Source organism: Dermacentor andersoni, chromosome 7 (genome assembly GCF_023375885.2).
Source record: "Dermacentor andersoni chromosome 7, qqDerAnde1_hic_scaffold, whole genome shotgun sequence".
NCBI classification, from domain to species: Eukaryota; Metazoa; Arthropoda; class Arachnida; order Ixodida; family Ixodidae; genus Dermacentor; species Dermacentor andersoni.
Genome location: NC_092820.1, coordinates 37,672,507 through 37,743,910, shown reverse-complemented (window position 1 = coordinate 37,743,910; position 71,404 = coordinate 37,672,507). Strand labels below are relative to the sequence as shown.

The window sequence follows — 71,404 nt, the reverse complement described above, 5'->3', positions numbered from 1 at the left end:
CATAGGCCGAGTGTTTCTACAGTATTACCAGTCACTCTTTGCGTTTCAAGAAGTGAATATCGACGAGTTCAGAAAGGCCTTTCTATCTCGCATGCCGCGATTGAGTGAAGATATGAAAGAACGATTGGAATGGAAAATAACAGAACGTGAAGTTGAAAAAGCCATTAATGATTTGAACCAAGGCAAATCACCTGGACCGGACGGTCTGGGCGCGTGTTTATATAAGGCTTTTAAGAACTGTCGCCGTTGCTAACAGAGCTGTTTATAGATGCGCATGATAATAAACCTTTGCCGCCTTCTTTTGGAAAAGCTCATACCATACTCATCCCTAAGAGTGACCAAGTGGAGAAACTTAGGCTAGTAATATCTTACAAGCCAATATCTTTAACCAATGTTCAATATAAGATTCTTATGAAAACTTTGGCTGCCAGACTTCAAAGCGTCATAAATGACATAGTCGCAGATCACCAAACGTGTGGTATCAAAGGAAGGTCCATTTTTTCGAGTATTCACACGATGCGGTGCGTGCTGGAGTGCTGTGACGTCACCTCGGGCGGAGTCGCGGTGCTCCAGCATGACCTCGAGAAAGCGTTTGATTGTGTCTCTCATGATATTTTGTTTGCTATTTTGGATTACGTTAATGTTGGTTCCATCATCACTGAGGAAGTGGCTTTGGCGTACCAGAACTGCACAACACGCTTAATTGTGAATAAATCAATCGGGGCCCCCATTAACGTCATGCGTTCTGTGCGTCAGGGCTGCCCTCTCAGTCCTCTTTTGTTTGACATTTACATAGAAACTATGTGTTTGGCAATAACTGAGAAGGAGCAAATACGCGGGTATAGCTTGGCAGCCACACAAATGAAGCTCTTGGCATATGCAGATGACATCGCGGTGTGTTGTACAAGCAAAGAAAGTGTGACGGAAACAATAAGGGTAGTGAAAAATTTTCGTAATGTGACGGGCAGTAGAGTGAACTGGGGAAAGTCCCTCAGTTTGTGGCACGGCGAGTGGTCTTCGACCCCGGACAATTTTGCAAATGTGAGCTGGATGAAAACCCCGACCAAGTACCTAGGTGTCCCCATGGACAGTTACAAAAATACCGACGAATACTGGACGAACCAAGCAAAAGAAACAAGAGAAAAAGCACACACCTGGAAAGGCATCAACCTGTCGATTTTCGCAAAAGCAACTGCGTGTAATATGTTTTTATTACGAAGTTGTGGTTAGTCATGCAAACGCTGTACTGTTCAAGGGTAAACGTGCAAAGGTTGCACAGAGTGTTCGCGGTATTTATCTGGGGCTCTACCTGCGAAAGGTGTAGCCAAACCAATCTGTTCCGGCATGTGAAAAAAGGGGGGCTGGGCTTGGCGCATCTTCTTGTACGCCAGCTTGTCAACAGATTCTTGTTTTGTCGGGATGTGCGTGATCCGTTTCTGCGCACTGTATGCCAGCTCAGGTTGAGAGGCGCTTTGCCGGCACTTATTGTTAGTACAGATAGTATGCCCGTAACGCTTCGTGGCTATCTTAAAGAAGTTGCAGATAGTGTGCGCTTTATTTCTGTGCGTTTTTCTTTTGAGTATTCATGTGACGTTAAAAGGCAAACATTGTATAAAGATGTTTGCGACATTGTATTTCCAGTGCCATTGTACAGAGCGCTATACAGTGGAAGATCAGGACTGGATGTTCTTAAGCGAGTGAAAAATATGGAGGTGCCTAGTGGGGTAAAGACATTCTTATTTAAGTTACACACAGGAACACTCTCAGTGAAGACATTCATGGAAGAACGTGGCTTTCTTGTACCCTGGGGCTCACACTGCCTGATTTGCAAGCAACCAGAAATAATAGGCCATGTCTTTTTGCATTGCTGGACTGGAGTGTTCTTCTGGGATGTCCTACAAAGAACAATAAAGAAGGAGTTACCGTTAAATCCGCATGGGATCAGGTACTTAGCGGTAACGAATGACGACGGGGTTCCCTCGACCTAATAATGCTCAAGGGCCTTCATAGTTTATGGCATGCAAGGATGTCTGGGTACTACTGCGACCCGGACGGTAGGCCTGCGCGTACGTATTTCCGAGAAAGCATGTCTCGTTTCATTGACATAAAGAAAGTACAAGAATGTGTACCCGAATGGCTGTGGAGGATAGAAACTCTGACAGCACTGAAAGAATTTTAATGAGACAACGCCAGTCCTTATAGGACTGATGGCATGTATGTTCTTTCAAAATGTTTTGTAGTTGTTAGTTGTGTATTGTGATTTTGTTGTGTATAATGTGCTCTGTACAATGTCGAAGACCGGCAACAAATAAAAAAAAGAGACTCTATAGCTCAGTGGTAGAGCACTGGTCTTGTAAACCAGGGGTCGCGAGTTCAATCCTCACTGGTGGCTGTGGATACCTTTCTATTCACATATTTTATTTGAGTGTAATGCAAGCGCCACATAGCTGAATCAGTTTCTGCGCCACTTTGCGTCGCCGCTATAGCTCAGTCATTCCACTTCTGGGCACCGTTGTGTTCGGACGTGGGTAACATGGGCTCCCAAAGAGCGGATTCAGCGGCCCTTTCAAGCCGCGGTAACAAGTCTTTTGCTTCGGTAGATCAGGACTAGCAAGTTGTATTGCCTCAACTGCCAACCGGAGCCTTCACCCCTCCTGTTTTCATCAGTAATGGCTACCAAGCCATCGCTTAGCCTTCGCACGCTAAACGTTCGCGGTCTGGCTGGCCCGCTAAACAGAGTCAGGTGTATAGACTGCTAGTGGACCACGACCTCGACGTTTTAGCAGTGCGAGAAACCAAGATAGATGGCGACGAGGAGACCAGGATCATGGCGTAAAGATTGACGTATAACTACTATACGGTAGTGAGCCACGCCTTAGGGACTTCGGCGCGGTGTGTGTTGTTCGTGACGAAGCTTCCAGGCCTGGTCCTAAACGGTTACTTCTCGTGCACTTCCCGTCGACTTGTCGTTTGAGATTTCAGTTATTGCGATGTCCAATGGCGCGTGCTGTGCAGTTATGCGCCTAATACGGTGAAAGAAAGGGTAAATTTCTTCTTGAACCTGAAGCACCACTTCTCTGTGCGCAAAACGATAGCCTGTGTCGGGGACTTCAATTGTGTATTGAACATTGAAGATAGGTCTACGCGACGAGTAATTTATGGCGCAGATTATACACGAATGTGAATTACAGGATAACGCTCAGTGTTTCGGGGCTGACCGAGAAGTGAGATACATCCATTTCCAGGTAATAAGTCATGCACGATTAGACCGTATCTATCATATGATTCAGGACAAAAATGCCAGTTCTATGCATTTACTGCCGTATACTTTCCTGACCACTGCCAGGTAAAATGCAGAGTGGCCCGCAAAAAAGAACGAAATTAATTCGTCTCGGAAATGTGGAAAATAAATGCTGAGCACCTACGGGATTATACGTTTAACGAAACGGTAGTGAATGCTCTGAATTCTTTTGGAAAAGACATTTCTACGAAGTTGGGCGAGGAATGGGAGTTGCTGAAGCAAACCATTATCATCAAGGCAATTGAAAGAAGTAGCGTACTAAGATATGAAGAGCAGGCCAGAGAAGGGATTTAAAGACATTCCTGGAAAAAATTGTGACGCTCGAATGCATGCAACCCGGCGCTTATCAGGAAGATATGCGTGCGGTTAAGAAGCTCGAGGTTTTCGATAAAGATCGTTATCGAGGCGCGCTCGTGCGCGCAAGAGCAGAAAGACTAGCACGCACGGAAATGCCTTCGAAAAGAGCCCTGGGATTAGAAAAAAAGCACTCCAGACGCAAGCAGATTCAGGCCATCGAATATAACGGGGTGGTAGTAACTGATATGAACAATATAGGGCGTGCGTTCTTTGAACATTTCCAAAAGCTTTTCGCATTCAGGCCCGTAAACATGCAAAGTTTGAAGCACTTATTTTTGCAGCCAATTCCATAGCTGTCGAGCGAAGTTAAAGAAACGTTGGAAAGACGAATAACTGAACCGGAAGTAATAAAGGCCATCGAAGACCTGAACCCTGGCAAGTCACCAGGTCAAGACGGTCTTTGGGCCGCTAGGTACAAATCGTTCAAAAGCCACCTAGCTCCTATCTTAACCGCAGTTTTCAATGAAGCATACTAACTGAAAATATTTCCACCATCCTTTGGCCAGTCCCATACAGTACTAATACCTAAAACAGAAGAGACCGAAAAGCTCAAGCAAATTTCCTTCTGTAGACCCATAGCGCTTACTAACTGCGACTACAAAATACACATGAAGGTGCTGGCACGACGTATGCAGTCAGTCCTTAACGAAGTAGTCGCCCCACACCAGACTAGTGGCATTCAAGGAAGAACCATCTTTACTAACATTCGTAAGATGAAATGTGTGCTGGAGTGTTGTGACGCCATGTGTGATGCAATTGCGATCCTTCAGCTTGACTTGGAGAAAGCGTTTGATTGCGTTCCTCATGAGATATTGCTCACCATCCTTGAACATGTTTATTTTGGCCCCATTATCACTGAGGGGGTGACCATGGCGTACCGGAGTTGCTATACGATACTTATAATTAATCAAACGCTGGGGGCCCCAATTAACGTGAAGCGCTCCTTTCGCCAGGGTTGTCCGCTCAGCCCACCCCTGTTTTCTGTTTACATAGAAACGCTACTCAGGCCATCATCGGAAATGAATACATTAAGGGATTTTGTCTTCAAGCAGCAGAGGTGAAGTTTTTGGCATATGCTGACGATGTGGCTGTATGCTCTAAAGATACGCAAAATATATCGAACCCTGTGAGTATTGTCAGACAGTTTGGGCACGTCACTAATAGCTTCGTGAACTGGCAGAAACGTTTGGGGTTTTGGCAGGGAAGATGGGCGTCCACGCCACACCACATTTAGAACGTAAGCTGGGTCAAGACGCAAGTTAAGTACCTTGGCGAACCCCTTGATGCCTACAACGACAGAAGCGAGCACTGGAAAGAGCGGACAAAAGAACTAAAAGAAAAGGCCGACCGATGGAACGCCTGTGCCTTGTCAATATTCGCGAGAGCTACAGCGTGCAACATGTTTCTCGTGACAAAGATCTGGTACGTAATGCAGGTACTACAGTGCTCTCGGATTAATGTGCAGAAACTGCACCGCGTGTTCGCTGTATTCGTGTGGGCATCAAGCTGGGAGCGATGCAGCCGAGATAATCTCTTCCGACGTGTGAAGGATGGCGGCCTGGCTTGGCGCACCTCTTCTTGCGTCAAGTAGTAAACTGGTTCTGTTTTCGAGACACAAATGACCCAGTTATGCGCACCGTTATCCAAATGAGGCTGTCAAGATCAGTTCCCGAATTCGTTGTAGGCACCGAAATAATGTTAGGACCAGTTCGTGGTTTCTTAGGGGAAAAAATTCAGTGTTTCTTTTTTGCGTGCTCGTTTTTCAAGTGCATATTTGTGAAGTGTAAAACTGAAAAAACTTATATTGTGATTTGTGTGACACTGTTTTGCTGGTACCTATGTACAGAGCCCCGTACAGTGGAGGCCCAGGCCTAGACGTATAGAAAAGAGTTAAGTTGCCAGTTCAACCAGCCACCAAACCGTTCTTCTTTAAATTACGTACCGCTACTTTACCCGTCAAAATCTTTTTTGAACAACGTGGGTTCTACATCCCATGGGGAACCCACTGCCTTATATGTAAAAAAACAAAGCATTCATCATGTCTTCATCCACTGTTAGGAAGCGGTCTTCTTCTGGGACGTGTTGCAAAGGACTATAAAAAAGGAGCTACCTATAGATCAGCACGGAATAAGGTTTCTGCCAGTATATGACGATGAAGGTTTCCCGTATGACCTGATAATGCTTACGAGCCTCTACTGTTTATGGCGCACAAGAATGGCGGGCTACTATTGTGACCGGGGTGCCCGACCGGCGCGTGTGTACTTTAGCGAATGCATGCAGTGGTATGTAGAAGTACAGAAGTCGCAACAGCCTGTTCCTGAGTGGCTGTCGAGGGTTGAACCCCTGACAGCAATCAAGGAATTTTAATACGACAACTTAGTGCCACAGTAGCGCGCGGCAACGAACGTAAATATTAATGTTCTTTGTTCGTTTTGTGTATTCGTTCCCTTTTCTTCTTTGGTCTTTGCGTATATAATTTAAGGAACTTGTGTTGTGGCATGTTGAGGACTGCCAATGAACAAAAAAAAAGCCGCTATAGCTCAGTGGTAGAGCACTGGTCTTTAAACCAGGGGTCGTGAGTTCAATCCTCACTGCTAGCAGTGCATACTTTTTCTATTCACATATTTTATCGGCGTGTAATGCAAACGCTACATGGCTGAACCGTTTTGTGTGCCACTTCACAGCGCCGCTATAGCGCAGTCATTCCACTTCCGGGCACCGCAGTGAACGTACGTGTTATTATGTGCTCCGACGGAGCGCCGTTGGCGGTCGCGAACGGCCGCGGTAACAGCAATGCTGTTTTTGAAGAAGACGAGGATTATCAGGTGATTTTGCCGCACTTGCCTGCCGGACGAATCGCCCTTAATCCTGTTTTTTTACACGCGGACGTCAGTGGAAGACCGTACAAGGTTAAGGATTTCCGTGGCGCTCTGGTTCGTCTGAAACTGCTCCCCAAAGTAGTTGCTTTGGGAGCGTATCAGATGAATCACGTGTGGGCGGTCATGATGAAGACGACTGGAGCCACTAGGAAACTGCTTGCTATCCGAAGCCTGATTGTTAAAGAACGGCGCTGTATTGTCGTTGACCCCACCAACCAAGGCGTGCGCATGAAGTTACACTGGATGCTGCCAAACGTGTCAGATGAAGACATCAGACAAGACAAGACGCCGCGAAAGAACGGTGGCTTGTTCAAGGGATTTTAGACAAGGGCTCAACGACGCGGTCGGTGACACTGCAGCTTAAGGCGGGTACTACAGTCGACGATATTCCGCACCAGCTGCGTATAGCAGGGGAGCTCGTCCTCGCCGTTTTTCCGGGCCGCGCCCCTCTTTGCCTGCTCTGCCATACAACCAGTCATTCTCCGGGGCCGTCGAGTTCCGCATTACGAGGTCTGCCGATACTTCGGGCCATGAACGTTCTCAGTGCATCACGACATACGCCGTCGTCGCAGGACCAGCGAGAATAGAAGAAGAAGTATTTGAACACCTCATGGACGAAGCTGAAGTTGGAGATATTTCTCCGGTTAAGAACGACTAGGTTGGCAACGCGGTCACACAGAAGCACTCTCTTCACCCTAAAAACTTGTGTCCAGACAAGAAAACCAACGACGAGGCTGATATTCGGAAAAAGACTAAAAACAGTGTGCCTTATAACCAGAGTTCCGCGACAGAACAGAGGGACGTCTGCTCGAAGCTGTCGCCTGCCACTACGTGTGCCGAGGCGTCTGCTACGACTGACGTCGACATGTCAGCAGCCACTTACCTGCCTGCGAAGCGGGCACAGGAGGAAACGGTCGGCGTAACCGGAAGCTTTGGAGCAGCGACATGCAGCGAACCACCTACAAAGGCGGCTCAGCTGCGACGTACGCCTTACAAGCCGAGGCCCAACGTCCAAGTCGAGCGGAGACCCGAGAGGGGGCCGCAGTCGTAGCGGCTTAGTTTTGGGTAGTGCAACATAGCAATGGCTACTACGTGTGATACCGCCAGTTTGACTGGCAGAGCCAAGCACTACAGTACAGAGGACACCACTTTATGCAAAGTGCATGGGTCTCTCACGGTAAGCGCTATGCGATCCGAATGTTCTTGCTCATAATGGAGGCCGCAAATAACACCGGCATTCGCATTGCCACGCTAAACGTCCGAGCACTAAGCACGAGGTGGTGGCAATATCAACTGAGTCGTATCTTTCTGGAAAGGATCTTGACAAAATCGCCGTTCAGGAAACCAAGATAGCGAGTCAAGAGCAAATGGATCGCATGGTGCAACCATTCGTTCCGCGTTACAATGTATGCGTCTGTCATGCGGCCGGCACATCGGGGGGCTGCGCTATTTTTTTTTTTTTTTTGCGCAATAGCCTAAATGCAAGTGTGGAAGCAGTTACAGTGTGTGAAACGGGACGCCTGGTTGTTTTCGATTTTACCTTGGGTGAAATTTTCTGGCGAGTTATTTGTATTTACGCCCCTAATAGAGAGAGCGAGACACAGTCCTTTTTCGAACGAGTCGAGGATTATTTAAAGACCGATAAGCTTTTGGCTTTACTTGGCGATTTCACTTGTGCTTGTTTTCCGGAGAATCGCGTGATAAAATTACCGATGAATGATCATAGCGCACTGCTATTGAACACTCTTGTCAGTGAATACAACCTGGAAGACGTCGGCTATGTGTTGTACTATCACAGTGTTCCGCGATTTACTTATTTTCAAGGACTTAGCCATGCTAGGCTAAGCCAGCCATGCAAGTCTCTTTTAGTGACCACAGTTTGGTTGCCTTCACAATAGGAACAAAAGAACGAAAAACTAATTTCTCGTGGGAATAGTGCAAACTTAACGATAAGCTACTCAACGAAGACTGTTTTCTAAATTACATTAAAGAAAAACTCGGACGATTGATTGTAGCTGAAGAGATATGTAGTGAACATGTGGAAAGATTTTAAAAAGGAATTGAAGATGGGTGCTGTAGAAAGAGCAACTAAACTGAGACAAGAAGAAAAACGGAAAGAAAAAGCCCTGAGGAGTAAACTCGACTTTCTACTTACACTCTTAAAAAAAAGGGGTGTTTAAACTGACTCGTTTCGGGGTGTATCTGCTCGTCGCACATATGATGACCTTTTGGGTGGTAACACGGACTCTCTTGGAAATACAGTACCAGCGACTCCCTCACAGTACCGGTGACTCTCTCCCACAAGACCCACTGAGGTGTATTTATTACTCCCAAAACAGGAGTTCATGCGACTACCTCAATGGTCCATGCAAGTACCCCTTGGTAGTCAGAGGAAACCCTTTGGAATGGCCACAATGACCCTTCCTAGGGTAGTCATCTGAAGACTGACAATGTTGGTGTACATTATTACCATCACAAAAGTTGGTGAAACTACCTCCTGGTACTTAACCAGACCCTTTGCAGCAACTGCTGTAACCTCTGCCTGAGTAGTCAATGGACTATCTCAACGCTAAGATGGAAGCTCACAACATAATAGATTTTAGTTTGCATGTGCTACAAATGCCTAGTTATTCAGCCACCATTATATGTTATGATAAACTGTAATACTATACATAACTAAAAAAAAAAACACTGAGCACGTAGCACTATAGTGAGTGAAACACCAAGAGCAAATATTTCACTACTCTCACTGTACTAGCCTCAAATGCATCAATGGACTATACCTGGCGAAAACAGAAGACAACAGTCTGATTTGTTAAATTGGAATCAATGGCCAACCTTGAGAAACATTATGCTTCAGTTTACAAGGCATACTAAACAGCTGCAATATGTCCAAACCTATGAGGTAATTTAGCATTTCAGGCATTTGAACAAGGATGTAATCCTTTGCCACGACAAAGGGCTCATTTATTTCAATATGCCATGGAGGCATACATGAACAGAGGAATTAAATTTTAATATTGATATTAAGCGACAAATTTACAATCTCACCAAATCAAAGCAATCATACAGCATCGATGCTAATGGAAGAAAAGAAATATGCCTAAATACCAGATAAATGCAAAACCGGGCATTATAAATAGCGCCAGTTCAATATGCCCGTGGTGCCTGCATAGTAAGTACATACCATAAGGTTTCAAAAGTGCAACTTCTTGGCCATCATTTCATCCAATTTGTCAAAAAAGACTGTTGTCTCACCTCCTAAATGTTTCCGTTAGCACTGCCTCCATGTTTGCGTCAAATGCTGCCTGTTCCGGCTAAGATCTGAAAGAACAGCTCAACTGTTAAAACTTTGTAAACATTTTATTCAATAAGGATATGCACACATCAAAGTAACCTTTAGCAAGAGCACATATAGCAATCGCAAGGAACTCTTATTTCTTATAAGCAGAGAATCCAGTTTACAGTAGGAAGAGAAGAGCCTGAGAACAGCTATAATGCATCCGTTGATGTTCTCTTCGAACGAACCACAAATGACCTTGCCATCAGGAAATATCACAAGTCCACATATGTGGATACACAATAGGCAGAACATATTTAAATAAGTATAAGGATATAAGTATGATTTCATTTTCCAGATTCAACTGCAGGGTAGGGTTTTGGCAAAAAGCTGCCTGCACAGCTTGACTGTGTCCAGAAAACCCCTACAAGCAGCAGCACACAAGTGGTACAGGAAATCTTCTACAGACACACATAGAATAGTCACATTCAATAAAGAGAAACATTCACTATTTATGCATACAGAGTGTAATAACCTTTGCACAATATTTGAACAATAAAATCGGAAATCGAAACGCTGAAATGGTCATACATATGTTCAGAAATAAAAGTAATAACCAAGCAAACATGGGGCATCTACCAGCAAAGACATAGAATAACATTTCAACAGAATAATTCCGCAGCTCAGCTTTGGTATACCCTTTTGTATGTTTATACGTGTTTAGAACACGGGGCAGGTTATAAGACAACATTTGTAGTTTATAATTAGCGCGAGAACATGGTATATTCCATGTTTTAATAGGTCTTGTGTGTATGTTAGCACGACGCATGTACAAAGATGCCAGAGTAGAATAAAAATCGGGAGTGGATTCCATTGAAAAATAATTTCTTTTTGTCACAACTTAAAGTAGTACAAATGATTGACGCGGACAATGTATCTGCTTCAAAAGCACACTTGGAGGTAGTCGTATTATCAACATTAGCGATTATTCGAACAATTTTCTTTTGCAATACGAGAACCTTATTTATGTTTGTTTTGGTCAATGTGGCCCACACTAAACTGCAGCAGTTAAGGCAAGAATGTACGCGGCTTCACTTTGCTGTAAGTAATTTGAGACAACAGCTGTCTTCCAGTAATGGGGCTCACTACTGTGAACTTGTAGCATAATGCCCTCCAATCTCACATTTTCACATGAGATCTACAGAATGTTTGTTTCTATTATTTTAAAAATTAAATTATGGGGTTTTACGTGCCAAAACCACTTTCTGATTATGAGGCACGCCGTAGTGGAGGACTCCGGAAATTTCGACCACCTGGGGTTCTTTAACGTGCTCCTAAATCTAAGTACACGGGTGTTTTCGCATTTCGCCCCCATCGAAATGCGGCCGCCGTGGCCGGGATTCGATCCCGCGACCTCGTGCTCAGCAGCCTAACACCATAGCCACTGAGCAACCACGGCGGGTTGTTTCTATTATACATGAATGAACTGCAAGCTGTGATTCTATGGGGGAATGGCACTGAGCTAATGCCTACTAAACAATCTGCGTAAGTGTGAATGACAGCATCATTAAGAGGACTACCCTGCTGCTTTGTAAGGAGTCACTCCATCTCAGTAACATTAAAAGCGGGTCGCGCGCATCACAGAGATGAGACAAAGTTCCAAATAAGGGCCAGAATTATGTAGTATTGTTTATTGATCAAATAATGCTCCCTATGTTCTGTCAAGTTAACAATGCCACACAACACAGCTAATTATAATATTTATGTATAATATAATTATAATATAAGCATGACATAAATTGTGACTGAGTGTTACCCTTTCTGTAGCTTTCATGACTGTTTTTTGTGAAGAGGAATGGAAGTAGAAGAAATGCTGTTGGTGGTAACCGAACCCACCATTTGACATGACGCATGCAGCGCTGCACCAATTCATCTAGCCATGATTGTCTTTTCCTCCTGGTAGCCAAACCCCCATATTTAACATGAAACACACAGTACTGTACGAATTCATCTAGCCACAAGTGTCTTTCGATCCAATTCACTTGGTGTTTGTATACCCGCATAAAATGTAGCGCTGGTAGTGTTAGGGTCCGTGTTGTTAGCCAGAATAAAGAACATGGGCTCAGGGCTGCAATATCGACACTGCCATTGAATATTTAAATTTCGAGGTCATGAGTAAACTGCAATTCAGTACTAGTCAACGAAGTATCAGTGATAAAAACATTTCGAATCAACAATGCCATATACACTGCTAAACAGTTAAAAAGGCACTACACAATTTGGACATTGTTCACTGACCCAATCTAAAGCTTTAGGAAAAGAATTTTTTCCCCTTGGTTATCGAGAGTTTTCAAGGGGAACTATGCAGCAACTAAGTTATAATCATGAATTAGACAACAAAAACTTGTTTTCATTATAGACACCTACCACTTGCCTTAGTGACATAACCGCATGAGAATGGAGAGCAATACCCTTTCTAATTAACATTGTGCTTGCCATTCACATTGCAATACAAGGTTGGGAAAAATGTGTGACCGAACATAATTGAGACATTTACTGTGCAATGAATTCTCATTAAGTACATTCTGCAACTAAGTTATAATCATGAATTAGACAACAAAAACTTGTTTTCATTATAGACACCTACCACTTGCCTTAGTGACATAACCGCATGAGAATGGAGAGCAATACCCTTTCTAATTAACATTGTGCTTGCCATTCACATTGCAATACAAGGTTGGGAAAAATGTGTGACCGAACATAATTGAGACATTTACTGTGCAATGAATTCTCATTAAGTACATTCTATCCCAACTTTATTTACATCTGGCATAGGTTGGCAAACTCATGCATGATCGACTCACTCAGACTGATCTCGAAAGTGAGTCTCAGTAAGCCCAACTGAATCGAATTTCTGTAGGTCTTAGGCTGAATGAACCCGGCTGAATAGAATTTTGGTGAGCGTGAGTGAGTTTTCATTAGTTTGCTGACCTATGCATCTAGGTAATTGTTGTGACTTACATTGTCGGAGATGACGAATCGTAGGCAATCCATTCAATTTTCTTTTGAAGATTGTCAGGCACGCCTCCTGCTGTAATATTTCAGAGGTGTGCAGCAATGTCAATGGGCATCGGAGGCAGTGTGTACGTTGACAATTCCTTGTACTGTCCTTTGACTGCATGCTCCACATGTCCAACTGCACTAGCAGACAGCCTTAAAAAGAGAAGAATTCATTGCTAGAAAAACAAAAGTTATGGTATCACAGACTATCACTCCACATGCTCAGATTTACCTCCTATATAGTTAGTGACGAGCTAAGAATACAGGAAGGACTCTTGATAAATATGGGCACATTTGCCATGGCAAATGGAGCCCATTGCTGTTCAAGGATAATGATGTACGAACAGCAAAAATCACTGACTGAGACAAACGACTCGTTACAGCATGAATGGGCTGTTAAAACCAAATTTAAAGAGGAATCTTATCACCCCCTATACAGAAACCTCCTCACCAACACACCATGATCCCTCTCGCCCTTTTCGCATTGGTACCATGCACAAGGAAGACTCATTATTGGTCCCTTCACAGACATTGGTACCATGAGCAAACAGCTCCCCACCAAGGTGAAATAAGCAACCATAGGACGCACCTGCAAACATTTCTTCTGAGGAAAACTTGTTGCTAGCTGCATCGTCTACAGAGGTATTGCTTTGTGAAGGACATATACTGGGCCATAAAGTGCCAAGTCCAGACTAGCGTTGTCTTGGCACCAGAAACAGAACAAAAGCAGGTGAGATAAAGGCCAAGAATGATTTTATAGAACAAAAATGTACTAGAACATTCTGGTTCTCAAATACATAAACTAGACTGCTTGTGTTCATCCAAACATTATTAACACCCTATCACATTTCTGGTGGGTAACGAATGAATATTTCAATGAATGCATTTTTTTCTGATAACTTCTTGGTGGCTTTGCTTATAAGCTTTTTTTGTGAAACATGGCCATTATTTCAAACACGAAGTCAACTAGTCCCTCAGCATTACGTAAATCTGAGCTACTGAGATTCATACAAATGTCAAGGTCAGATAAGACTTTGAAAGGCGATATGGAAGGATGTACGAGTCACGAACATGATTGTGCTGCTTAAGCTCTTCATATATCATCAGTTATATTTGGGCTGTCTAGACTGCACAAAATTTAAAAAAAAATGTATTGCAGCTTTTTCTTTTTATGTTTTCATATATACACCTAATTTGTCATATCTATTAGCAGCAGAGCATTCCAATATTTAACAAGTACAGTGGTATGCTATAAAAATGGAACTAGGACTATATACATTAGTATATTAGGGGGGAAAAACGTTTTATTTTTACATAGTGGAATTGCCCCTATGGCATGCATTTATTTGTTTAGTAAATTCCCATGAGCTTATTCCCCAAAGTTAAGATACAACCAGGCGCAGAAAAAAGCTGTAGGACAGGAATGAGTGATACTTGCTACTACTTTATTGAAAGCAAACAAGATCAGATTTATAGGTGAAGGTGGCCATGTGCGCACATATGTTTGCACGCAATACCTAAACAAGTTTGCATTATTATTCAGTCATACAGTGCAGAAACTGTCGTTCAGTTCAGTTCAAGCCACAGATCTATCACTGACAGAGACGTCACATTTCATGTTGATGAAACAGGCCTCCATTAATTCCCATGCCAGACAATCTTTGCTTTTACCTAAAATGCGGATATGGAAAAGATATGGCTCACACGAGCGGTAATTACAGTGCATAGGCAAATGTGCATTAATCTTATTCCTGACAGACAGCTCATGTTCCCTTGCCAAATCGTTGATGCAACAGCCTGCCTGGCTGATATGCACCCTGCCGCAATTAAGTGGAATTTCGTACACCATACTGACCACGCAAGTCACATATGGCCTTTTATGATTTTTGCCACAAAGGGTTACCTTCTGTGGGTCTAAGATGCCTGGGCACTGGCCAGTAAGCTTCCGTGGAGCCAAGAAAATATTAGGTACTTGGTACCTGCTGGCCACTTTCTTTAAATCGTGGGCCACTTCATGCATGTATGGAACAAGATGCAGCCTTTTCTCCACTAGTGGCTTGGCAAGGGGCATCTAAGCGTTCTTTTTGGCTGTGACGCTCGCCTCCTTAAATCATGGGTTTGCGGAAGTGCAATATTTCTATCTGAGCTATTAATGAGCCAATTTGAAAATTTTTGCAATAGAATGCTCGCAAGAGGGCACCTAACAACTTCCAGCGTATAATTAAATTAGCTATGTCGCGTGGTGAGGGTCTCTTTAAGGTACTCCTCAAATACCGGTATTACAGCTTTCTAGCATACGACAGGTTTTAATGTTATACAGAGCTATTGCATCAGTACAGATTAAATAGGATCGGGTACATACGGCATACCAACTGCACAAGTTCTCAGAAGATGGAAGTCCAGAAAAGGCTAGTTTCCTTGCGGCTTCTTGACACGGCAATAATTATAGTTCAGCAACGTTGTGTTCGTACGGGCAAGTATGCGCTACACTTCTCAATTTAAGGTCAAGTGCATTGGCTACGACGAAACAAAAATATTAGTAGTTGGCAGCACAGTGAAGTGACACAGCGCAATTTCGTAATATTCGATCTGTCAGTTCAACGCGCGGCAACCGAACAGTTATTAATCGTGCTCGACATTTCCGCTACGCATACCGTTGCTACTTTGTGCATATGAACCAAACAATGACCAAATCCTCTTTTCGCTCCATAACACGAAGTACATTTACGCTCACCTGTATTAGAAGATCGTTGCCTGTCATCAGGTACACGAACCCTCCCGTCCGCAGGCTTACGTGGAGGTCGGCGAGTTTCCGGGCGCCTGTGAGCTTCACGATTTTCTTTGATGGCCCCTGCGAAGCGAGGCAAGCCGCTTCTTCCACACCAGTCGGCGAGCGTTCAGTTGAAGCCGGATCGGATGACATGCTGCCACCGTTCTGAGGTTTCACAGGCGCAACGCAAGCAAGAGGCGAACCGCTCCTTCCGCACCAGTTGGCGAGCGTTCAGTTGAAGGCGGATCAGACGCCATACTGCCACGGCTGTCAAGTTTCACAGGCGCAACGCAAGAAAGACGCAAACCGCTCCTTTCGCATCAGTCGGCGAGCCTTCATTTGAAGGCGGATCGGACGACATGCTACCACCGCTGTCAGGTTTCACAGGCGCAACGCAGGCAAGAGAGGAATGCCACACGCGTTTAGATACTCGTTCACCGCCGTAGATTGCAAGGTGCCGTCAGAGCCACTGCCGCGCTTCTCATAGTTGCCAATCCAAAGTCGAAGTAAATACGAAAGCCATACGCCATGAGCTGGGTCCTGAATATTTCGCTGCGTGCGTTCACAAAATATTTTTCGCTCACCGCTGCACTACCCTTGCTCAAATTTGGCAAAACGACCACATTTTGGCGTCTACTTCGTTTAGTATAACACTTAGCACAGTTAATTGCCTGATCTTTTTTTTTTAATGCAAACTTACCGGCGCTCATGAGAATGCGAGCTGCTGCCGCGACGGTGCAAGCATATACTTGTATCGCCGCCTTCCGTCAGCTGCAGAAAGCAGCATATCAGGGAGTGCTGCCGCGTGTTGCCTGCTCCTGGAACAGGTGACCATCCTCTCTAAGACGCTGCTTTTTAAAGCTGACGGCAGGCGGCGATACCGGTTTATGCTTGCGCCGTACGGCAGCTGTTTGCGGCCTCATGGACGCAGGCAAATTTGCATTCTTTTTCTTACAAACAAGGCACTTAACTGTGTCAAGTGTAAAGTTGACGCCAAAATGCGATCGCTCTACAAAGTTTGAGCAAGAACAGAGCAGCGGTTTGCACGTTTTTGCACAAGGGTTTGCAGAACAGTGCACGAAGTTTGCACATTCCATCGTGGCCGCAATGATTGTACAAACAGACCACAACGTTTGTAGATTCTAAATCTAAAACGTTGACAGACCACCACGACCCACAGAAGCCTTCATACGAGGCAATACCCCTCTAAAGGGCACTGCTTCACAGCAGTGGTGCCTTTTCTGGACTGTTGCCTAAGATTCTCGCTTCTAAAATTGTAGAGGGAAACGAAGTCTGGGAGGTTTACCTCCTATTCAGAGAAGTTCTAGGCGTGCTTTTGTCTGATGAGCTTCCCTCAGAGTCTCTTGTTTATATGGAGGTGAAAATTCAAGAATTTCTCTGTTCATTCGTTACCCGCTACGCAGAAGCACACATAATCCCTAAATTACATTACCTTGTGCCCTACCCACGCATAATCTCTCTTTTCGGACCACTTAAACAAATCTGGCGTATGAGGTTCGAGGCATCAAAGATGAAAAACTTCAAAAACACATGTAAAACACTTGCAGAGCTTCCCCAACTTTCGCAAAGCTATGAATTCCGTGAGATTGTCTTCAAGCAACGCCACACCATGTCAGGCCTGAAACCTGGGCGAAGATCTGTTTTACATACGTGCATTGAGGAGCGCCTGCCTCCAGGTAACGTATGGCAGGCAAAGTCAGTCAATATGCCGCAAATGGCATACCATGTGGGAGTTGTGCTTTTAATGGCCAAGGGAGACGAAATTGACTTATGGGGTTTTACGTGCCAAAACCACTTTCCGATTATGAGGCACTTGTAGTGGAGCACTCGGAAATTTCAACCACCTGGGGTTCTTTAATGTGAACCTACACGGGTGTTTTCGCATTTCGCCGTTATCGAAATGCGGCCGCCGTGGCCGGGATTCGATCCCGCGACCTCGTGCTCAGCAGCCCAACACCATAGCCACTGAGCAATCACGACGGGTAAGGGAGACGACCCACAATTTGCACGCTTTGCAGGTATTCTTGCGGCTCAGGATGAGGTTCTGTTCTTGTTACACCAGATGGGACTTGTTGAATTCAGGAGACATCGATAAGCATTTAAGGTATCTAGACGCAATGTAGTCTGTGCAGCGCAGCCAGGACATGAGGTATTACCAGAGTTACACGAGTTTTACCTGGCAGGGGAAGTGGTACCCAGATGTGAATTAGTGTTGTTTCATTAAAAATAATAATATTTGCTTAGCTTTATGCTATGAACTCTAAGTGGTGTACTTCACAGCTTGTGTTCTGCTGACATTGTTTGTATATTCGTGTTATATTTTTTTCTTGTTGTTTCCATTCTGTGCAAGCTCAATCAATATTCATGCACTCCCCCCCCCCTCTTGATGTATCTTTATATACAAAATATATAATAATGTACAGTGTGTTGCATAAAGATACCAACCAGTGTTATTACTTCTGGAATTTGGCGTTGTACCATCCTGCTTCAATTATTTCTTATTTATTTATTTATTTAAAATTAAAAGAATTAAAAGAACAATTTGACTTTCTTGCTATGCTGATTATGCAGTAATGCAGCACTGCATGAAACGCATTTTACTTTTTGCGGCTATAGAGTTGAACTCGGGTAGTTACATATTATTAAGAAAACATATTATGCTGCTTTCTTTGGTATAGTCAATCAGTTATTTGATTGAGTGAACCAACGAATCCTCATTCGCTGCAACCTATAACATCATATGTGCCTTTCACTGACTCCCTTCAAGCAGCATGGGAGTACTCCATTTCATGCTTCATTCCTAACTTCGTTTTGTGACTACCCTTGGAAAAAAATGTAGTCAGCGAGTGAAAAAAGAGAGTCGAGGTAGTCGTGACCCTCTTTCGACTCTCCTTTTTTTTAAGAGTGTAATGTAAAAAGCACAGAATCTGGCCAAGTCATGAAGGAAATCAAAGAAGTTAAAAGCCAGTTAGAAACCTTCGACACAGAGAAGTATCGCGGTTCCATCATAAGATCCCGTGCAGAAAGATTGTGGCAAGGAGAAACACCGAATAAACGCGCGCTAAGTGACGAGAAAGCTTACGCTCGCCGCAGGGATCTAAAGCAGATAAGCTACAAGGAAGAAGTGACGACTGACCGCAGGATCATTGAACACCCCTTTGTTGAACCCTATGGAGACCTGTTCAGCAAGAGGGACACTGATCTGGGTGGGTTCATAAGCCACTTCCTACACTTATTGCACGATTGGAAGAAAACGTTAAAAAATGCTTCGAAGCGTCTATAACTGTGCGTGAAGTTGAAGGTGCTATAGAAGAACTAGGCTCAGGAAAGGCACCTGGGCCGGATGGTTTAAGCGCAGCTTTCTACAACACTTTTAACAGAAACAGCAATAATTATGAGGGAATTTTTAGTGCAGTCCTACAAAAACAACCGAATACCCGCGTCTTTCCGAACAGCTCAAATGGTCCTGATACCGAAATCTGACGATCCAGTAAAGCGTTTGTCTCTTGCATCGTACCGCCCCATTAGCCTTGCGAACACTGACTCTAAAATGTTTATGAAAATACTGGCAAAAAGGCTACAGAAAGTAATTAAACTTTTAGTTGGAGCCCACCAAGCGTGTTGGATTAAAGGGCGCACAATAACCATCAATGTACACGTCGCCAGGAGCATTCTAGAATGCGTCGATGCTTTCGAGGGTAAAGTTGCAATGTTGCAGCTAGACCTGGAGAAAGCATCTGACCGTGTGTCTCATGATATTCTCTTCGAGATTTTAGAATACACGAACTTGGGATCAGTGATTATATATGGTTTGAAAATGGTCTACACAGACTGCAGCATGCCGTTGAGCCTCACGAGAAGTGTCAATGTTTCCTCATCTCTGAAACAAGGGTGCCCAATTTCTTCATTGCTTTTCACATTATACCTGGAGCCCTTTTGCCTAGCCATTAGGGAGAACGAGAAAATAAGAGGATTCCAATTGCAGCAGAGTGAAGTGAAAGTGCTTTCTACGCAGACGATCTAGCAGTGTTTTGCGATGACTATGACAGTGTCAGCGAAGTGGTCACTGTGGCGAAAAGCTATTGTGAAAAACAGGTAGTGCCATAAATTGGGACAAGAGCATCGGGTTTTTGCATGGCGCGTGGCAAAGCACACCGCGCTCTTTCGCAAAGATACAGTGGGTGACCATGCCTGTGAAATATCTTGGCGTGCCGTTTGAGCATTACAAAGACAGCACTCAGTTCTGGGAACAGGAAACACAGACGGCGAAGGAAAAAGCGCTGGCATGGCAAGGGCGCAATCTGTCATAGTTCGCGAGCTCCACTGTGTGCAACATTTTTCTGGTTGCTAAAATATGGCACATACTAAAACCGCTATTCATGTCGAGAGTGAATGTACAGAAGCTGCATCGAGTGTTCGCTGTGTTCATTTGGAACTCAACTTGGGAACTCTGCAGCCGCTCTAATCTGTTCAGATCAGTTCGAAGCGGTGGTCTTGGACTGTCACACATATTTGTACGCCAGATTGTATCGCGGTTTGTGTTCTTGCGGAACTAGAGTGATCCATTTTTGCGCACCATGACACAAGTGCGATTAAGTGATATTTCACCTGACTTCCTTGTTTCATGTACGAAGGTTGAATCCCGTCCAGTTAAAGGTTTCCTTCGGGAAGTCGTGTCATCTTTCCGTATGCTTAGTGTTCATTTCTCTCTAGAATATTTAGGTTCCGTCAAAAGAAAGAAATTGTATCATGATATGATAGACTCATTAATGCCAGTTCCAATGTACAGGATAGCATACTATGGAGGTTCAGGCGATGATGTCCTCAAAAGGGTCAAAAGAATGCCCGTGAAACCATCGGTAAAATCATTCTTCTTTAAACTCCACAGAAATACCCTGCCCGTAAGGACTTGGCTGGCTGACAAGGGAATATTTCTGTCATGAACCACCAATTGTATAATGTGTAAAAACCAGAGACTGTTGATCAGGTCTTCATCGATTGTTGGGATCCCTTTTTTCATTGGGACACCTCACAACGAACCTTAAAGAAAGCATTACCAATCACCCCACGGGGTATCAGATACTTAGATACAGGCCAAAACGATGTTCCATATCACAGTATTATGCTGCAGAGCCTCCATTGTATATGGTCCAGAAAAATTTCGGTATGTCATCCTGATGTGAATGTCCGTTCTGTCCGAGAACGCTTTATTCAAAGTGTTGTCTACATGCGTCAAGTGTACAAAGTTCCGAAAGCACCGCCCGAGTGGTTGCCGCTGTTTGATGAATTGGCTAAATTCAAGCAATTTTAATGTCAGCGAGTCGGCATAAGCTATGCTGACTCTATGTTTAACAATGTATTGCGCATTGCATTTCAGTTACGAGGAAATGAAGAAAAAAAAAAAACCCGCTAGAGCTCAGTGGTAGAGCACTGGTATTGTAAACCAGGGGTCGTGAGTTCAATCCTCACCGGTGGCAGCGCATACTTTTTCTAATCACAAATTTTATCTGCGTGTAATACAAACGCTACATGGCTGAACCGTTTTGCGCGCCTCTTCACAGCGCCGCTATAGCTAAGTGGTAGAGCACTGGTCTTGTAACCCAGTGGTCGTGAGTTCAATCCTCACTGGTGGCAGTGCATACTTTTTCTATTCACATATGTTATCTGCGTGTAATGCAAACGTTACATGGCTGATCCGTTTTATGCGCCACTTCACGGCGCCGCCATAGCTCAGGGGATTCCATTTCCGGCCACCGCAGTGAACGGACGCGGAATTCCTTGCTCCGTTAGTGGCGGTTAGAGCGGCCCTGGCACCAGGTTACGGATAAGCCTTACGCGGATTATCAAGTTGTTTTCCCTCATCTGCCTTCAGGTACATCAGTTTTGTACGCAGTATTTTTGCATGCGGACATTAAAACCAGGCCGTATCGTGTCGAGCGCTATCGAGATGCGCTCGCGTGTCTTGCACTGCTGCCAGAAGTGATGGGCCTTGGAGACTTCCAAGTGAATCATGTGTGGGCGGTGACCTTCCGTGATGAATCTTCGAAGAAAAAGATGCTCGCAGCAGAAGCTTTCAACGTGAAAGACCAAGCCTGCGTCGTTTATGATCCCGGCAACCAAGGCATCATATTGAAGCTTTATTGGCTGTTGCATTGCGTTCACGACGACAAAGTTCGAGCAGCGTTAGCCCCTTACGGAAAGGTTACAGATATCACCCGCAAAGAGTGGCGAGTACAAGGATGCAATGATAAAGGGTCCACCACCCGTTTGGCGACACTCTTGCCAAAGCCTGGAATTACAGTTGAAGACTTGCCTCATCAGGTGCGCGTCGCGGAAAACTTAGCGCTCGTGCATGTACCAGGAAGACCCCCGTTATGCCTCCGGTGCAATGGAAGTGGACATATCAGGCGCGAGTGTCGCATACCACGCTGTGCACTCTGCCGACGATTAGGCTACGATGAACAAGACTGCGTGCGATCCTATGCAGTGGCAACAAGCCCAGTTAAAGGAGACGAGGTGGCTGAACATATAATGGATCATGCTGACGCCCATGCAGCCTCCCGAGCAACGACCGAAGACCCAGCGGCAGACAGCGCACCCTCTGAGGCGTCTCCACTTCCGGAAAACTCCACTGGGCCCGGCGGCAGCCTATCTGGCGAGGCAAAGAGCGTGCTGGTTGGGAAGCCGACTAGCGACCAAAACGTCAATGAGAGAAAGGATGCGTTTTAGTAAGCGCATCACAGACGACCGCAAAAGACGAGACCGAAGGCATTGAGGATGTTGAAATGACAGAAGCCGCTAAAGCAGCTGCAAAGAGGCCTCGCGAGGCCACTGACGGATCTCAAGAATCACCCGAACCGTCGAGTAGCGGCGAGCCGTCGCTGAAGACCGCTATAACGAGGCGGCTGGGCCTCAAACCGAAAGCGAAGATACCGTCTGATAGGGGGATGACTTCAACATCGCCCCGAATTAGCGGGGCGCGAAGTGTGTTAACCCTGCCTGTCCTCTGTATAAGACGTTACCTAGCGGACAAGTAGAATGCGCCCTGTGCTGGTTTTTTCTATCAATGCCTGTCCAGATATGAGTACCATTCCGTCTGTTTGCTAATCCAAAATGGCTGTTAATCTGACAGTTTCCCTTTGTGTAGCTACGTTGAATGTGAGTGGTTTGGCATCCCGCAGGAGGCAGTACCAGTTAAGCCGTCTCTTGTTGGAAAATGACATTGACATAAAGGCAGTGCAGGAAACCAAAGTAGAAAGTGAAGAGCAAACCGACAGAATGGTCGAGCTTTTCAAGGATTGGTATAATGCATGTGTGTCTCATGCAACAGGCACTTCAGCGGGTCGAATGATACTTGTTACAAAATGCACCGATATTGTAGCGCACTCTCTAAAGTCCAGTGATGACGGCAGGCTACTCGTTATCGACTTTAGCTTTTGTGGCCTCAATTGGCGTGCAATTTGTGTATATGCACCGAATAACATTAACGAACGCGTAGAATATATAGGAAACATTAGAACCTGCATGACGTACGAAAGAACCTTAATTTTTTTTAGACTTTATCTGTGTGTGCAGACTGCAAGACAGAGCCAACAGATTGTCTTTCCGCTATAGAAGAGGGACACTGCTAAACGCGCTTGTAAACGAACTTGAGCTAGACGACGTTGGTTGCATTTTTGACGGCGACGAGCACGTACAGTATGCACACTACCAAGCTGTAAGTCACGCTAGGCTAGATGGCATATGTGTTCCTGCAGTTGTCATACTACACATTACTACATACAAAGTAAAGAACGTCACATTTAGCAATCACTGCTTGGTGATAGCGACACCAAGAACCAAGACAAAAGTGTCCAAGTTTATTTGGAATTTGTGGAAATTAAACGATACACTGTTGGATGATGAAATTTTTGTTAAAAAAGTAAAGGAAAAGATAGAGGAAATATGTTCGGTTGAAAAAACGAATTTCACAGCGCTTTGGGAGCAATTCAAAAATGAAGTAAATATTGCGGCGATTAAACGAGCTCGTGTGCTGCTCAGCATTGAAAAACAGCAAGAGAAAGAACAGAGGAGCACGTTAGATTATATGATAGCAGTTCGGAGTGCTACCCCTGAACACTTTAGCAAGGAACAACCCGACCTTAAAAGTAAGCTTGAAGTGATTGATAAAAAGAAATATCGTGGAGCGATCGTCCGAGTACGGGCTGAAAGACTATGGCTAGGGGAAACGCCTACTAAGCGGGCACTGGGTGAAGAAAAAAGGCAAGCAGTAAAAAAAGGGATAAAATGAATAACACATAAAAACGATGTGACGCATGACAAGGAACTGATAGAGAAAGCGTTTGTTGAATGCTGTCAAAGACTGCTAAGCCCAAAAATAAAAGATACAGAAGCTTTTCGAAACGAATTTTTGTCGCTCATGCCAAGGCTAGGCGATGAAGTATGACAAATGCTTGAACAAACAATTAGTCTGAATGAAGTAAAACAGGGCATTGATGAACTAAGCACTGACAGAGCACCTGGGCCTGCCATTTACAAAAGCTTCAAGGAAGAACTGTCAGAAGCGTTACATCGCGTGATAAATGAATGCTATGAACAAAAAAGAGCACCTTTATCTTTTATCAAATGTTATGTAGTACTCATTGCAAAATCGCATGATCCCGGGAAGTTGTTGGCTGTTGAGGCCTAACGTCCTATAAGTCTTACGAATGTAGACTATAAAATTTTTGCGAAGGTGCTAGCCAAGAGATTCCAGAGCGTTATCACACACCTCTTATTACCTCACTAGACTTGCGGCATCCAAGGAAGGACAATCTACACAAATATGCACACCGCTAGAAATATCCTAGAATGCTGTGACATGAGTCTAGACAACATAGCTGATACAACTGGATCATCAGAAAGCATTTGATAGAGTTAATCATGACATACTGCAGTTATTATTAGAACATTTTAATGTAGGTAGCGTTATCACTTATGGCATCAGGATGATGTATGAGGAGTGTGCAGTAAACCTTACCAACACCTTAAGTGATGAACATCCCAGTACTGTCAGGTATAAACAAGGGTGTGCGTGTTCGTCTCTTCTTCTTGCACTTTATTTAGAACCCTTATGTTTAAAATTCGCATAAATAAAATGGTGCAAGGTTACTCCTTTTATGCTACTGAACTAAAGATAGTGGCATATGCCGATGACATAGCCATATTCTGCAAAGACAAGGACAGTATTAAAGGAGCTGTTAAGGAACCTACATCATTCTGTAGTGCTACCGGAAGTGCCATTAGCTGGGATAAATCTCTGGGCATTTCGCATGGAAATTGGGGGCAAGCGCCGGAGGCGTATGCGAACATGAGATGGACAAGTATTCCTGATACATACTTGGGGGTTCCTCTTCACCATTATAGAAGTACTGCAGAATACTGGGCAGGACAGACAGAAAGGATCCAGGATCAGTCTGAAAAATGGGAATGGCATAACTTTTCTATGTCTTCACGCGCCACAGTCTGTAATGTGTTTTTACTTTAAAAAGTGTTTTATGTATTTCAAGTGTTCAGTATGAGCAGAATCTGCGCCCAAAAATTACACAGAGTGTTTGCCACCTATATATGGAATTCTACCAGGGAACGCACCAGTCGGTCAAGCTTGTTCCTTTCGGTGCGAAACGGAGGGCTTGGTCTATGTTATTTATTTTTGAAGCAAATAGTTTCAAAGTTTTTTCTTTCTGAGAGACGAAAGTGATGTTTTGTACGCGTATCTGCATCACATGTAGATACGCGTGGAACACTCAGCAATTTTTGGCGCGAAATAGCGTCCGCATATCAAGTACTGAAGCCACGGTTTTTCTTGAATACTTGAGCGCAGTGGCGCGTAAACATTTGCACAACGATCTAATTGATGTTTTTTTAACCAATACCGTTGTACTGCTCCATCCATCAACTAAAACCAGAACGAGACGTCTTAAAACGAGTTCGAAAAATGCCAGTAAAAGCGTCATCTGAATAATTCTTTTCCAACTACACACGGGTACGCTCGCTGTAAAGCCCTGGCTTCAGAAAGATTTGCCAGTAACACTTTTTGGTATCCGATTCTTGCCATGTGAAGATCCAGATGAAAGCCATGCGACATGTTCATGTTATTGTGTTTGCATAGTGTGTGGAAAACGAGGATGGCGTTCAGAAATACGGATGTGAACGCAAGATCTGCGATGCAAAACTTCAGTGAAAACTGTCTGCACATACGAGCTGTTTTCAACATCCAGAGTGACCCACCGGACTGGATACCTGTTCTTAATAAGCTGGCTTCTCTGAAGCCATTTTAGCTTCACAGTCCAGCCGTGAAAAGGCTCACGCGTCTTTTATTGTACTTTTAAAAGTGTATTTATGAGTGCTGTGTTTGGAAGTGCCAAACCAGTAATAAAGAAAAAAAAAATAGCCCCCATAGCTCAGTGGTAGAGCCCTGGTCTTTTAAACCAGGGGTCGTGAGTGCAATCCTCACTGGTGGCAGCGCATATTTTTTCTATTCACATATTTTATCTGCGTGTACTGCACACGCTACATAGCTGAACCGTTTTTTGCGCCACTTCACGGCGCAGCCATAGGTCAGTTGTAGAGCGCTGATCTTGTAAACCAGGGGTCGTGAGTTCAATACTCACTGGTGGCATTGCATACTTTTTCTATTCACACATTTTATCTGCGTGTAATCCAAACGTGGCAGCGCTGAACCGTTTCGTGCGCCACTCCACGGCGCCGCCATAGCTCAGTGATTCTACTTTCGGCTACCATATGGCACGGTCGCAGAATGCCTTGCTCCGTTGGGGCGGTTGAAGCGGCCCAGCAGGACCGCTGAATCCGGTTTACGGAGTCGACTACCCAAGTATATCAGCTTGCTTTGCCTCATCTGCCATCAGGTATGACGGTTTGTAAAACAGTGTTTTTGCACGGACACTTAAAAGCAAGACCGTATCGCGTAGCACGTTTTCGCGATGCGCTTGCAAGTGTACAGCTTATGCCGGAAGTGCTTGCCCTTGGGGCCTATCAAATGAATCATGTGTGGGCGATAACCTTCAAGGATGAAGACGCAAAGAAAAATATACTTTCACTCGAGGCGTTCAGCCTCAAGGAGCACCGGTGCGTAGTTATTGACCCGCGCAAACAGGATATGGGACTCCCTCGCCCGACGACGAAGTTCGAACGGCTTTGGCACCTTTTGGCAAAGGTACTGAAATTTCCAAAGCAGCGTTTCTCAGGCTGTTACGAGAAGGGCTCTCACACACGTTTGGTGTCCTTGCGCCTGAAGTCCGGTTTGACGGTCGAAGACCTGCCGCACCAGTTGCGCATAGGCGAAGACAACGCACTTGTATTCGTATCTGGTAGAGCGCTGCTTGGCTCCGGTGCCACGGCACCGGGCACATACGGCGCGAGTGTTGGGTACAGCACTGCGGTGCCTGCCGCCGCTATGGCCACGAGGAGAGCCAGTGTGTACGCAGCTATGCCAATGTAACCGGAACAGGCGGAAGTGACATTGTGCAAGAGCACTTTATGAACCAGGCCGACGCCGAAGAAGCTTCTGTACGAAGTGGGCATCAGGCGAGCAGGCAAGAGAACCCGCCTGTAGCTTCTTCTGTAAAGGACAAAGAATTGAGAACGGAGGACGAAAAACAACAACCGGGCCACCCAAGCACACCCGAAAGTATTCCCGAGATGGAAACAAATCTTGGGGATGGCGCATCAACTTCGCAACATGACTCTGAGAACGAGGCACTCCCGAAAAGTGAAAAAGAAAGTCAACCTGCAACAGCTGTTACTAAGAGACCTCATGAGAAGGTAGCTAGCGACGAGGATTGCTCCGACCCAACAAGTGCTGTGGGACCACCGCCGCTGAAATCAAGGACCACTCGCAGGAGCAACTTCAAGCCCAAGCCGACGGTCCCACCAGACCAGTTGCCAGGGCCGCGAGTGCCTCCGCGCTAGCGGGGGTATTTTTTTGTCTTCTTGTTCAGCTGTATGTGTGACAATCATGTAGAGGCTTTGGTTGAGTTGAGTGTCTTCAAGGTAGAAGCTGGGCTGATCACCAGTGTGGACGAATCAGCCTGCTGTGCACACTGACCAGTGATGGAAGTCTCCCTCTCCTGTGTTGGCGTAGCATATTAGGTATTGTGAAAAAAATAAGACAATGGACCCCAATATTTCTGCACTTCGTACTGCAACGTTAAATGTACGAGGATTGACAGCAAGACGACGGCAAGTGCAAGTTAGCCGCCTAATGCTCGACAATGACATAGATATTTTGGCTATTCAGGAGACAAAAATCGATAGTCAGGAAGCTACAGACCGGATGGTCGAAATATTTAAACCAAGATATAACGTTTGTGTCTGTCATGCTGCTGGCAAGTCCGGAGGTTGCGCCCTTTTTTGCGCATTAGTATCGGAATATTAGACGAAGCATTCCTCACTAGTGAACACGGTCGGCTAGTCCTCTGTGATTTTTTTAATGAAGCTGAGTGGCGCCTTTTGTGCATCTACGCCCCGATTACAGAGAGGGAGCGCAAGGGTTTCTTCGAGTATGTTGAACCGTTTTTGTCTTGTGAAAGGAAAGTTGTGCTTCTTGGTGATATTAATTGTGTATGCTTGCCTGAGGACACAATGAAAAATGTACCTATTCGAGATGTGATCGCTGATCTATTGAACACAATTACAAAAGAAAAATATGTGTTTGATGTCGGGGATTTACTCCGTGGTTATTGTGTGCAGTATACGCATTTCCAAGGTGCGAGTCATGCCAGGTTAGATCGCGCATACATTTCAGCCAGCCTTATGCCATTATGCTTCAAATACATGGTAAAGCATGTAAGCTTCAGTGACCATAGCCTGGTGATGTTTAAAATAGGCACTAAACGAAAAATTTCAGTTTAATTGGAATCTTCGGAAGCATAACGAAAAGTTGCTACATGATTAAAATTTATGCCGGCCGTGACAGAAAAAAATTGAAGCTGTTAACTCTGATAAGTCTGACAGTTTTGGTGCCTTGTGGGAACAACTTAAAATCGATGTTAAAATTACCGCAATTGATAGAGCATGCGCACTGCGGCACAAATCTAAACAAGAAGAAAAAGAACTGCGACATACTCTGGACTATCTTTTAAATGCTGAAACCACAATACCTGGACTGTTCTCAAAAGAGATTAAAGAAGTTAAAAGAAAGATGGAAGCTATGGCTGCTGAAAAATATAGAGGGGCCGTGATAAGAGCACGGGCTGAACGGCTCTGGCTGGGGGAAACCCCAACCAAGCGTGCACTGGGAGACGAAAGATGCTACGGCGCAAAGAACGAAATCGAAAAATTTCTCTATCGTGATAAAGTCAGTACTGATCCAAATGTGATCGAGAAAGCATTTGTTGAAAGACACACGGGTTTGCTTGGGTGTAAGACAACTGTACACGAAGGCTTCTTTACAGAATTCATGTCACTATTGCCGAGGCTGTACGACGATGCGAAAAAGACACTGGAAGCTCCCATTAGTGTTCAAGAAATAGAAACCGCAATAAAGGAGTTAAGTGTAGGAAAATCGCCTGGGCCTGATGGCCTTGGTGCGTCTTTCCACAAAGCCTTTAAACAGAAATTGGCTGAAATACTCTACCATGTTATTAATGAAGCGTATGACAGCCATGGAATGCCTCAATCTTTTAAAACAAGCCATATTGTCGAAATTACTTTTCGTGGAAGCATATCGACCGATAAGTCTTGCAAATGTTGAGTACAGGTTTTCATGAAAGTGTTAGATAAAAGACTGCAAAGTGTAATAACATTCGCAGTTGGTAAACACCAAACATATGGCATAAATGGGAGGACAATTTTTACGAATGTTCACAAAGCTCGAAGTGTACTGGAGTGTTGTGATATGGTATGTGGGCACGTGGCGATGGTACAGCTGGTCCTTGAGAAAGCCTTTCATAGGGTAGCACACGAGGCGATCTTTTGATTACTGGAATATACTAACGTTGGCAAGGTGGTCCTAGATAAGGACATATGGCGTACACTGATTGTACTACCAATCTAATAATTAATAAGATATTAAGTGATCGAATATCAGTTGTAACGGGTGTAAAATAGGGAGATCCGATTTCAGCATTATTATTTGCATTGTTCTTGGAACCTTCTTGTCTTAAAGTGCACAACAACCAGAATATACGAGGTTTCCGTTTCGTCACACATGAAATGAAAATCTTGTCTTACGCAGATGACATTGCAATTTTTTGTGGAGACAAAACAAGTGGTAAAGAAGCCGTAAGGATGCGAAAGGATTTTGCAGCTTTACTGGCAGTGCCATAAGCTGGCAGAATTGTTTAGCTTTCTGGCACGGATAATGGGAAGATAAGCCAGAATACTATGAAAGCAAAAAGTTCACAACTGTGCCATCCAGCTACCTTGGTGTTCCGCTTCAATATTATAAAGATGCAACGAGCCAGTGAGCAGCGCCAAGTGAAAAATTGAAAGCACGGACATCAAAGTAGGGCGGACGAAGTATGTCTAGTTTCACCCGTGCGATTTCACCTGGTTTCATTTTGGTAGCGAAAGTGTTTTATATGTTACAAGCTGTGTATGTCAAGGATTTGTGTGCAGAAATTGCACAAAATATTTGCTGTTTTTTGTGGGCATCTGGTTGGGAAAGGATGAGTCGTGTAAACTTGTTTCATGCGGTGGGGAATGCAGGTGTAGGTTTGTCTAATTTGTTCTTGAAACAGGTCGTGTCGAGATTTGTGTTTTTCCGCGACCAAAGTGACGCGTTTTTGCGCACTGTTATTCAAGAGCGATTGTGTGATGCATTGGCTGATTGTATTGTTACGTCACACACGCTTCGTAATGTAGCTGCGAAAAGATTTATGCGTGAAGTTGTGGATAGTGTCCGTTTTCTCAGACCGCATTTTTCACTAGATTATCTTTCAGATGTTTCCAGAAAGAAGCTTGACAAGGACCTTATTTATGTCATGTGCCCTACGCCGATTTATCGTTCAGCACATCATTTAGGACAAGAGCGGAATGTGCTGAAACGTGTAAAAGGTTTCCCTGTGAAGGCTTCCACCAAAACTTTGTTCTTTATGTTACATTGCGGCACACTCCCTGTCAAACCTTGGCTCCAGGAAAAAGGTATCTTTGTGCCTGGGAGCGTCAACAGTATCATTTGTAAAAAGCCGAGACAATAGAGCACATTTTCTTGAATTGCTGGGATTCCACATTGTTTTGGGACATCCGGCAGAGAACTCTCAAAAAAAGATTTCCCATTACCGCCTTTCGGTATAAAGTTTCTTCCTAGTGAGCAAACAGCGATGGTGCCGTATGACCTAATAATGTCGTTGTGCATGCACAGTCTCTGGAGGTCGCGAATGGCGGTCAGAAATACAGACCAAGTTTCACGACCAGCAAAAGAGAATTTTGTTGGAAATACTGTATATGTGCGTGACGCATATAGGTCTTTATCCGGGCCCCCAGAGTGGCTATGGATCTTTGACCACTTCACGACAACAAAATACCTTTAACCAAGCTGTATATTGTGTAATGCAGACGGTGTTTCTATCGCCCTTTTTTTTATTGTGAATGTGGTTTTCCATGGAATTCAAAATTGTGAATTGAGCCATTGCATGTTTTCTTTCGTATTGTATCGCTAACAGGCAATGAATAAAAAAAAACCGCCATAGCTCAGTCATCCTTCCACTTCTGGCCTTCACAGCCTACGGACGTGCTGTCATGTGCTCCCTTGTAGGGGCGGTTTCAGTATTAGCTGTACTGAAAAGCCGGCTGAAGATTACCAGGTTGGTCTGCCTCATCTGCCCACAGGTGCTTCTGTTTAAACACCGCGTTTTTACATGCCGAAGTGAAAGCCAGGCCGTACCGAGTGGAGCATGTCCGAAATAGCCTTGCACGTCTCTCGTTGCTGCCGGAAGTAGTTGCCCTCGGGGCATACCAAATGAATCACCTGCGGGCAGTGACATTTAAGGACAAGGAAGGCAAGAGGAAGATATTAGGAGCGGAAGCGTTCAACGTTAAAGACCACCCCTGCATGGTCATCGACCCGCGCGACCAAGGTGTCCGACTGAAGCTATATTGGCTGCTTCATGGCGTACCGGACGAAGACGTGCGAGTGGCTTTGGAGCCGTTTGGAAAAGTGACGGAAATCAGCAGAGACAAGTGGAATGTCAAGGGCTGCATCGACAAAGGATCAACCAGCCGCTCGGTGACGCTACGATACGTGGCTGAACCGTTTTGTGCGCCTCTTCACGGCGCCGCCATAGCTCACTCATTCTGATTCCGGCTCCCGAGCTGAATGGATCGCGGGAACATGTGCTCCAATGGAGCGGCATATGCGGCTGCTAGCCGCGGCAACAGGCTTTCGACGGAAGAAGGTAAGGATTACCAGATAATTTCGGCTCGGCTACCTACAGGACGTATTGTTTTAAACGCAGTTTTTTTGCATGGCGACACTCGTCTTCGCCCATTTCGTGTAGAGGATTTTTGAGACGCGCTTCAAGCTGTTGGTATGCTCTCTGGTGTCGTCGCCCTTGGAGCGTACCAAATCAACCACGTATGGGCGGTGACGATGAAGACAGACGAGGCTGCCGAAAAGCTGGCGGCACTCAAGGAGCTGCAGGTGAAGGGGCGTCGCTTCCTGGTGATCGACCCCAGGGAACAACAGGTGAAGCTTCGTATCCACTGGCTTCTGCATGGGGTGGATGACGAAGACGTGACGACCGCGCTGGCCTCCTTTAGCAAAGTGACTGAAGTGACCCGGGAGCGCAGGCGACTGGATGCCGTTTCCGAGAAGGGCTCTACAACCCGAGCAGTGCTGCTGCAGCTCAAGACTGGGATGAAACTTGACGACCTGCCCCACCAGATCCGCGTCGCCGGCGAGCTTGCGCTGGTGGTAGCCTCAGGTCGCCCCATGCAGTGCCTGCGCTGCCGGGGCTCTGGCCGCGTTCGACGAGAATGTAATGTTCCCCGTTGTTACCGGTGCAGGCTTTTCGGACACAACGACGTGAACTGTGTACGTTCTTACGCAGTAGCTGCGGGCTCGGCGCACAGCGAGCCACCAAGCTCAGAACATATGATGGACGCGACCGAGGTGGAGGAAGCGGCCAAGGAAGGTGGAAACGGCAACGTGGAGGCAGAAGCTAGCGGGACGACCACGCCGACCGAAGGAGGGCGGAATAATGTACACTCCCCCCCCGCGGAGGCAGCAGCTACACTCGAAAGCGTGAGGACGGTCTCGCAAGGCAATGAGAGCCGCCAGCCGGTGTTACGTTTCGCCTACGACGCGCGGTATAGCCGGCGCGGATGCAACGGACGCCGGGGCTTCGTTCAAAGCGGCGGACATTTTGGCCCGTTCAGCGCTGCCGCAACGCCTCCCCTCCAAGCACGTCCAGGCATGTTTCAATGCCACGTGTATTCGTGTGTGCGTGTGTGTGTGTGTGCATGTTGGTGCCCACGCTTGTCAAGGCGCGGCAGCCGGGGAGAGGAGCTCCCCAAGTGTGAAGCGAGGAGGTCTGACCGGCGCCGGCCCGTCGGATGCGTCACCTTCTAGTCTCGACGTGCCCGAGCGCCGCCGTCACGTGGCCTCATCCAGAGACGTTCCTTCTTGCCCGCGACTCCGAGAGTATAAAAGCAGCTGCCCCCGGACGCCAGGAGAGAGGCTCCGATTTCTTCTGTCGAGTAACGTGCTCTCCCGTCTCTCCACTTCGGTCGACCTGACCGCCCACTCTTTTGCGATGCTAGAATAAACAAGTTGTTCTGTTACCAGTCGACTCATGCTTTGCCGGGACCTTCGGATGCTTCCAGTTGTGCCCCAGGCCGCCAGGCCAACGCTACCCTTGGGGCTTGCTACCCAGATGCAACACCGGCTACGGATGCTACTCAGGCAGAGGAAGACAACGCGACCCCAACTGGCGCCCGCGTCGAGTGCGTCTCGGCACCGGTCAAAAGGTCCCTGCAGCAGGGCACCGCCGGCTAAGACGCTACCCGGAAGGCGCTCCCCCCTCAAGCCTAGGCCGAACCTGGAGGCTGACGTAGGCTCACCCCGAAGCCGACCAAAGACGAACTCGGGCGACAGCGACCGGATGGACACGGAGGTGTCTCGCGGTCAGCTAGGCGTTAAGGTGAGCACCATGCTCCGGGCTTTCTCCCCTCCGGCTTTCGTTCCATCATAGGTACTGAGCTTGACGGCTCGCTCTGCGCCGAGCCCGCGGCTACTCCGTAAGAACGTACACAGTCCGCGTCGTTGTGTCCGAAAAGCCTGCACCGGGAATAGCGGGCAACCTAACATTCTCGTCGAACGCGGCCGGAGGCCCGGCAGCGCAGGCACTGATGGGGCGACCTGGGGCTACCACCAGCGCAAGCTCGCCGGCGACGCGGATCTGGTGGGGCAGGTCGTCAACTTTCATCCCAGTCTTCAGCTGCAGCAGCACTGCTCGGGTCGTAGAGCCCTTCTCGGAAACGGCATCCAGTCGCCAGCGCTCCCGGGTTACTTCAGTCACTTTGCTAAAGGAGGCCAGCGCGGTCTTCACGTCTTCGTCATCCACCCCATGCAGAATACAGTGCGTACGAAGCATCACTTGTCCCTTGGGGTCCATCATCAGAAAGCGACGCCCCTTCACCTGCAGCTCCTTGAGTGCCGCCAGCTTTCGGGCAGCCTCGGCTGTCTTCATCGTCACCGCCCATACGTGGTTGATTTGGTACGCCCCAAGGGCGACGACGCCAGAGAGCATAGCAACAGCTTGAAGCGCGTCTCGAAAATCCTCTACACGCAATGGGCGAACACGAGCTTCGCCGTGCAAAAAAACTGTGTTTAAAACAATACGTCCTGTAGGTAGACGACGCAAGAATATCCGGTAATCCTTATCTTCTTCCGTGGAAAGCCTATTGCCGCGGCTAACAGCCGCATATGCCGCTACATTGGAGCCCATGATCCCGCGATCCGTTCAGCTCGGGAGCCGGAAGCAGAATGAGTGAGCTACGGCGGCGCCATGAAGAAGCGCATAAAACGGTTCAGCCATGTAACGTACGCGTTACACGCCGATAAAATATGTGAATAGAAAAAGTATGCATTGCCACCAGTGAGGATTGAACTCACGACCCCTGGTTTACAAGACCAGTGCTCTACCACTGAGCTACGGCGGCGCCGTGAGGAGGCGCACAATACGTTCAGCCATGTAACGTTTGCATTACACGCAGATGAAATATGGGAATAGAAAAATTATGCACTGCCACCAGTGAGGATGGAACTCACGACCCCTGGTTTACACGACCAGTGCTCTACCACTGAGCTACGGCGGCTTTCTTTTTCTTCTTTTTTTTTGCCTGCTTGGCATACAATACAATTAGGTACAGTGCATTGCCACTTTTAAAAGTGCTGTTACATCACTTTCAGCACGTGAGGGGTTAAAAACGCAGTTGTTTCATCATAGATAGTTCCCCTAAAAGGGGGTACCACTCAGGCTTTTCAGTTTGAACTGTGTACACTTCTCTCAAGTATTCTACACTCTCAATGAAATACGCTCGTGCCGGTCGCGAATGCAAGTCCTCGTTGCGCACGGCCATCCGCGTCCTCCACACGCTGTGGAGTACTAGTGCCATGAACATGCCGTAGGGCACACCCCCTACGTTCTTGACAGGCAGAAAACTGATGCCGTACGGGGTAGTGGGCAAGTCTTTCTTCAAGGTCCTCTGGAGGATGTCCCAGAGAAAGACTGCATCACTACAATCCAGAAATATGTGTTCAACTGTCTCCGGCTTTTTGCAGATGATGCAGTCTTCAGACCAGGCAACAAAAATGCCCTTTTCTCGCAGCCAAGGTTTTGTAGGGAATGTGCCACTATGTAGCTGGAAGATAACGTTTTTACTGATGGTCGTACAGGCATCCTTTTAACTCTTCCTAAAACATCGTCCCCTGGACCTCTTGAGTACAATTATCGGTATACAGGAAGCGGCAACATGGTTTCTACAAGATCTTTGTATAATTTCTAACGCGTCACCTCAGAGAGATACCCCATTGAAAAGCGTACTTTTAGGATTTCGAAAGCACCAATGATTTCACGCATATAACCCCTTGGCCGTCTTTGTTTGACATTGACCGTTGATACAATAAATTCTGCAAATAATATGACAATCGCACATGTAACACTGTTCTCAAGAAGCAATCGCTTTGATCGCGTAAGAAAATAAACCTAGCCACGATCTGCCGCAAGAAATGGTGGACTAGGCCAAGCCCCCCACCGCGCACAGATCGAAACAAATTTCTGCGACTGGTTCTGTCCCACGCAGAACCCCAAACAAATACTACCATCACTCTGTGTAGCTTTTTAACTGCATTACGCGTCATAGATAACACTTGAAGAACATACCACACTCGCGAAACAAGAAATATGTTGCACACAGTTGAACGTGTAGACAGTGAAAATTCTCGGACACCCCATTTTTGGGTCTTCTGGCGTAGTTGCTCCGGTTCATTCTTCCAATATTCTGTTGTGTCCCGGTAGTGCTGGAGCGGTACGCCTAGGTACTTATCAGGCGTCACTGTCCATGTGACATTTTCAAACAATGAGAGTGTACTTTGCCAATTTCCATGCCACATACCGAGGCATTTATTCCAATTAATTCTACTACCGGTGCACCCACAGAATGTCTTCACATCATTTACTGCCACTCTCACACTTTCTTGATCATCACAGAACACTGCGATATCATCCGCATAACTAAGCACTTTGACTTCCGCGGTCATCAAGCGGAATCCACGAACTCGATCATTCTGAAGCACTTTTTGGCAAAGATGCTCTAGGTAGAGAGCGAAAAGTAATGCTGACGCAGGACATCCTTGCTTTACGCTTGATAAGACTTGAATGCTTTCGCTGAGCTGTTTGTTTACTACAATCCTCGTAGTGCATCCAGTGTATGCCATTCGTACCCCCTCCAAAACCAGAGATCCCAGTTTTACGTAGTCGAGGATGCACAAAAGGATCTCGTGACTCACGCGGTCAAAGGCCTTCTCGAGATCGATTTGTAGCATCGCTACCCTGCTCTCAAAATCTTCACAGCATTCTAAAATATTCCTTGCAACGTGAATATTCGTCGTTATAGATCTGCGTTTGATGCCGCAGGTCCGATGGGGCCCTACGATTTCTTTAATAACACTTTGAAGTCGCCTAGCCAAAACACCCATAAACAGTTTATAATCAACATTGGCCGAGGTTATGGGCCGATACGATCCAATAAATTGCTGTTTCGCGGGATCTGTTGTTTTGGGAATCAACACAATGAGTGATCTGCGGAAGGACCCTGGTAATTCTTTCTTTTCATATGCCTCGTTTCATATGCCTTTTCATATGCCAGGGCTTTTAAATTTCTTTTAGAAAGCTGCGCTTAGGCCATCTGGACCAGGTACCCTACCAGAGGTCACTTTTTCAATTGATTTTTCAGTTTCTTTCGCGGTGATAGGCGCCTCTAAGCTTGCCTTTATGTCGTCGTCGAGTTGCGGCATAAGTGATAAGAATTAATCCTTGAATGTGCTACTGCCCTGTTTTATGCTCCCTAATATTTCGCGATAATGTTCCACAAACGCTTGTTCAAATATTGCTTTATCGCTTGTGACGACGTTTTGATATTCTATCGCCTTGATTTCGTTTTTAGTCGCGTAGCTCCTCTCGTCTGCCAGCGCACGTTTCGTGGGCGTCTTGCCACACCAAAGCCTTTTGGCGCGTGCGCGCACCACAGCTCCCTTATACCTTTCTACGTCTATAGTCTCCAACTTTCTTTTCACATCTTTAATTTCTTTACTGCGCATGCCCGGTTGCGCGCTTTCTTGGCAGAGTAAAAAATCTAACTGACACTGCAACTGCTTTTCTTCCGTTGTTTCGGGGTCTTTTATACAAGATGCTCTTTCAATCGCGTCCATATTTAATTTTTCTTTAAAACACTCCCATGTATAAATTAATTTGCCCGTGTTACACTCGCGTACTTCGTCTAATTTACTTTGAACTTTCTCTAAAAATGTGTCATCATCGAGTAGCTTGTCGTTCAATTTCCATAGGTCCCAGCTAAATCTCTGCTTTTCTTTCTTATCGATGGTGAACATGACTAGGCTATGGTCGCTGAAAGAAACGTGCTTCACAGTATAATCTCGGCACAAAGGAAGTAATGATGCAGATACGTAGGCTCTGTCAAGCCTCGCCTGACTGCTAAGCTGGTAATGTGTGTACTGGGTGCTCTGAGACAGCACATCTCTTACGTCGTCCAACTCTCGCTCGCGAACCATTGCATTTAACAACAAGGCGCTATAATCACGCACCGGCGTTTTGCTTGCCCTATCTTCGGGATCGCAAACACAGTTGAAATCTCTTAGAAAAATAACTGTCCTATTACACGATAAGTTCACTTCAAGATTTCCGAAAAATATTTTTCGCTCTTGCTCCCTATTTGGTGCATATACACAAACAATCCACCAACTCGTGCCAGAAAAGGAAAAATCGCACACAATTAATCGTCCTAGTTGATCAATATGTAAACATTCTACTGCAATGCCAATGCTATCCTTCATAAAAAGCAAGCAGCGACCGGTTGTGCCATGAGAATGGCTGACACATACATTGTATCGGGAGCGGAAAGGCGAAAGCATGCGGTCAGTCTGCTCTTGGGGCTCGATTTTCGTTTCCTGCACGGCGGCAATATCAACGTCGTTCTCAAGAAACAGACGACGCTACTGATACTGCCGCCTCCTAGACCCAACTCCTGTAATGTTGAGCGTTGCTACGCGTAAGGCTGTTTATAGTTTAAAGAACATGTCGCTATGAGCAGGCCTACCACACGGTTCCTACTTGTATGCTCACCAGAAAACATAGAAATCGTATGGCTTACCTGCGTCTCGGCTTTTTCTGTTTTTTTTTCCGTCGCGGCTCCCACACAACAGTTTCACATTTGTCTCTTACAGAATACTATCCCTTCCGAAAATCCCGACAGTCTCATCTACCCAGGTGATGTAGACGGCAGAGGCGGCTTGGCCTCTGCCCGTGGGTCGACCAGAATTTTTGGCCGCGGTTTGAAAGTCGGACGCCTAATCCCAGTTGTCTTCGTCGGTGGCTCTCCGCCCTCGACGCCATCGGAGGTACTTGTCTCATCTCTACTTTCATCCCAAGGGCGCTTACCGGCCAGGCCACTGGCTGCGCTCTCACTGTCATCCATGTTGTCCTGTCGAGGTGTCGCCTCTCTTTCCTTGGCTGAAGTTTCACAAGACTGAGGCCTCTCTGAGGCCGTTGAAGTGCCTGGTTGTAACTCCGACGGCTGGTCTGCGGGCTCCTGCCCCGTTGTCGTGCTCTGCCCTTTTAGTGTGGTTGGTTCTGGCGTCGCCAGCACTCTGTAGCGGGCTCTGTCGGCCGAACATGCTGCGTCTTCAGCGTCACCCTCGTCCATGAGTAGCTCAGAGGCGTCGCCACCATCCACAGGCCCGGTGACGCTGGCATAGGAAAGCGTGCAGTCGTGTTCCTCATGACCGAACCTCCGGCAGCCGCTACAACGCGGCACTCGGCAGTCCCGACGAATGTGCCCTTTTGCTCGGCAGCGTAAACAAATGGGCGCTCTTCCAGGCACAACAAGGGCTTGCTCGCCGCTCACGTTCACTTGATGAGGCAGGTCATCACTTTTAAGGCCCACCTCCAACCTGAGCGTTACCAGACGGGTCGTTGAGCCTTTGTCGGCCACGCCGTGTACCCGCCATCGCTCCCTGCTGCTTCCATCACTTGGCCGTACGGCGCTAACGCACGCTTCACGTCTTCGTCGAGTACATTGTGAAGCAGCCAGTGTACCTTCATCCCCACATCTTGATTTGCTGGGTCGATCACGAGGCAGCGGGAATTTTTTTACCTTGAGGCCTCCGACGCCAAGGATCCTTTTCACCGCCCACACATAGCTCATACGATACGCCCCCAAGGCAACAAACTCGGGGAGCAGCGTTAGACAAGCCAATGTGTCGCGGAAGTCTTCCACTCGGTATGGCCGGCAACGGACGTTAGCATGTAAAGAAACAGTATTCAAAACAACTCGTCCTGTAGGCACGTTTGGCAATACAACTTCGTAATCACTTTCAACGTCAAAAGACCTGTTACCGCGGCCGAAATGTGCCGCTGCAGCCACCCCTGAAGGGCCTGCCATCCTGCGTCTGCTCAGCTCGGCTGCTGGAAGCAGAAAACCACTGAGCGACAGCGGCGCCGGGATGAGGTGCACAAAACGGTTCAGCCATGTAACGTTTGCATTACACGCTGATAAAATATGTATATAGAAAAATTGTGCGCTGCCACCAGCGAGGATTGAACTCGCGACCCCTGGTTTACAAGACCAGTGCTCTACCACTGAGCTACGGCGGCTTTTCTTTCTTTATTGCCAGTCCTCTACATATCGCAACACCACCCATTCCTTAGATATATACAACGAGACCAAACAAAAGGGGAATGAATACAAAAACCCAACAGTAAACAGTAGTATACACATGCGTTGCCGTCCGCTACTGTAGCATGACGTTGTCTGAATAAAATTCCTTGAGTGCTGTCAGAGGTTCAACCCTGTACAGCCACTCAGGAACAGGCAGTTGCAACTTCTGCACTTCCACATATAGCTGCATGCATTACCGGTGGTATACACGTGCCGGTCGGGCATCCGGATCACAATGGTAGCCCGCCATTCTTGCGCGCCATGAACATTGCAGGCCCGTAAGCATGATGACGTCGTACGGGAAACCTTCCTCGTCATTTAGTGGTAGAAACCTGATTCCGTGGGGATCTATCGGTAAGTCCTTTTTTAGAGTTCTTTGCAACACGTCCCAGAAGAAGACTCCTTCCGAACAGTGGATGAAGACAATCTATAGTTCCCGGTTTTTCACAAATAAGGCAATGTGTTCCCCATGGCATGTAGAACCCACGTTATTAAAGGAAGATTTTTACAGGTAAAGTGCCGGTATGTAATTTAAATAGAATGATATCGTGGCTGGTTGAACTGGCATCATCTTCACTCTTGTCAGTACGTCTAGGCCTGGGCCTCCACTGTACACGGCTCTGTACATGGGTACAAGCAAGACACTGTCACACAAATTACGATATAGCTTTTTCCGTTTTGCACTCCACAAGTATGCAGGTGAAAAGCGAACGCGCAAAAAGGAAATACTCTGAACTATTTCCCGAAAGAAACCACGGACTGGTCCTGGCATTATTTCGGTGCCTACAGCGAATTCGGGAAGTGATCTTGACAGCCTCATTTCGATAACGGTGCGCAGAAATGGGTCATTTGTGTCTCGAAAAATGAAGAGCCTGTTCACCAGTTGACGCAAGAAGAGGTGCGCTAACCCCAGACCGCCATCCTTCACACGCCGGAAGAGATTATCTCCGCTGCATCGCTCCCAGCTTGATGCCCACACGAATACCGCGAACACGCGGTGCAGTTTCTGCACATTAATACGAGAGCACTGTAGGACCTGCATTACGTACCAGATCTTTGTCACGAGAAACATGTTGCACGCTGTAGCTCTCGCGTATATTGACAAGAGACAGGTATTCCATCGGTCGGCTTTTCCTTTTAGTTCTTTTGTCCGCTCTTTACAGTACTCGCTGCTGTCCTTGTAGGCATCAAGGGGCGCGCCAAGGTACTTAACTGGCGTGGTGACGCAGTTTTTGTTAGAAAAGTGGTCTGGTGTGGACGCCCATCTTCCATGCTAAAACCCTAAACATTTCTGCCAGTTAACGTGGCTGTTAGTGACGCTACCAGACATTTTGACAATATTAACAGTATTCAATACACTTTGCTTACCTTTACAGCACACAGCCACATCGTCAGCGTATGCCAACAGCTTCACCTCTGCCGATTGAAAACAAAACCCCTTAATATATTCATTTTCGATGATGGCCTGAAATAGCGTTTCTATGTAGACACAAAACAGGAGTGGACTGAGTGGAACCCCCCTTGGCGAACGGAGCGCTTCACGTTAATGGCGGTCCCCAGCGTCTGATTAATGATAAGTCTGGTATAGCAGCTCCGGTACGCCATCACCCCCTCAGTGATTATGTGGCCAAAATTAACGTGTTCAAGAACGGTAAGCAATATCTCGTGAGAAACACAAACGCTTTCTCCAAGTATAGCTGGAGGATTGCTACTGCATCGCACCTGGCGTGACAACGCTCCAACACACACTTCATCTTATGGATGTTAGTGAAAATGGTTCTTCCACGAATACCACGCGTCTGGTGTGGGCCGACTACTTCCTGAATAACTGACTGGACCCGTCGTGCCAACACCTTCATCAATATTTTGTAGTCGCAGTTAGTAAGCGCTATGGGTCTGTAGGAGGAAAGTTGCTTGAGCTCGTCGGTCTCTTCTGTTTTCGGTATTAATACTGTATGGGACTGGCCAAAGGGATGGTGGAAGTATTTTCAGTTCGTATGCTTCATTGAGAACTGCGGTTAAGATAGGAGCTATGTGGCCTTTAAACGATTTGTACCAAGCGGCACAAAGACCGTCAGGTTCTGGCAACTTGCCAGGATTCAAGTCTTCGTTGGCCTTCATCACTTCATGTTCTGTTAGTGATCGTTCTAAGGTTTCTTTAACTTCGCTTGACAGCTGTGGCATTCGTTGCAAAAATAAATTCTTGAAATCGTACAGGCCTGAATGCAAGAAGTTTTATGTAATGCTCAAACAAAGCACACCCTATATTATTGCTATCCCTTACTACCACCCCTTCATATTGGATAGCGTCAATCTGCTTACGTCTCGAGTGCTTTTTTCCTAGTCCCATTGCTCTTTTCGTTGGCGTTTCCCCGCATAATAGCCGTTCTGCTCTCGCGCGCACGAGCGCACCCCGGAAGCGCTCTTCGTCGAACACCTGGAGCTTCTTCTTAACAGCGCGCATATCTTCTTGATAGGCGCCCGGTTGCATGCACTCGAGCTTCGCCAATTTTTCCAATATTGATTTTAAATCCTTTTCTCTGGCCTTTGCTTCATATCGGAGTACCCTACTTCTTTCAATGGCCTTCATTTTAATGGTTTGTTTCAGCAACTCCCATTCCTCACCAAGCTTCATAGAACTGTCTGTTCCAAAAGAATTCAGAGCAGCCACTATCTTTTCGTTAAAGGTTTCATCCCGTAGCAGTTCTGCATTAAATTTCCAGAGTTCACAGACGAATTTGTTTCGTTCTTTCTTGCCGCCCACCTTGCATTTTACTATGCAGTGGTCAGAATATGATATGGCGGTAACTGTATAGAACCGGCATTTTTCTACTAAATTATATAAAAGATAGATACGGTCTAATCGTGCGTGCCTTGTGCCCTGAAAGTGAGTGTACATCACGTCTCGGTCAGCCCTAAAACAGTCAGCGATATCTTCTAATTCGAATTCCTGCATTATCTGCGCCAGGATGTTGCTGCTTTTGTCATAAACTACGCGTCGCGTAGACCTTTCCTGGGCGTTCAATACGCAATTGAAATCCCCAACACAAGCTATCGTTTTTCGCACAGAGATGTGATGTTTTAGTTTCAAAAAAGAAAGTTGCCCTCTCTTGCACCGTATTAGGTGCATAAATGCACAACACGCGCCATTCGACATGGCAATAGCTGAAGTCACAAACGACAATTCGACCGGAAGTGCACGAGTAATAACCCTCTCTGACAAGACCAGGGAGCTTCCTTACGAACAGCACACGCCCCGCTGAAGTCCCTAAGGTGTGGCTTACTACAGTATAGTAGTTATACGTGAACCTCTGCACCATGCTCCTAATCTCCTCCTCGCCGTCTACCTTGGTTTCTTGCATGGCTAAAACGTTGACGTCGTGATCCACTAGTAGTCTGTACACCTGACTGTTTCCTTTTGGCGGCTAGACCTCGAACGTTTAGTTTACATTACTGATGTAAACCGGAGGGGAGAAGGCCTGGAGCATGGTGCTCACCTTAACGTCTAGCTGACCGCTAGACGCCTCCGTGGCCATCCGGTGGCCGTCGCCCGAGTTCGTCTTTGGTCAGCTTCGCGTTGTGCCTACGGTCAGCCTCCAGGTTCGGCTTAGGTTTGAGGGTGGAGCGCCTTCCGGATAGCGTCTTAGCGGGCGGTGCCTCGGAGTCACCGCTGGCTTTTCCGTCGACTTTCTCCTCCTGCTGCAGGTACCTCTTGACCGGTGCCGAGACGGATTCGACGCGGGCAATAGATGGGGTCGCGTTGTCTTCCTTTGCCTGAGTTTCCTCCGTAGCCAGTTGGAGGCTCTCATTTTCTTGCGGGGCCGTCCTCACGCTATCGAGTGTAGCTGCTGGCTGCTTGAGGGGAGGGACGTTGTTCCGTCCTCCTTCGGCGGGCGTGGTCGTCCCTCTCGTTTCTGCCGCCGCATTGACGTTTCCAGCTCCTTTGGCCGCTTCCTTCGCCTCGGTCACGTCCATCATATGTTCTGAGCTTGACGGCTCGCTCTGCGCCGAGCGCGCGGCTATTGCGTAAGAACGTGCACAGTCCGCGTCGCTGTCTCCGAAAAGCCTGCACCGGGAACAATGAGGAACTTTACATTCTCGTCGAACGTGGCCAGAGCCCCGGTAGCGCAGGGAGACCTGGGGCTACCACCAGCGCAAGCTCGCTGGCGACGTGGATCTGGTGGGGCAGGTCGTCAACCTTCATCCCAGTTTTGAGCTGCAGCAGCACTGCTCGGGTTATCGAGCCCTTGTCGGAAACGCCATCCACTCGCTAGCGCTCTCGGGTCACTTCAATCACTTTGCCAAAGGAGGCGAGCGCGGTCCCTACGTCTTCGTCATCCACCCCATGCAGAAGCCAGTGGATACGAAGCTACACCTCTTGTTCCTTGGGGTTGATGACGAGGCAGCGACGCCCCTTCACCTCCAGCTCCTTTAGTGCCGCCAGCTTTTGAGCAGCCTCAGGTGTCTTCATCGTTACCGCTCATACATGGTTAATCTGGTACGCTCCAAGGGCGACGGCGCGAGAGAGCATACCAACAGCATGAAGTGCGTCCCGGAAATCTTCTACCCGGAACGGGCAAACACGAGCATCACCGTGCAAAAAACTGTGTTTAAAATGGTGCATCCTGTAGGTAGCTGAGGCAAAATAATCTGGTAATCCTTATCTTCCTCCGTCGAAAGCCTGTTGCCACGGCTAACAGCTGCATATGCCGCTCCATTGGAGCCTATGATCCCGCGATCCATTCAGCTCGCGAGCCGGAAGCAGAATGAAGACGAGTGCTTTACCACCGAGCTATGGCGGCTTTTTTTTCTTTATTGCCGGTCTTTAGCCCGGATAAAAAAAATACAGATTCACAAATAATCACAAGGCACACTCACAATATGGTAAAAACGACCGCAGAACTTGTGCGGCTGTACATGTGCTAAAGTTCTCTTATCGCCAATAATAATTTCACACGTGGCAACCACTCTGGGATGCACTCCAGCAATTTTTGTTCGTCTACAAAGTTCCGTATGCTATCATTAAAATACTGGTGAGCCACTTTTGCATCGAGATCGGTGTGCCTTACTGCCGTTCTGCATTTCCAAATGATATGCAGGGCAATAAGCATGATCATATCGAGTGGGGTACCATCATCACTTTCTATTGGCAAGTAGCGAATCCCACACGCATCTAGGGGGAAATCTTTTTTGGTTGTGCGCTGGAGCACATCCCAGAGGAAAAAAGCATCCCAAGAATGCAGAAAAACATGTTCAATTGTCTCCTCCTGCCTGCAAATTGTACAATGCGTGCCCCAAGGAACAAAGAAACGTCTTTCAGCCAACCACGGTTTGACAGTCAGCGTTCCGGTGTGCAATTTAAAAAAGAACGTCTTAGCACCTGAGGGTGCTAGCATTGCCTTAACGCGCTTTAGAACATTATGCCCTTGGCCAGCTGTGTAGAGAGACCGACACAAAGGCACGGGAAGAACCACGTCATACAGGTCCTTGTACAGTTTCTTCCGGTTGACTTCACTCAAATATTGAAGTGAAAAACGCGCTGACAAAAACTTGCATGAAACCACAACTTCACGTAGAAAACCATAAACACCCCCTGGCAAACTGCCCGCTGAGAAAACCATATCGGGCAAGTGTTTGCCCAGGCAAAGTTGACAGACAGTGTATCAAAACGGGTTTTTTGCGTCCCTGAAGAAAAAAGAAAGCGATTGACTACCTGTCTCAAAAACAAATGGGACAATCCAAGTCCTCTATTTCGAACTCGAAGAAACAAATTGGTGCGACTTGATCTCTCCGAAGACGATGCGCACACGAACACTGCGAACACCCGGTGAATTGTTTGGATGTTTACCCTTGAGCAATGCAAGACTTGGAGGATATAGCAAAGTTTGCTCACTAAAAAATATCTTGCGAATTGTGGCTTTCGAAAACATGAAATAATTCCAGCGATTCCATTTGTTTACTCTGTCCCGCAGCTTATCTACTTCACTCCTCCAGTACGACTCACTCTTTTTGTAGCACTGAAGGGGAACACCCAAGTACTTCACCGGAGTCGTAACGAAACTCATGTTGGCAAAAGTGTCTGGGGCCCCCCGCCAATCCCCGTGCCACAATCCCAGGCACTTACCCCAGTTTACCATGCTGCCGCTCACAGTACAAAAACTTTTAACACATTTGACAGCCTGTGTTATACTGTCCAAATCAGTGCAAAACACGGCAATATCGTCTACATAAGCCAACAGGCGGACTTCAACCTCGTGCAGTTTAAACCCGCGGATACAGTCATTCTCCATGACACTCAAACAAAACGACTCTATATACAAGCAAAACAACAGCTGCGAGAGAGGGCAACCCTGACGCACCGAAAGCTTAACTTGGATTCGCGCTCCGACCACCTTGTTGACAATGAGCCGCGTCGAGCAGTCCCGTACGCCATGGCAACCCCCTCTCTAATTATTCTACCCAAATTCACATGATCTAGAATGCACAAAAGAATGTCATGAGGCCCCCGGTCAAACGCTTTCTCGAGATCAATTGTTAGCATTGCCACTCGTGTACCCATTGCATCGCAACATTCGAGGATACCGCGTGCTACGTGTATGTTTGAGCAGATAGTTCGGCCTTTAATTCCAAACGTTTGATGTGGCCGCACAAGCTTCGCAATGACAGTATGCAACATCTTTGCTAAGATTTTCATCATTATCTTATAGTCTCCATTAGTGAGACAAATTGGGCAGTAAGAAGTTACTCTTCGCAATGCAACGAGATCTTCTGACTTGGGCATCAGAACAGTGTGGGAAGATGAGAAGGACGGGGGTAATACTTTGTGCTGGAATGCTTCGATGTATACATCCGCTAAGGCTGGTGAGATCGCCCCCTTTGAAACATTTACAAAAGGCCGAGGTTAGACCATCAGGGCCAGGAGACTTCCCAGAATGCATACTTTCAATAGCACTTTTTACTTCCTCTTCCGAAATTGGTTCCTCCAATATTTCTTTCGTGCTTTCATCTAGCCTAGGCATCAACGACAAAAAGTCCTTTTTACAACGATCAATGTTGACTGCGCAGTCGGTGAATAAACCACTGTAGTGCTCGAAGAAAGCACGCTCGATATCTTCTGCTGCGTCGCGGACTTTTCCACAATGTTCCATTTCCGCTATCTGATTGCGGCGCGCATGCCACTTTTCTAAGCCTAACGCTCTTTTTCACGGTGCTTCTCCGATTATCAGCCTTTCAGGTTCTGCCCGCACCAAAACACCACGGTATCTTTCGATCTTAAACTGTTCTATTTATTGCTTCAGTACACGAATATCGTCCTTGAACATGCCGGGAATCCAACATTCCTCACTGATCAGATTCCTGCGCATCTGTTTTTCTTCCGCTCCCTTTTCTCCGCACATAGCACTCGCGTGCTCTAAGGCCTTGATTTGAACCACGTGCTTTAAGTTCACTAATTTTTCCCCACATGTCATGTTACCAACAGCAATCATTTCTTCAAATTGCTTCATTACATCGGCTATAAACATTTCGTCGCTTAGTAATTTCGAATTCAATTTCCATATTTGCCACTCAAAGCCGTTTTTCTTTTCTTTCGTGCTTGCTACTAAAACGCTGACCAAACAGTGATCACTGAATGAAAGTGCGCTCACATGGTACTCCTTAGAAAGGGCTATCAAATCAAGGCTCACATACACTCTGTCAAGACGGGCGTGGCTGGCTGCCTGAAAGTGGGTGTACTGTGTAGTCCTCCCACCACCGAGACATTCAGCCACGTCTTCCAAACCATCGTCCCTTATTATATCGCTTAGGGCAATGGTGCTTGCATCCTTATACGGTCGAGCGCTAGTTTTATCACTGGCTGAAAGAACACAGTTAAAATCACTGGCAATAATGAGGAGCCTATTACGCTGGGTGTACTGTTTTAGCTGATCTAAAATACTGCGTGTTTCCTCAGCGACAGGCGAAGCGTACAAACAAATAACACGCCATTCCAATGACGATAATAAAAAATCACAGACAATGAGCCGACCTGACGGGCATGACGTCACGGCTTCTATTTTTGCTCCAAGACTATGTCGGACGACTAAGGCGCAACCGGAAGAAGTTCCCACAGCATGGTTCAATATAGCACAGTATCGCACTAAGAATTGACGCACCATGCCCCCGGTCTCGTCGTCGCCCTCGACTTTCGTCTCCTGCACTGCTAGAATGTCCAGGTCCTATTCGCTAATTAGTCGGTACAGCTGACTTTGTTTCCTCCTTGAGGCAAGTCGACGTACGTTTACAGCGGCCACACGAATTGACCTAACCATTGACATCATTGCGAGGCGGTGAAAACCCGGGGGCATGACGCTCACCTCACTAACGCGCTTTTTTCCTCGGTGCGTTGTCACGGTGCAGTACTCAGGGCGGCAAAGGTGGAGTTTCCGCCATCTTGCGCTCCGTTGAAGTGTTCGGCCGTAGCCGAAGCGGAAGATGCCGCACAGGAGTCGTTTTCGCAGGCGGCTCGTCCGTTGCGACGGCGCTGGGCCCCTTCTCCTTTTCGCCTGCTTCGTGGGGCCGCTTTATGGTCGCACTGGCACTGTCGCTATCGATTTCTGCCACGGCACTTCCTCGGTGGGAGTCTCTACAGCTCTGCCGGAAAAATTGTTGCCGGTACTACTTGAAGCAGCCTTTTTGCTCCGATCTTCCACGACTTCATGCAGAAGCCCGGCTTCCTTCTGGCTTAACTGGTGCTTCAAGGAGGGCGTCCTGTAGAGTGTTCGGCATACAATCTTGGGTAGTCGGGATTCGGCCCACTCCTGCTGTTTCCACTGTGTCTGCCTCATCCGTGAGGTGGTCCAATGCGTCGTTTGTCTGCACTGGTCCGGTCACGCTGGCGTACGTCTTCGGGCCTTCCGCGTCCTCATGGCCGAAGTGGCGACAACGAGTGCAGCGCGGCACTTTGCAGTCCCGACGTATGTGGCTCGTGCTCTTACAGCACAGACACAGCGGAACGCGGCCTGGAACAACAACGAGAGTCAGCTCTCCGGCTATCTTGAGCTGGTGTGGAATGTCGTCGACTTTGACGTCGCCATGCAATCGCAGTCCCACTGAGCGAGTCGTCGAGCCCTTTTCAGTGACTCCTTGCACCCGCCACTTCTCCCGCGTCACCTCCAGCACTTTCCCGTAGGGTGTGAGGGCCACACGAATGTCTTCGTCAGTCACGCCGTCCAGCAACCAGTGTAGCTTTATGCGAACCTCCCGGTTATTTGGATCGATGAGCAAACATGGGCGATCCTTTACCTTGACGTTGACGGCGGTGAGCAATTTCTGAGCAGCGTCAGCACTCCTCATTGTTACAGCCCACACGCGGTTCATCTGATACGCCCCCAATGCCAAAACGTCGGGGAGCGCACCTAAATGGCCAGTGTGTCCCGGTAGTCTTCGACAAGGTAGGGCCGGGTTCTTCGGTCACCGTGCATAAAAACGGTGTTCGCAACGATGCGTCCGTATCGCAGATCGGGCACAATAACCTGATAATCTTCGATAGTAGAAGCAAAATACCTGTTACCGCGGCCCGCATGGGCCACCGAAACCGCTCCGTGGGAGCAAACCATCCCGCGACCGCTTCGCTAGAAAGCCGGAAGCGGAATGACTGAGCTATGGCGGCGCCGTGAAGTGGCGCACAAAAAGATTCAGCCATGTAGCGTTTGCATTACACGCAGATAAAATATGTGAATAGAAAAAGTATGCACTGCAACCAGTGAGCATTGAACTCACGACCCCTGGTTTACAATACCAGCGCTCTACCACTGAGCTATGGCGGCGCCGTGAAGTGGCGCACAAAACGGTTCAGCCACTTAGCGTTTGCATTACACGCAGATAAAATGTGTGAATAGAAAAAGTATGCACTGCCACCAGTGAGGATTGAACTCACGACTCCTGGTTTACAAGACCAGTGCCCTACCACTGAGCTATGGCAGCGCTTTTTTTTATTGCCGGCCTTCGAGATTGTACAGATGACATAATACAGAACAAAATTACAAAACAACTAAAAACATTTTGAACAAAAGATGAATGCCATCAGTCCAATAAGGACTGGCGTTGTCTTATTAAAATTCTCTCAGTGCTGTCAGAGGTTCTATCCTCGACAGCCACTCGGGTACACAATCTTGTACTTTTTATTTCAATGAATCTAGACATGCTTTCTCTGAAATACGTACGCGCAGGCCTAGCGTGTGGGTCACAGTAGTACCCAGACATCCTTGCACGCCATAAACTGTGAAGAAGGCCATTCAGCATTATTAAGTCGAAGGGAACCCCGTCCTCATTCTTTACCGCCAGATACCTGATTCCACGCGGATTTAACGGTAACTCTTTCTTCATTGTTCGTTGTAGGACATCCCAGAAGAACACCCCGGCCCAGCAATGCAAAAAGACATGGTCTACTGTTTCAGCTTGCTTGCAAATCAAGCAGTGCGATCACCAGGGTACAATGAAGCCACGTTCTTCCATAAATGTCTTCACTGAGAGTGTTCCTGTGTGTAGTTTAAAAAAGAGTGTCTTTACTCCCGTAGGCACCTCCATTTTTTCACTCGCTTAAGGACATCCTATTCTGGTCTTCCAGTGTATAGAACTATGTACAATGGCACTGGAAATACAATGTCGCAAACATCTGTATTAATGCTTTGCTTTTACCTTACCATAAATAATCAAACGAAAAACGAACAGAGAGAAGGCGCACACTATCAACAACTTATTTAAGGTAGCCCCGAAGCGTTCCCGGCATACTATCAGTACTAACGATAAGTGCCGGCAAAGCGCTTCTCAACCTTAGCCGGCATACCGTACGCAGAAATGGATCACGCACATCCCGAAAAAACAAAAATCTGTTGAAGAGCTGTCGTACAAAAATATGCGCCAAGTCCAGCCCCTCCTTCATTCACGTGCCTGAACAGATTGGTTCGGCTACACCTCTCCCAGGTAGAACCCCTGAAAAAAATGGCGAACACTTTGTGAAGCTTTTGCACGTTTACTCTTGAACAGTACAACGTCTGCATGACGTACCACAACTTCGTAATAAAAGACATGTTACACGCAGTTGCCTTTGCAAAAATTGACAGGTTGATGCCGTTCCACCTTTCTGCTTTTTCTCTAGTTTCTTTTGCTTGATTCGTCCAGTATTCATCGCTATTTTTGTAGCTGTCCATGGGACCACCTAGATATCTGGTCGGGGTTCTTATCCAGCTCACATTTGCAAAATTGTCCGGGGCCGAAGACCACTCTCCGTGCCACAAACCAAGCGACTTCCCCCAGTTCACTCTACTGCCCGTCACATCACAAACCTTTTTCACTACCCTCATCGTTTCCGTCACACTTTGTTTCCTTGTACAACACACTGCGATGTCATCTGCATATGCCAAGAGCTTGACTTCTGTGTCTGCCAAGCTGTAACCGCGTATTTGATCATTTTCAATTATGGCCAAACACATAGCTTCTATGTACATCCCAAACAAAGGAGGACTGAGGGGGCAGCCCTGACGCCGGGACGCATGAGGTTAATGGGGGCCCCCAATGATTTATTCACAATTCAGCGTGTTGTGCAGATCTGGTACGCCAACGCCACTCTCTCAGTGATTGTGAAACCAACATTAACTTGATCGAAAATGGCAAACAAAATATCATGAGAGACACAAAGGCTTTCTCAAGGTCGAGCTGGAGCACTGCTACTCCGCCCGAAATGACGTCACAGCACTCGAGCACGCACCGCATCGTGTGAATATTTCAAAAAATCGACCTTCCCTTGATACCACAAGTTTGATGACCAGCAACTATTTCCTTTAAGACGCTTTGAAGTCTCGCTGCCAAAACCTTCATAAAAATCTTATAATCAATATTGGTTAACGATATCGGCCTGTAAGATGTCACCAGCCTAAGTTTGTCCCCTTGATCACTCTTAGGGATGAGTATGGTATGCGCTTTGCCAAAGGAAGAGGCGGCAAAGCTTTGTTAACACACGCATCATTAAACAGGCTTGTTAGCAACGGCGACAGTTCTTTCCTGAAAGCTTTATATAAGCAAGCGCCCAGGCCGTCAGGTCCAGGCGATTTGCCTTGGTTCAAACCATCAATCGCCTTTTGAACTTCGCCTTCTGTTATTTTCCCTTCTGTTCGTTCTTTTGTGACGGCATGCGACCGAGAAAAAAACTTTTCAAACTCGTCTACATTGGCTTCTTGAAACGCATAGAGCGACTGATAATACTCTAAAAACTCTTGGCCTATGCTCTTACTGTCTTCAGCAATTGTGCCGTTCCATAGAATCTTATCGACGTGATTCCATCGACCATGCGCTTTTTCAATTCCAAGCGCCCTTTTCGTGGGCGTCTCCCCAGCTACTAATGCATTTGCTCTTGCGCGCACAATCGCTCCTTCACACCGTTCCTTGTCAAGCTGCTCGATTTTATCTTTATTGGTTCGCACGTCTTGTTTATACGCACCTGGCTCTTCGCACTCTAGCGCTATCAGCTGCTTAAGTATCTTTCGCAAGCCCTTCTTTCATTTCCTTCTCATACATTAGGCAGCCCGATCTTTCAAAGCTTTCATTTTTTACGTTTTGCTTGAACCATTCCCAGCTCTCTGTTATTGCTTCACTATTTCCCTCACTTACTCTCCTGATGGCCTCATGTACTGGCTCTACAAATGGCTCGTCTTTTAGTAGTAAGGCATTCTTATTCCATAGGTCCCAATTAAAATCTTCTTTCTTCCTCTCCGTGCCTATATGACATTTCACCAAGCAGTGATCTGAAAACGATACTGGTGCCACAGAATAACTATGGAACTTTGGTATCATGCCTTGCGATACGTATATGCGGTCTAACCGCGCATGACTATTACCTTGAAATAACGTGTACATGACTTCCCCCTCCCCCTCCAGGCACTCACAAACATTGTCCAGTTCATTATAAGTAATTAGCTTTGTCAACACGCCACTGCTTTTATCGCGAATACCAGCAATATTGGCTCTATCCCGAGCCCTTAAAACACAATTGAAATCCCCCAACAAAACCATGCACTTATCAGTGCTAACATAATGGAAAAGGTTCGCAAAAAATGAGGCGCGCTCTTCCACAGCATTCGGCGCATATATGCTCATGACTCTGAATTCAAGGTCACGAAAAACAAAGTCACAAAAAACAATCCTTCCGCATTGACGTGAAAATACATTTTTAACAACAAGGCCAGGCAATTTCCTAACAAACAGAACACAACCGGCGGACGTCCCTACTGCGTGGCCCATGACCGCATAATATCTAGTCATGAAACACCGCACCATGCTCCCGGCCTTGTCCTCTCCGTCAACCTTTGTCTCCTGGACAGCTAGAACGACTAGGTCGTTGTCAGTGGCCACCCGTAGGACTTGATTTTGCCTACGCCTAGCCGCCAACGCTCTTACCTTTAGTGTGCCAATAGCGAGCGACGGATTAGAAGCCATGCTGAACTAAAGCATGTGGGGACCCCTTTTGGGACCCCTGTCTCCTGTGCACGCGCGACTTGGGCCATTCGGCCGCGCGATCGCTGGGGACACGCAGTTCCAAGCCTCATTTTGGATAGCGTACATTCCCCGCGGCCGCGGGCGCCGGCGCGACGCGGAGCCTGCTGCTTGCGCGCGCGGCTCACGTTACGCCGTGCGCCGCGCGTAAGAACAGTGCCTGAGAAGCGGGGTGCACCCACATATCTGGCGCCCAACGTGGGGCTTCGGCATGGCGTCGGAGCAGGCCCCTTTGCGGCCCCCGTCGCAGCCTGAGTCCTTGGTTGCGGACCTTCTGTCGTTTGAGGCAGCGGACAATGCTGTAAGCTTCAGGGATGCTCTTCGTGGCAACCCCATGCTATCGGATGCCAAGTGCGACCCCCTAGGGACGCCCATTGGTCAGTCCGTTCGCCCAGCGGCACCCTACGGTCCAAGCAGCGTGAGCCCTTTAACTGCTCAGCTGCTTCGGCGTTCTGCCGAGCAGGAGCCATCCCGCTCCGCCGGTGACTGCGATCCGCTATCCGGCCTCAGTTGGCCTGGAGGGCAACCTTTTCGCAGCACCGTCGGCCGGCCTCCCATAGGCTCGCACGACATTTCTCCGCCGTTCGCCGGTCCCTTAGGGCCACGAGCGGGCACATCCCGGCAGGCACCCTGTGAGCCTCGCCCGGACCAATTGCCGCTGCACAACGCAGCCGCGCAGTTGCTATCATCGCTGATGGAAATGGCGCAATCTCAGGCTAGCGTCAGGCCTCCCGTGGTGGACCCTAGTCCCCCTAGGCCTGCCCTGCCGAGCAACTTCAAGGTACATATCCCGACGTACAGCGGTTACTCAGACCGCATGAGCGCTACGGAATACCTGGAGTCTCTATGCCAATACCAGAAAGCGATGGGGCTGGAAGACAGCGTGACTATAGGCTCCGTGCAGGAGTAACTGCGGCGCAGACGAGGGCGCCCCTCGCGGCGGAATGCGAGGAGCTGGTGGGAGACGCGCGCGCGAAGCTCTCCGAGCGTGTGTGTTTGAGCGGTCTGAGTGCGTCGGTCTTGGATTGCAACAGCAACATGCCGCGTTCTAACGTGAATTGCTGCGTTGTGAATTGCCACAGCACCTACGCGAACTCGCCTGGAACAAGTTTTTTTAGGTTCCCCAGCAAGCCGTACGAAGCGAAGAGACGGGAACGCTGGATTGCTCTTGTCCGACGACAAAAGTGAGTCGCAGCAGCACCCTACCAAACGTGCGCCGTTCATATGTTGTTGCATTCATTTGCTTATCGTTCAGGATGCTTCCTTCACATTACTGTACGAGATACAATGCATTATTTTGATAGTCATATGCGAAGTTGGAATGAGATCGCCTGTTATTCGCCTTAAACTCTAACAGGGTTGTAAACACTACCCGTTATACATACAGAGCTTAGAATATGCAATTTTGGCTACATCTTAGCGTTTGCTTCGTGGCACGTAGCCTTAACTGGCCTGATGTGTTAGGGTTTGCGTCATTTTTGTGTTGTTATTGCCCCGCCATCGTAGCGGCGTCGTCGGGACAGACTACTGTCCCGACGACGCCGGTTCGGCCCCGCCTGCAGCAGCTGCGTTTCGATAGTCTAGCACAAACAGTTTAGGCACCACAGGTATCGTTTAACGATGAGGTTGAGATGTTGATCGAGGAGGATAGGTGTTTTTAAACGCTAAACGCGTGTGTTGTGCGATGTCAGTGCATGTTAAAGTATCTGAGGTGGCTTAAATTAGTCGGGAGACCTCCACTACGAGGTCCTTCATGACACATGTGTCGATTCGAGGCGTCAGACCACACAGTTTACGATTTTTGTTTTTGGGGTTGTTGCCCACACAAACTGTTTTGTTCGCAGCAAGGACGGCGCAGGCTGGTGACCTACTCCATACACAAGGATCTGCAGCAAACACTTTGTGGGCGGTGTAAAGGTGAATGAAGAGGGGCATCCAGCCTACTACCCCTCCATATTTCCTGCTACATACAGGGCAGCACCTGGCCCACTCTCTGAAGACCGCTATGTCAGGTAAGAAGGGATCCACATTAACATCATCATACAGAGCTCTTTGCTCACAGTTACTGAAGATCTGTGTGATATATTATGCGACTTTCAACTCTCTTTGGACTAGGTGAACATTGAAATCTCTGTTTATTCTGTAACTGCACTTCAATCCCACTAGGAAAAGAAGAAGGCAAGAGCAAAGGATGCTGCTGGACAAGCAGACTGCTGAGGTGCATGGACAAGCAGCTGAAGCGGTAATGAAGTTAATTTATGTGGGCGATGAAGCCCGCTTTTTTCCAGGCCCTGTTTTCATCGTCCACGGTTTTTGTGCAGCGAAAACTAAAATAAATGCTCATTTATTCGTTCATTTACATTTCATAGGCTGCTAATGTACACGAACAAAGTGTGGAGGCCATAATTCTGGAGGCTCAAGCTGCTGGCAGCGACAACAGTCCAGTGTCTTCTGACAGCAGTCAAGGCGCTCTCTTTGATTCTGGCCTGCGATTTGTTCACGTAAGAAAGCATATCCTATGTCAGGGTTGGGGTATTGATTAGTAATTGTCTTTTAACTTATTGCTTCCAGGTGTCAACAATGACAGAAGATGGACACTCGTCCTTCAGCAGTGAATTCACCTTCACTTCTGAGTTGACCGATGAATATGCATCATGTTATATTAGCCACAAGGAGGTGTCCACTACAGGCGTGGGAAGATGTAGCACTACATTTATTGACAAAAGCTGTGGGCCTTTATATAAACAACCCATTTTCGCTGGTCACAGCTCAGTTACCGAAGATGAAGAGAAGTTTCATTCTTTAACAGCTGTCAGTTTTAACATTTTTGCTCTTCTTTTAAGCGTTTTGCCACCCATGAGGAGGGCCGTGAGCGAGTTGTGCATTGAGGACAAACTTCTGTTATTTCTGATGAAGTTGAGGCATGGCATGCCATTTTCTGTCCTTGGAGCTCTTTTTGATGTGCACAGAACTACAGCAGCACGAATCTTCAAGGGAATGCTCGTGAATTTGAATGTGGCCACAAAAAGTTGGGTCTACTGGCCGTCACGAAATGTTATTCAGTCAACTATGCCACCTGCATTCAAGGAGCACTACCCAAGTTGTAGAGTAATTATTGACTGCACGGAGCTTGAAACTGAAATCCCAAATGGAGTGGAAAAACAGAACCTATGGTATTCACATTACAAGAGTAGGCATACAATCAAATATTTAATTGGCATTGCACCCAATGGCCTGGTCACTTTTGTCTCAAAAGGATTTGGAGGACGGACTACAGATTCAGTGGCAACTGTTGAGTCTGGATTTCTGTCACTACTAGAGCCAGGGGACCTGGTGTTAGCAGACAAGGGTTTTCCTGGCATAAAGACAGGTGTCGGTACCCAGAAAGCGACATTGGTAATGCCACCGTTTGCTAGTAGTCAGCAGTTCACTGAATCGGAAGTAAATGCAACATATGAAACTGCGTCAGTACGAATACATGTTGAGAGGGTCATACAACGACTGAAAATATTTGATATCACACATAAGATTCCGTGTGAACTCACATCTTATGCAGATGCAATCCTGCATATGATAGCTATAATAACCAATTTGAAAAGTCCTATCTTTGCAAAACAGTGAATGAAGAGGGGGACTTGCCCTGCAAAGGACGTTATATGAAGTGTATTTATTGCACAACCCACATATATGTATATTTTGGTGTAAGTATCAGCCAGCACATCTCTAATTGTATCAAAATATCACAGTTTTGGCAGGGCAGATGACAGGAAGTTGACCACGTTATTGATGTGTCTATGCTTGAATACACAGGAATGGCATGCTTCCAGCCCTTTCACGTGTGTGCGGTTTTGTTTTGCAGTCCACATTTTCATTCTTTGGGTTTGCCTCATAGGCCTGCACATTCATGTAATGCCTTCAAAAAGTACTGAAAATAAAAGCGCCTTAGCTTTGGCACAGCAGACAGCAGGAAGTCACTGTCTTTCTTGACAGGTATCATTAGCATGTCTGCGCTCGAGTACACATAAAAGTGGCACACATCGAGTCCCAGCACATGCATGCACATCTGAACTTGAGTGAAGTACTGATGACTACGTCGTAGGGAGATGACTTCATCGCCACACAAGTAATTTAGCAAGGGCTTATTCTTCAGTGTGGTGTTTCTACGGCTGTACGGGCACTTTATTTCAAGCAGGATCGTTTCTCCATATTTGTCTCTGAAAAAAAAAAACACGCTGGTGTGGTCTGAACAAAATAAGTTTGCGGAACTCCTTACCTAAATATGCCGTCAGGTGAACATGCCAGCCAAGGCTCCTCGGGGCACACAACTAATCCGAATTCTGCGACTGTCACCTCATACTCTTTCTGAAATGCTACACGAGCTTTTGGCTCCATTGCCACTCCATACTGGACAGAGGGACCACTGAAGGGCACCTCCATTACCATGCGCTTTGCACGGTCATGAAGGCCCTCCTCAGGGCAAGTCAGGATCCTGTGTGCCTGCAAAGTTTTATCACTGATAATGAATATTCACTCAATGTACCGAGAAAAATGCTTTTCTGTCCATTCCAAATAAACGATGTGTCACACCTTTGTGGCAGTAATTCTGGGAAACCTTTCGTTTCCCCAGAGAGCTTTGTTTGCCAATGTCCGTGTACACAAAGTGGCGACATCCCCTGGTTCAATTGCCACGTATTTTCTGTAAACTTTCAGAAGTGGGTCAGGCAACCTACACGGGGAATGCCAAGAAGAACTGATCGGAAATTCTGCATGCTTATGCAATTCATATAACATTTAGCTCTGCCTGAATGGTGGACTACCCTACAATGAAAAGCATTGGTCAGTCGTGCAGGTAAAAAAAATTACTAACCTCTCGATGAAGTTGATCCTTTTCAGAATGAGCCTGCCCTCGTGCAGCTCAGAAGAAAAGCAGTGAAATATTTGGTAACTTCGTTCCCAGTCAAATAGGTTTAATGAAGGTGACCCAGGAGAGATGGTTTGTGTGGGCTCAGGAGGTAAGCTTTGGGATTCTGCGCGTAGGGCATCCACTAGTGGGCAATTTATGCTATCAAAGAATTGAAGGACGTGAGTGACGGGAAAACTCTTGGCACGTACTGAAACGTAAAAACATGGTCATTAGTAAGTGCTCTTCAATCTGCCAACCTTGTGATAAACGTTTTCAGTCAGATGAGCATTGTGATGAAACCCTACCTGGCTCTTTCAAGGTGCCTTCGACTAGTGAGTGCTTGGGGTAATATTTCCTGGAAGCAGGAACGCCCCATGCTCGTGGTCGACTTGTTTTGCTGTCGCACGTGGTGGTGTGCACAAACAGCGCGACAGCAGCAGCGTGTTTGCACTTTCCAGCCACTCCTGCCTGGCAATTGCATCTCGCCGCCAGCACCCTTCTGTTTTTGTCAACCTAAAAAATTTAACTTTCAGCTCTCAAACAATACAATTAATATTTGGGCAACTTACGTCAATCTTGACAGATCTCGCAGGTGCGTTGATTCTGGTTTGCGGTATGCACTTTGCCGTGATTTCCGAACCTCCATCATGCAGCAGCTCTTTCACGTCATACACATGATCGGCTTCTAAAAGGAGTCGTCCTTTACGAAGGTTCCCGCCGCGGAAAAAACAGCTTAGGTCGTTAAGCTCGCCGAAACCGGTCGCCAGTAACGTGGGCACGCCGCTCGACATGGCTCGCAAAGCTCCCGCGCCGAATTCGCGCGCGCACATCTCCCACCACAGTTTATCTCGTGGCCGCTCAGTGGCGCTACCAGTCAGCCGACGATATCGCCGTCTGGGTAACTGCACGGAGCCTATAGGCACCATACTGCCTGTCTCGCTGACCGCCCAAGCTGCGCGGTGGTACCGCCTAGTCGGACAGCGCGCTCGTACCATGGAGGAGTTTAGGACGCTGTTCAGCCATGAATTCCTCCCTCCTGACTATGAGCGACGCATGCGGCGCGAGTTGGAGCTTCGAATCCAACACAGGGACGAATCTCTGCTCGAGTACGTGAGAGCCATGCAGGAGCTTTATCTCCTAGCAGAGCACTCGGCGTCGAACTCTGAAAAGGTGGAGCGGGTGATTCGGCAAGCCCATCCAACCTTCGCCGTTTACCTTCGAAACGGCCGGTTCCACGACCTGGACGATTTGGCCGCTGAAGCGAAGCGTATTCAGGGTGACATTCTGGCCGCGCGGGCCTACCGCCCGCCGCCGCCAGCATCGTTGCCCCTTGAACCCCGGTGCGCTTGGAACGGCGGTAACGTGCTTACGCCCGCCCCTTTCCGGCTAACCGACGCAACGGCAGCCCTCGTTGGAGAAACGGAGCGAGGCGCGTGGGAGCTCTCCGACCGCGCTCTTGACCCGTACTCGTATGCCAGGCGGGCGCACACAGTTGCCCAGCCCGGCCGAGCACGAAACTGGGACCGCCGAAGCGGCCCGGCGGTGGAAACTGATACCAATGCCCACGCGGCGCAACAGAAACCACCGCCGGCGCGCAGCGCGCCGCGAGCAGCTCCGCCTGCACGCAGCGTCGTCTGCTACAAGTGCAATGAGACGGGCCACATTGCCCGGGAGTGCACAAACCGCCGCGCTACCGAAGGGCACAATCGCCCGACGGGAAACGGCGTGCGCCGCCGGTGACTCTGCCTTCGCCGGCGGTGCCTGAAACAAGGGGTTCCTTAGCCCCGATGGCGGGTAGGGTCGGAATTGATGACCCGTCGCCAGCCCCCTTCCTTGCGCTCACGATCGCTCGCCGAACGTTTGCAGCGCTACTGGACAGTGGCGCCACAGCCTCGCTGTTCGGGGAGGAAGTTTTGGCTCACTTACGCCGGCACTCAGTCCGGCTGCGAGCCTGCAACACCGCCTTCCATCTCGCGAGCGGTGCGGCTACCTCGTGTGGCTCGGCGAGATTGGTTGTGCGCTGGGAGGAGCGTGTACGCCGTCACAGGTTCGTGTACCTCCCTGGTCTGTCCGTACCCGTGATAGTAGGCCGAGACTTTCTGGCCCGCACTGGGATCGTGATAGACATTGCGAACAAAGGATACAGGGAGGGCCCTGGTGCGCCCCTGAAACCTTTTGCGCATTTCCCTGTCGCTTCGGTGGCACCTAGAGCCCCAGGCGCGGCACCATGGCAGGAGGAGGGGCGAGTCCCATTGACCCCCCAGACTCCGGCTGTCACGGAACCCGCTGTACGCGGCCCCTCGTCGGCCAGCGAAGCGGGCAGAGCTCGTTGCGAGACTCATTCTCCCGAGCCGAGCGCAGCGCTAGCGGATCGGATTTCATGTAATCCTACGATCGCAAGCGCGCGCGGCGAAACGAACCGCTCGCTGCCGCCTTTGCCTGGCAGTTTGTCGGAACGTGAGAAGGCGCGCCTGTCATCGCTGCTGAACCAATTTCACGCGATGTTTACAGATCGGCCGGGACGCACCACTCTTGTGCGACACCGGATCGACACAGGCGACGCGCTACCGTGGAAATGCAATCCCAGGCCCGTGAGTGTGGCCAAAAGGAAAGCTATCGACCTCGCAATGGACGAAATGATCGAGACTGGCGTAATCCGCCGATCTAATAGTCCATGGGGTTCTCCGGTAGTGCTGGTCCCGAAAAAAGACGGCTCCTCTCGTCCTTGCGTGGACTACCGCCGACTCAATGAAGTCACTCGGAAGGATGCTTACCCTATGCCGAGCATTGACTCAATCGTGGCGAGCCTAGGTGGTGCACATTATTTTACCACTCTAGATGCTAGCCGCGGTTACCTGCAAGTGCAGATGGAGCCAAGGGACGCGGACAAAACCGCTTTCACCTCACATAGAGGCTTGTACGAGTTCACTCGCATGCCCTTTGGCTGCTCGGGTGCTGCAGCGACTTTCCAGAGATTGATGGACAGAGTTCTCGGAAGGGCAAAATGGCAATACGCCCTAGCCTACCTAGACGATATTGTCCTCTTCTCTCGCACCTTTGAGGAACACCTCCGCCACTTGGAGGACATCCTCGGAAGGCTGCACGCTGCCGGGATCACTCTGAACCCGAAGAAAACTCAGATCGCAGAGACCCGTGTCTCACTGCTGGGCTTTACAATTGAGCGAGGCCGTGTTTTGCCGAGCGAGGACAAGGTCCGAGCTATCCTCGGGTACCCAACGCCGCTAACATACAGGCCCTCAGACGCTTTTTGGGCATGGTGAATTACTACCGCCAATTTGTGCCAAACTGCGCCGCTCTACAGGCTCCCTTGACCTCGTTGTTGAGGAAGTCTACAAGCTGGAGCTGGGGTCCGGAGCAAGATGATGCCTTCAGGGCTCTCTCTAAAGCTCTTGTGGACACCGCCGAGCTGAAGCTGCCCGACCTGAACAGGGAGTTCGTAGTCCAAGCTGACGCGAGCGACCTGGGTATAGCTGCGGTGCTGCTCCAAGAACATGAGGACGTTCTTCGGCCAGTGGCCTTTGCCAGCCGGTCGTTGACGCCCGCAGAGCGTAACTATTCCGTGACCGAACGTGAGTGTATAGCGATAGTGTTCGCTTTGCGTAAGTTCGATCACTACGTCGACGGAGTGCCTTTTGTTGTTGAAACGGATCACATGGCGCTCACCTGGCTGAAGCGCTTGCGCGAGCCCTCAGGCCGCCTCGCGCGCTGGGCATTGACGTTACAGCGCTACAACTTTGTTGTTCGCTATCGGAAGGGGAGCACAAACGTGGTGGCCGACGCCTTGTCGCGCGCCCCCGTTTCAGACCCGGACACCTTTGACCGGCACCCCTCCGCGACAACGCTTCTGAACGAAGCCGGAGCCCTTGTCTCCAATGGCACGGAAGGAGCGAGTTCAGGCGGCTGTGCGGCCTATAAGCCGCCGTCGCCGGGCGAAAGTGCGTACCTGCTGGACCCTGTAACGTCCATGGGTATCACATTCAGCAGACGGGAGCTGCTGGAAGCTCAGCGGAAAGACCCATTTTGTCAGCAATTCGCTGACGAGCTCGAAAAAGAGCACAGCTCCGAAAGGGAGCGAGGCGGCAACGCCGATGGGCGCAAATTGACAGCTGGTATTGCTGTTGGCGCCGGGTGCGACGCAGCTGGTATTGCTGCAGGTACGTTGTATTCGTATCTGCTGGATGCTGATGGCGTGCTCCTGCGCTATATCCCATCTGAAGAGGCTCCTAATTAGTCCTTTAAGGTGGTGATCCCCCGCAGTCTACGGAGGGCCACGTTGAGCTATTTCCATGACTCGCGGTTGGCCGGACACGCGAGTGGCCGTAAGACTTATCTTAAGTTGAGCCGCTCCGCAACCTGGCCAGGCATGAAGCGTGATGTACTTCATTATTCTCGCTCGTGCCGCGTGTGTCAGACTGTGAAGCCCCGTGGTGGCAAACCCCCCGGCCTCATGCAGCCGATCGACAGCCAGCTACCCTGGCAAATCGCGGCCTGTGACGTAATGGGACCTTTCCCAAGAAGCCGGCAAGGTCACACATTCCTGCTGGCCGTCACAGATCATTTCACGAAGTGGGTGGAACTATTTCCCCTTCGGAAGCTAACGGCACGCGTCATATGGGACAAGTTGCTCGAGGTATTCACCCGCTTTGGCTTTCCGGCGGAGTTGATCACTGACAACGCGTCCTATTTCACGGCCAAGGTGTTCGTCGATGTCTGTGCAGCCTTTGGCATAAAGCACCGCAAAACAACGACTTATCACCCTCAGGCCAATCCCACCGAGCGGATGAACCGAAATGTGAAGCCCTTGCTCGCGGCCTTTGCCCGGCAACACAGGGACTGGGACGCCTGTCTCCGCGAGATAGGTTTCTCTTTGCGCACATCGGTGAACCGTTCAACTGGGTACACGCCCGCTTTCCTCAATTTCGGGAGAGAGCTGCCAAACCCTATGGATCGCGTTCTGCGAACCGGCAGCGGGGCGAGCGCCGTTGCGTCGGGTCTCTCCGACTACGCGGTGCAAGTGCGCGCTAGAATGAGCGAGGCCCTTTCTCATGCCCGCACCAACCTGGCGAAAGCACGCGCTGGACAAAAAGCACAATACGACTGGTCGCATAGAGAGGTACATTATTAAGTAGGTGACCTCGTCCTCAGGCGCAATCATGTGCTGAGTGACGCAACAAAGGGCATCTCAGCCTCTCTGTCGGCCAAGTGGTCGGGCCCATACCGAGTGGAGACCAAAATGTCGCCTCTTGTGTATAAGCTGGTGGACTCAAACGGTAGACCATCCGGCGGTCCAGTGAACGTTTCTGACCTCAAACCTTTCGTTGCCAGAAGCAGCAACTGGGAAGAGGAAGAGACACAGCAAGCGCAACCGAGCAAGACGGCGGATCTCAATCCGCGCACTCGCCGGTATAACTTGCGAAAACGCTCTTAGTCGCCGCTTCTCGCTGGTAGGCAGAGGGACCTTATTCCCCGCCGAGCTGGCAAGCGGAGAGGTGTGACTATAGCGTGAATGCACGCGTTAAAGCGGAAAAAAGGCACTCATTAGCCGAATAAGGCGCTTTTTATTGCGCAGCTTCTGCTGAGGGCCGTGGTGAACCAAAGTGATCCGTGAGCCCGCCGGCGTGAGCTGTGAAAGCCGACCTAGCCGTTGCCTTACTGCTCGCGCCCGGTGAACTTTATGCTCCAGTGGCGCTCGAGTGCCATGAAAGACACGGTTAGCGTTTCAGCGCTGGCCGGAGGGATGCATGAGGCTACCATAAGCCCAATATGCCCCTTTAGGTGAACATCCTCCTTCCCTCTGGCACCCGCCTGCAAAGGTGAATGCGCCAGAACGATGCGTGATTGGCAAGCTGACGGATGCAGTGTGAGCTTCGTGTTCTGCGTGTTCTGTGTGTGAACATTGTCAGCGGAAGGTGAGATTTGCTTGTAGTGTTATTATGATCGGAGTGCGATTAGTTGTGTGAAGTGTTGATTGTCAGTGTGGTGCCAGACGGACGCCAACAATGAAGCCGTCGCAACACGCCTCGAGGACGACGACCGACTCGCCCGGGTCTCGCGGGAGCCGTCGCCGCCGCCGCGGGCGCCTCCAGTCGCAAGCCGTTCGAGAAGCCACTGCGGTCGCACTCGCTCCTGAGACCACAGCACGACCCGTTGCGCAAGCTGGCGCTGTAACCACCTCCGCATCCTTCCAGGTGCGGTCGCTGCCGGTGTCTCCACAGCCAGCTGCCCGCTTGCCTCCACGCCGCCATGTCGCTACCTGGGCCTTCCAATCCGGTTCCGAAGCACCACTTTGCTTCGTGTCGACGAAACGGTGGAAGGAGCAAAGAAAGGTGGAGAACCACGTGAGCGGGCGAGAGATACCACGCATTTTCGCGGCCGCACGCTATCAGCCATGGTCGAGGCCTCGGGTGGAGCCGTCATGGCCTCGGACCCTTCGGCAGTGTACTGCGGCGTGTGCGGTGTGCTGCGGCTGTGTGCTGCCCATGACTCCAGCGCGGTGCACAAGCTTCACGTGAAGGGGACGGAGCCAGCTGCGAGGAGCCCGGGACGGATCCAGCCCCACAGGTGCTGCAGAACACGGACCCGGACGTCAACCCGGCCCTGCTGCGTTCCGTTGTCGGCGCTCTCGCTTCGGACCCTGTGTTCGCGGCGACCATCACGGCAGCTGTGCAGCAGGCGACGGCGCTGGCGCCGTTCCACAACTCCGTCCTTTCTCCGGAAGCCGGAGGCACCGACCCCGCGAGCGAGAGTCTCGACTTCGACATTTTCGCTTGAGAAAATAAAACAGGTCACACGTCAGCTTTGCCTTTGATTCCGGTCGGCTCCCTCATGGGCCGGCCCGAGTCTTCAGGAGGGGGGGGGGGGATGTGGGGACCCCTTTTGGGACCCCTGTCTCCTGTGCACGCGCGACTTGGGCCATTGGGCCGCGCGATCGCTGGGGACACGCAGTTCCAAGCCTCATTTTGGATAGCGTACATTCCCCGCGGCCGCGGGCGCCGGCGCGACGCGGAGCCTGCTGCTTGCGCGCGCGGCTCACGTTACGCCGTGCGCCGCGCGTAAGAACAGTGCCTGAGGAGCGGGCCCCTCTCGCCCTCTCTTCGGTTTCTCTCTCCTTCAGCATCGGAGGTGCGCGGGCGCTTTCGCCCGGACAGGTTGACTTTCGGTGCTCATGGCTGTCGGACGTGCGGAACCCCTTGGTCCCGCGCCCCTCTGAGCAAGGCGGCCCCCTTTTGTGTGGCGAACCTGTTCGGAAGAGCCAGCGTGGCGGAGCAGACTTCCCGGGAGCTTTCACCCGTAGTCTGCGACTGCCACCCCAGTGCCGTATTCCTGTATTGTACTCGCATTTTGTACATAGCAGGAAATAAACCCCCATTCGTTGGTGCCACGGTTGGAGTCGTCTCTACGCCTTGCCGGTGAGTCAGCGAACCCGCCGCGGCGCCCCTTTGCGTGCGCTGCGGAGTGGGGACGAGCTACGTGTCTCCTTAGACCTTAGCTAGCCGGGTCCGGGCACGTTAGCCCGAAGCCCCACAGGCATAAGGTAGGCCCGGAGCATGGTGCTTACCCTTCACGACCAGCCCTCGGCTAGCCGCCTCCGGGATCCTCGGTCTTCCCGGTGGTGTTCGTCTGCTGCACTTTGTCACCAAGCCTTCTCTCGAGCGGAACATTTGGTTTAGGCTTGAAGACCGACCGCCTCCCTAGAGGCGTCTTCTCCGGCGGCCCCTCACTAGTGCTGGATGCCGCGTTGTTCTTGTCTCCGGCCTCGTCACGGGGCGCTTGGATGTGGCACCGAGACCAGCGGCCCGGTCCCCATCGTTAGCGGACTCGCCCTGTTGCATCGCTGACTCGTCGTCGTCCCGTTCAGCTTCACTAGCGCCTGCCTTCGCAGGATCTTTCTCCTTGGCGACCCTTGCAGGCCCAGTAACCTGCTCAGCGACTTGGACGACCTTGGCGTCAGCTACCTCCGGCACCATCATGGTGCTTGTCTTTGCTGGAGGCACTTGTTCTCCGGCACCCTTAGCAGTGTCTTCGGTCTCGACTGCATCCATGACGTGTACTGCTGCCTCTTCACTCGCGACTGGGCTATTCGCAGTAGCGTAAGTCTTGACGCAGTCGGCGTCGACGTGCCCGAAGCGTCTGCAACGCGAGCAGCATTGCACCTTGCAGTCCCGCCTGACGTGTCCCGTGCCTTGGCAGCGTAGGCATTGCATCGGACGACCGGGTACCACCAACAAGGCCAACTCCCCGGCTACGCGTATTTGGTGAGTAATATCTTCCACTTTCAGTCCGCCCTTCAGCTTGAGAAAAATGGTCCTCGTGGTCGAACATTTCTCCGCAACGCCTTGAACACACCACTTCTCCCGGCTCACCTCAACCACCTTGCCGAAGGGCGCCAACGCAGTCCGCACATCTTCATCTTCCACACCATGTAGCAGCCAGTGAAGCCGGAACTTCACCTGCTGGTCCTGAGGGTCGACGACAACACATCGCCGCCCCTTAACCTAAATCTGTTTCAAGGCCAACAGTCGCTTTGTTGCAGCAGCATCACCGAGGGTCACTGCCCAGACATGATCCACTTAGTACGCCCCAAGGCACATAACTTCCGGTAGCAGGCCCGTGGGCGTAAGAGGATCCCTAAAGTCCTCGAACGTATACGGCCTCGCTCGTACATAACTATGTAGAAACACGGTGTCTCAAACACAATTCGTCCTTTTGGCAGTCGAGGCAAAATAAACTGGTATTAGGTTTCTTCGTCGTTGCTAAACCTGATTCCACGGCCAAAAGAGGCCGCTGTCGCTGCTCCACTGCAGCCCATGATTCCGCTGACCACTCAGCTCGGCTGCCGGAAGCAGAATTGAGCTATGACAGCGCCGTGAAGTGGCGCACAAAACGGTTCAGCTGTGTGGCGTTTGCATTACACGCAGATATATTATGTGAATAGAAAAAGTGTGCACTGCCACCAGTGAGGATTGAACTCACGACCCCTAGTTTACAAGACCAGTGCTCTACCACTGAGCTATGGCTTTTTTTTTTTCCTTTATTCCCTGAACTTTCACATGGCAAACACAAGGGCACCATATTTTTTAAGGTAAGCGATACATAATTATACACAATTACAGTTTCAAGCTTGTGCCCATGCATGTTGGGCGGTCAGTCACATTGTGGCTGGCCATGTCAGGCTTAAAATTCCTTTAATGTTGCGAGGGGCTCAATCCTCGCCAGCCAATCGGGAGGACATTCGTGTTCTTTAATTATCAATGAACTCAGAAATACCTTCCCGGAAGAGCAGCCACGCAGGCCGGCTGTCAGGCTCACAAAAGAACCCGGCCATTCGAGCCCGCCATAAGCAGTGGAGGCCCATTAGCATAATTAGGTCCAAAGGCATCCCATCCCGTCTTCGTTTTCTACCGTCAAAAATCTAATACCCAATGGACTTAAAGGCAATTCTTTCTGTAGTGTTCTTTGAAAAACGTCCCAAAAGAAAACCCCTGCCCAACAATGGAAAAAACATGGCCAATTGTTTCTAGTTGTTTACATATAAGGCAGTTTGCTCCCCAAGGTAAATAAAAACCCTTCTCTTGTAAACAGGCCCGTACCGGCAGAGTTCCGGTATGTAAATTAAAGAAAAAGGATTTAGTGCTTGGCTGCACCTGCATTTTCTTAACACGTTTTAACACGTTGTTTCCCTGTCCTGCACTGTTTATGGCTCTGTACATCGGAACCGGCATAATAATGTCAACTATATCCCGGTACAATTTTGTCCGCGACGTCGAAAAAAGATAATCATTAGAAAATCGCACGGACAGAAAATGTACACTGTCAATGACTTCCCTTAGGTACCCTCGAAGAGCACCAGGCATACCTAAATTGCACACCACGTACATTGGCAGATGCTTGCTTAGTCGTAACTGGCATATTGTGCGCAGAAAGGGGTCAAGCACGTCTCGATAAAAAGTAAACGGGTTGACTAGCTGTTTTACAAAAACATCTGACAGTCCTAGGCCCCCATCCTGGACTCTCCTAAACAAGTTCGTACGGTTGCACCTCTCCCATTCTGATGCCCAAATGAACACAGCAAAAACTCTATGGAACCTTTGCACATTTAAACGAGAGCAACAGAAAACTTGCATAACGTACCATATTTTGCTTATTAAAAAGAAGTTAGATGCAGTGGATCTCGCAAACATTGAGAGATGAGCACCTTTCCAATTTATTGTTTTTTTCCTTGAGTCGTTCGGTCTCTTCGAGCCAGTAGTCGTCGTACAGCCGGTAATGTTCGAGCGGAACGCCCAAGTATTTAGCAGGGGATTTAATCCATCTAATGTTGGCGAACGTTTGCGGTGTTGACTGCCATTCACCATGCCAAAAACCGAGACACTTACTCCAATTTGCAACGCTCCCTGTTGTGTTTCCGAAATGTTTAACAATGGTTGTTACCTCTGTAATGCTTTCTTTAGTTGTACAGCACACCTCTACATCGTCTGCATATGCCAGGAGTTTCACTTCGGCTTCCATGAGTTTGAAGTCCTTTATGCTACTATTTTGAATGATTGCCAAAGAAAAGCTTTCGAGATAGATGGCAAACAAAAGCCGGCTGAGAGGACACCCCTGGCGCACGAGACGCTCTATTTTAATGGGGGCCCCCAGTGTCTTATTACTAATCAGCCGTGTTGAGCAGTTCCGGTACGCCAGAGCTACCCCATCAGCGATGATTGATCCTACATTCACATGCTCAAGAACTAATAACAAACTTTCATGTGGAACAAAATCAAAGGCTTTTTCTAAATCTATCTGCAGAATGACAATGGCATATTGAAAATTATCACAGCACTCCAAGACGCCTCTCATCGTGCGTACATTTGTCGCGATAGTGCGTCCCTTTATACCACAAGTCTGGTGTGGTCCTACAAGACCCTTAATTATTGTTTGTAACCGGCTTGCAAGAACTTTCATTAAAACTTTGTAATCCGTGTTGGTCAAGGAAATGGGTCTGTATGATGTGACTAGCCTCAGCATTGCTTTTTGGTTCGTCTTAGGAATAAGGACGGTATGGGCTTCAGAGAAAGACGGTGGTAATGTGTTGGTGGCAAAAACTTCGTCAAACAACGCTTTCAACAAAGGCACCAACTCGTTCTTGAACGCTTAATAAAGGGCCGCGCCAAGACCATCCGGGCCTGGCGACTTATTAGGGCTCATATTATCTATTGCACATTCCATTTCAGCATGCGTAATGGATGCTTCTAGAAGTGACTTCGTTTCCGCTGATAGTTGAGGCATACGAGATAGTTTGCACTGTATGCCTCGATATCGACTGGCTTGTATGCAAAGAGCCGCTCGTAATGCCAGTGAAAAGCACGTGCGATGCTCTCCCGGTTATTCCTTTCTTGGCCATTCTCTTCAATCACTTCTATTTCGTTTCGCCGCGCAGGCGTGTTTCGTGGGTGTTTCCCCCACTGCCCATGGTTGTGCTCTGGCTCGAACGCGCGCCCCGCGATAGCGGTTCTCCTCGAATTGTCCCAGCTGTTGTTTTATCTTAAGTAGGTCTTCTTTAAAAAGACGTGGCGCTTTGCTTTCCAGCGCAATTATTTTCCGCAGTGTTTCCTTCAGCCCGTTCTCTCTAATGTTTTCACGGTATTTCAAGACGCTGCTTCTTTCGATTGCCTTTATTTTAAAACTTTGTTTTAGTAATTCCCAATCAACACCTATCTGCCTATTACCCTCCAGTTTAACCTCGTTTATTGCTTCTGACCCAAAACGGATAAAGTGCTCGTCACGTAATAGCGTTGCGTTAAATTTCCACAGATCCCAGTAAAAAATATTACATCATTTTTTTTTCACCCACATTGCGAATGCCATATGTGCTGCCGAGAGAGGACACCAAAGTGATCGTGAGGCCGCGGGGAGGCCTAAACATCGCAAGAAAGCAGACTGGGATCGTTGCCTCGGCCACCAGGGCGGCGGCGAGGGTTTCGAGAGAAGACGGTGCGGCGGATACCTTCTGCCCAACCTACACCAGAATATCATGGTAGTGAGTACGCCCGATAAGGGGCGTGCTTTGTCCTATGCCAAGATTCAGGCCATCCGCATCGGGGGCAAGATACACGAGGTAGGCGCGTACCAAACCACACCATATGGCACGGTCAAGGGGATCATTCGAGGGATTCCCTTTGAAGATACTCCGGCGGAGATTGACCGGAACGTTGTTAACCCAAGAAATCTATTAGCAAGAGGGGCGCATAGAATTGGCACTACGACTACCGTAATTCTAGTTTTTCAAGGCCAAAAGGTTCCAAATTATGTGTGGTATGGCCCTGTGTTAACGAGGTGCAGTCTGTACCGCAAGCATTTCGATGTCTGCAAACAGTGCGGCAAAATAGGCCACAGAAGAGACGTTTGTCCTAACCCCAATATGAAAGTGTGCTTCGATTGTGGGGCCAATAACCCTGTCGATGGCCACGAGTGTAACCCTAAATGCAAACTATGTGGGGGACAACACCAAACAGCCGATAGAGAATGCAAGAACAAATACAAAACTCCCTACGTAGTAACGGAAAGCCCGTGGGAGCGCAAGATGGCAGAACAGTGCGTACAGCCACAACTAGCATACGGAGAGTTTCCGCCGTTGATGACGTCAGCAGGAGCGAGCGGCACAGCTGGCCGCCATGAGTCACACTCACGCGGGAACAACAGCGAAAGTGGAAACAGAAGCATGAGTCGCCACCGCCGATCCCAACCCAAAGACAGAATAGCCTGGGCAGACGTAGTAAAGTCGGGGGTAGCCAAGAAAGAGCAGCAGCAACAGCAGCAGCGACAGCAGCAGCAGTCACCGCCA

At 48.4% G+C, this 71,404-nt stretch overlaps 1 protein-coding gene, 1 long non-coding RNA gene and 8 other non-coding genes across 10 annotated transcripts; 5 read left to right on the top strand and 5 right to left on the bottom strand.

Annotated features, from left to right (window-relative positions):
* Window positions 1–2,320: 2,320 nt before the first annotated feature.
* TRNAT-UGU (transfer RNA threonine (anticodon UGU)) lies at window positions 2,321–2,392 on the top strand. The gene has a single exon. It is a non-coding gene; the product is annotated as a tRNA-Thr (tRNA).
* Window positions 2,393–21,230: 18,838 nt separating this feature from the next.
* Window positions 21,231–21,302, top strand: TRNAT-UGU (transfer RNA threonine (anticodon UGU)). The gene has a single exon. It is a non-coding gene; the product is annotated as a tRNA-Thr (tRNA).
* A 4,797-nt stretch (window positions 21,303–26,099) lies between these two features.
* On the top strand, window positions 26,100–26,171 carry TRNAK-UUU (transfer RNA lysine (anticodon UUU)). Its single transcript has one exon. It is a non-coding gene; the product is annotated as a tRNA-Lys (tRNA).
* Window positions 26,172–34,760: 8,589 nt separating this feature from the next.
* Window positions 34,761–34,832, bottom strand: TRNAT-UGU (transfer RNA threonine (anticodon UGU)). Its single transcript has one exon. It is a non-coding gene; the product is annotated as a tRNA-Thr (tRNA).
* An 84-nt stretch (window positions 34,833–34,916) lies between these two features.
* On the bottom strand, window positions 34,917–34,988 carry TRNAT-UGU (transfer RNA threonine (anticodon UGU)). The gene has a single exon. It is a non-coding gene; the product is annotated as a tRNA-Thr (tRNA).
* Window positions 34,989–39,991: 5,003 nt separating this feature from the next.
* TRNAT-UGU (transfer RNA threonine (anticodon UGU)) lies at window positions 39,992–40,063 on the bottom strand. Its single transcript has one exon. It is a non-coding gene; the product is annotated as a tRNA-Thr (tRNA).
* A 9,798-nt stretch (window positions 40,064–49,861) lies between these two features.
* On the bottom strand, window positions 49,862–49,933 carry TRNAT-UGU (transfer RNA threonine (anticodon UGU)). Its single transcript has one exon. It is a non-coding gene; the product is annotated as a tRNA-Thr (tRNA).
* Window positions 49,934–50,018: 85 nt separating this feature from the next.
* On the bottom strand, window positions 50,019–50,090 carry TRNAT-UGU (transfer RNA threonine (anticodon UGU)). Its single transcript has one exon. It is a non-coding gene; the product is annotated as a tRNA-Thr (tRNA).
* Window positions 50,091–54,620: 4,530 nt separating this feature from the next.
* On the top strand, window positions 54,621–55,950 carry LOC129385893 (uncharacterized). The gene is made up of 3 exons (XR_008613378.2): window positions 54,621–54,838; window positions 55,499–55,666; window positions 55,821–55,950. It is a non-coding gene; the product is annotated as an uncharacterized lncRNA (long non-coding RNA).
* Window positions 55,951–56,069: 119 nt separating this feature from the next.
* LOC126535402 (uncharacterized) lies at window positions 56,070–58,709 on the top strand. The gene is made up of 2 exons (XM_050182283.3): window positions 56,070–56,155; window positions 56,226–58,709. Exon 2 carries the CDS (start codon window positions 56,235–56,237, stop codon window positions 57,273–57,275), a length of 1,041 nt encoding a protein of 346 aa, XP_050038240.1. The 5' UTR covers window positions 56,070–56,155; window positions 56,226–56,234; the 3' UTR covers window positions 57,276–58,709.
* The last annotated feature ends 12,695 nt before the right edge of the window (window positions 58,710–71,404 follow it).

What these genes read in the sequence shown, in the direction of transcription:
- LOC126535402 (XM_050182283.3), top strand. Translation starts at nt 56,235, where the DNA reads ATGACAGAAGATGGACACTCGTCCTTCAGCAGTGAATTCACCTTCACT.